At 46.0% G+C, this 72,089-nt stretch overlaps 2 protein-coding genes across 2 annotated transcripts; one reads left to right on the forward strand and one right to left on the reverse strand.

The window, feature by feature from the left end:
• The first annotated feature begins 22,034 nt into the window (after positions 1-22,034).
• LOC115534853 (uncharacterized) lies at positions 22,035-26,515 on the forward strand. The gene is made up of 2 exons (XM_030346133.1): positions 22,035-22,885; positions 25,480-26,515. The coding sequence occupies exons 1-2, from the start codon at positions 22,106-22,108 to the stop codon at positions 25,726-25,728; spliced, it is 1,029 nt and encodes a 342-aa protein (XP_030201993.1). The 5' UTR covers positions 22,035-22,105; the 3' UTR covers positions 25,729-26,515.
• Positions 26,516-61,670: 35,155 nt separating this feature from the next.
• On the reverse strand, positions 61,671-64,654 carry LOC115534574 (12-(S)-hydroxy-5,8,10,14-eicosatetraenoic acid receptor). The gene is made up of 2 exons (XM_030345643.1): positions 63,703-64,654; positions 61,671-63,098 (listed from the first exon to the last, which is right to left on the reverse strand). Exons 1-2 carry the CDS (start codon positions 64,288-64,290, stop codon positions 62,628-62,630), a joined length of 1,059 nt encoding a protein of 352 aa, XP_030201503.1. The 5' UTR covers positions 64,291-64,654; the 3' UTR covers positions 61,671-62,627.
• Positions 64,655-72,089: the final 7,435 nt, after the last annotated feature.

The following is a 72,089-nucleotide window of genomic DNA, read 5'->3' on the forward strand; positions in this document are numbered from 1 at the left end:
GGTGTCCAAAATTCCATTCAGTGATTGTGTTAACAAACATATTTTAAAAAGCCTTGTGTCAACAACAATCTAGCAATACTATTATGTCATACTAGCCCCGCTGTTCCTGTGTAACAGGACCTGTATTGTATATACTTCCACTAAGTCACTAACGATTATCCTAAAAATAAAAGTCATAATATTGTAATTTCCTACAGGTGAAAGGTGATCCCACGGGTTCTCGTTTCGAGAGTTCGCAGATTAACGCATCCGTAGGCTGCACAAAAGTCTGGCATCCTCACTTGTCAGCAATTTCCTGTAGAATTCATAATGTACGACCAACAAACCCGATTGGAAATCATGTGCAACTTCAGTTTAATCATGTTCAACTTAAATTATATTGAAAATAGCAATTCTGCCTCTTCCATCGATGTAAAATTACTCGGTAGCTGGTAGCCGACCCGTGATACACAACTAAGCTGCACAATTAAGTCGTTTTTCGAAGAGAAAAGCTGCAATTTAAATTTTGTTCAAGCATCCAGAATTATAACCACGTTAATAACGTCTGTAAGAAACCAAACCGTTTGTAAATCCGTCAAGATTTCAGCGAGATAAGAGTATTAGCGTTTGTGCAGATCCCTGACTTACGTCCGGTAGAACAGATTCCACCAGAAAGCTTTACTGTGGTAAGATGGCGGCCTATAGTGACGTTCTAGACGCCGCCGTAGGGCATCTAGTTAATACATATATCTATGCTCGCAATCATTCGAAGCCTAACATTATTGTCATTTCACGCGTGAATGGACGAGCAGCGTTGGTGCCACCTCCTCAGTAGGCGGGCTCTGGTGCCATTTCGGTGAAGACAAACTATGAAATAGTTGTTGTTTTTTGCCGTTGCTATGCAACCTTGATTGGGTGAGTCGTGACGTCCTAAATCGGCGCAGATCTGCGTTATTAATGTAAGTAAGTAAGTAAGTACAATTTATTTATAAAAGCACATTTATAACAGTTTGCACTGACAAATGTACATTGTGCATTCAGTAGGCAAAGATGAATGCAAAATAACATTAGAATAAAATACAAATAAAAGACATGAAACCGGACATCCACAAACAACAAAGGCAGTAGTGCAGAGGTCAGATAGTTAATGGGGAGGGAAGGCAAGGCTGTACAGATTGGTTTTGAGCCATGATTTAAAGGCATAAATGGAGGGGGTATCACGTATGTCGGGTGGCAGTTGGTTCCACAAGCGCGGAGCAGCTACAGCGAAGGTCCGGTCACCTTTTTGTTTCAGTCTGGAGCGGGGGATGTGGAGAAGACCCTTATTACAGGATCTAAGGGACCTAGTGGCTGAGTGGGGGTGTAAAAGGTCCGATAGATAAGATGGGGCCTGACCATTGATGGCTTTGAACACCATAAGAACAGTCTTAAAAATGATCCTTTGTTGTACTGGCAGCCAGTGAAGGGAAGCAAGAACGGGAGAGATAAGCTCCCACTTTTTCGACCCAGTCAACAGTCTTGCTGCTGCATTTTTAATTATTTGGAGGCATGATATAAGGGACTGAGGGAGACCAAGGTAGAGGGAGTTACAGTAATCCAGCCATGATGTTATGAAATCATGGATGACTATTTCCAGATTGTGGTATGATAAGGAGTGCTTTATTTTAGAGATGGTTCTGAGCTGGTAGAAGCTGTTCTTCACGACGGAGGAGATTTGCTTAATAAAGCATAGCTCAGAATCAAAAATGACGCCGAGGTTTACAGCAGATGGTTTTAAGAATGAGGTTAGACTACCTAGGTCAGTGAAGATGGGTTTTTTGAATTTGGAGGGGTTAACGATGATAACTTCTGTTTTGCTATTGTTTAGTTGGAGAAATGCATCCCCCATCCAGTCATTTATCTCCTTGAGACACTCTAGGATCGTCTGAAGGCAGACCCTGGATCTCAGAGGGAGATATAATTGTGAGTCGTCGGCGAAGAAGTCGGACAGGTTATATTTTTTGTCAGAGTTTGTCACGTATGATCATTCAAAACCCCCATGTTGTTTTCCATAGACATTTAAACATGGAACCAAGAGCCTCGGAGGCGGGACTTATTCTTCAGAGGTCTATTGGCGGAGTGCTACAGCGAGAGTCGCGATGGATCGTTAAGGCTCCGGGGCAACCGGGCTGATTACTGCCAGCTGACGAGTTGTCGTTTAACAAAGTTCCATGCTGCGCTGACCGGCCAGCCTGAGCTGTGCACTCCTCTCACTCACTGTCTCCTCATACGAACCATAGATAGTATATAAAATGGATGTAGCATCCGGGCAGACCTCAGTTATTCCAACTGCATCCAATTCTCTTGGCTTATGAGCGTCGCCATCTTGTCATAGTTTGACTCCGCCTCATTTCCTCTAACCAAAAAAGGGCATTGATGTGACGTCGTGAGGAGGGAGGTACGCCCATCTAGATGACCTACACCGAATTAGCTCGCAGCTCATTCTTTTTTCGATCGGTTGGTACAGTTGACCGCACAGCAAGGCATCTTGGCACCGGAATGAACGATAGGAATGAACGCAGTCAAGGTCACGATGACGGAGATAGCATGCTAATCCTGAAAACTAGCCTCCGAGGCGTGGTGAGGTTCAGCGGCTAGCTGTCACTCAATAGGCCGTGCCCCTAATTATTCATACATTTTAACCTCCAATAAAATAAAAACAAGCCTGCTTAAAAAAAAAATCCCCCCCCTCAGTGTTGTCATGGAGATATGAACTAAACATACTGACTAGAATGGTTATTTGGACCAGGCTGTAAATAGGTTCATTAAGACTGTGGAAAACGGCCTGTTTAACAAGCGAGTCAACGAAGAATTGCTCACTTTTGGTACTGTCATGTACTGAATTACCATGCAGCAATGTGGGATCGTATTACTTGTTGCACTCAGGTGTTGATGTGACGCACCGGAAGACTATGCGTCAGTTGAAGAGTTAACAAGTAAAGAAGACACACATGGTTGAAACGGTCTCGGAGTGATTGATTTAATTCGCTGTTAAGTTCATAGGTTTAATCCTGAAAGTAACAGTTAACAGTATAGATGTAACATTGGCGACGAGGATAGCGACTACGCGTGGAAAAAGAAAAGAGGATGGATAAAAGTGGAAAACTTTTATTGTTCGACTGCTTCTCGGATCCAGCTACGCTAGGTCGGCGATGGACGAGATGGCTAACGTCCTTCGAACTCTATGCCGACGGTAAGGGACTCATTGTCGGCGAAGATACACCTGCAGCGACCTTGCAACGAAGGAGGGCATTATTTTTGCATCATGCCGGACCAGATGTCCAGGACATTTTCTTGACTTTACCTGATACAGGGGAACCAGCGGATTATGGACGCGCAGTGTTAGCTCTGGACGACTACTTTGTGCCCAGGGTAAATGTTACATTTGCGCGGCAAGAGTTTCACGCAGTTACACAGCAGCATGCAGAGACTGTGCAGCAATTTGTGACGAGACTCAGGCAAGCGGGAAGGGACTGTGCATTTGGGGCAGACATGGACAACCAGATACGAGATGCGGTGATGGCGAGGTGCTCATCGACCTACGTGCGACGAAGGCTGCTCGAGGAAGGTAACGGTCTCACCCTCGTACGTGCCTTGGAGGTGGCAATGCTGTGTGAGCGGGTGGAGCAACAAATGACTCCGTCGCATGAGGGAGCTGCAACGGGAAAGACTGAGACGGTGAATCACATAGGGCAAAAACGGGGCTACATGTAACGTAGTGGACGAGGGCACATGGGAAAAGTTAAAGAAGCAGAAAATCCAGTGCCAGTCTTATGTGGTGGGGTCAGAGAGGAAACTATACGCATACTCCTCCAACCAGCCACTACCCGTAAAGGGGGCTTTTAAATGTGAGGTAACGGTCGGAAACGCTAGCGAGCAAGTTGAATTCACAGTCATTCAGGGACATGGGGAGTCACTGTTAGGCAGGGACACCGCCACGAAATTGGGAGTATTGCGAATTGGCACAGACATAGCTACAGTGCAAGACCTGAAACAGTCCATGCGATCACAGTATCCAGACGTTTTCAAGGGTGTAGGAAAGCTGAACACCAAACAAATCAGTCTTTACATCAACCCCGACATCCAGCCGGTAGCTCAACCCTTACGGCGGATACCGTTTAACCTGAGGGGACCTGTGGAAAACAAAATTAAAGAGCTGTTAAATATGGACATTATAGAAGAGGTCAGTTGTCATTGTGCCGAAAGCAAACTCAGAGATAAGACTGTGCTTAGACATGCGTCAGGCCAACCAAGCCATCGTACGGGAGCGGTATCCCATTCCAACAGTGGATGAAATCCTGCAGGGAATGAATGGATCCAAAGTCTTCAGCAAACTGGACCTGAAATGGGGCTACCACCAGTTAGAACTAACCCCAGCCTCCCGTCAGATCACAACATTCGCCATACACAACGGAGTATACAGATACAAGCGGCTGATCTTTGGCGTGTCTTCGGCCAGCGAGCAATATCAACACGTAATCGCCTCGGCACTCGCTGGAATAGAGGGTGTCGAAAACATCTCGGACGATATCGTTGTTCACGCTGCGGATCTAGAGACACATCATCAGCGTTTGCATGCTGTCATGGAGCGACTACAACAGTGTTGACTTACCTTGAATGGAGACAAGTGTGAGTTCAACATGGATCGTTTGGTCTTCATGGGAATACTGCTGACAGACAAGGGCATCGGACCGACTGCAGAGAGAGTCAGAGCGATAGCTGAAGCCAGAGAGCCTGAAATTGCGTCGGAAGTGAGAAGTTTCCTTGGTCTGGTGAGCTATAGCAGCAGATTCATTCCAGACTTTGCAACGGTGTCAGAACCTCTACGACGCCTGATCAAAAAGGACACGGAGTTCGTGTTCGGCGAAGAACAGAGAAAAGCGTTCAGTGAGCTGAAAGGGGCACTGGCAAAGGCTGGAACTCTGGCATTCTTCGACAAAGACGCACCTACACAAGTCATCGCAGATGCGAGCCCTGTTGGCCTCGGTGCTGTGCTTGTGCAGTGTCAACTAGGCGAGAGGGTTCCGATATACTACGTCAGTCGGAGCTTGAGTGACTGTGAAAAAAGGTACTCTCAAACGGAGAAGGAGGCCTTAGCTCTTGTGTGGGCTTGTGAACGGTTGCACCCTTATGTGCACGGCCGACAGTTTGAACTTGTGACTGATCATAAGCCGCTGGAGGCAATCTACAGCCCGCGCTCAAAACCCTGTGCCCGGGTGGAGAGATGGGTCTTGCGGCTACAACCATACAACTTCAAGGTGGTGCATGTGGCTGGCAAGAAAAACATCGCGGACTCACTGTCGAGGCTGGTGGGGGAAACAGCCCTCAAGGGAAAACACGCACACGAAGCTGAGGAATATGTGCGGTTCGTTGCGGTGAATGCCACCCCCAGGGCACTGACAGCGAGAGAGGTGGAAGAAGCCTCAAAAACCGACCTGGAGCTGAACGAGGTTAGAGAGGCCATAAAGACAGGACACTGGCATACAGAAATGTATGCCATATGCACCTACTGCAGCTGAACTGTGCGTAATAGGATACATAGTTCTGAGGGGGACGCGCATTGTGCTTCCCAGCACTCTACGCTCAAGAGCGCTTACGCTGGCGCATGAAGGACATTTGGGCATAGTGGGCACAAAACAGCATCTCAGAACTAAAGTGTGGTGGCCGGGGATGGATAGGGCGGCGGAGAAATACTGCAAATCATGCCACGGGTGTCAGATCACGTCACGCCCAGACGCACCCGAACCACTCAAACCAACTACACTTCCCGAAGGGCCTAGCTCTAGCTGTTGATTTACTTGGGCCCTTACCATCAAAACATTCGATTCTAGTCGCAGTGGACTATTACAGCAGGTATTATGAATATGAAGTTCTTACCTCTACGACAACTGACAAAGTCATCGACAGCCTCGAGAACATGTTCAGCCGACACGGACTTCCAATGACACTAAGATCTGACAACGGGCCACAGTTCAAGTCTGACGAGTTTCGTGATTAATGTGCAGAGAAAGGAATTGTACATCTCAAAACAACTCCAAAATGGGCCCAAGCAAACGGCGAAGTCGAGCGCCAGAACAGCTCACTCATGAAACGAATCAGAATCGCGCAATCTGCCGGATTGGAATGGCAGAAGAACTCAGGCGATACGGCACAGTGTATCGGGGAATTGCGCACAACACCACAGGAAAAAGTCCAGCCGAACTCTTATTCAACAGAAAGATGAGAGGGAAGCTGCCTGAGATTACACCAACATTCATGGACTGTGAACTGCAAGACCGAGATGGAGAACAAAAAGGACAGCACACACTTTACGCAGACGATCGGAGAAAAGCTGAGCACTCTGATGTGGCTGTGGGAGACACAGTGCTGTTAAAACAAGAAAAGGTGGACAAAGTCAGCACAAACTTCAACAAAACACCACACACAGTAATCCACAAACACGGTAACCAAGTGACTGTAGAATCACCGGAGGGAGCTCAATACAGCCGGAACACAACCTACTTGAAAAAGTACATCACAAGCCAGCACGAACGGGAAGACGCGAGCGCACCAGACTACCCAGCGCAACAGCAGGCCATGAACTCTCATGACGGTCCAGCTGTGCCAGCTGTGCCCGACGGACATGCTACACCTGTCTCGAGACCTCAGAGGCAAAGGAAGCCTCCCGAGAGACTGAAAGACTTTGTGACGATTTAATACAGCGGCAATGAGTTACTGAATTTGCTTATATGGAAATACAGTTGACCGTTCTTGTTAACTGAGGTGTTTGCAGTTTTAAATAGATACCTTGGTGAATAGTTAATGCAATGGTTAATGGGAAAATTCTAAGAATAAGAATAAGAAATCATTTTCAGATAAAGGTTCATTTACATAAGTTACAATGTGAAGTTTTTCTAGAGATGAGTTGATTAATAGCAGAGCTACGAGTTTTAATTACAACAGGTATTGATTTAGGTTTCTGATGACATTAAGTTCTGATCCAAGAAAAAGGGGGATGTCATGTACTGAATTACCATGCAGCAATGTGGGAACGTATTGTTGCACTCAGGAATGTGTTGATGTGACGCACCGGAAGACTATGCGTCAGTTGAAGAGTTAACAAGTAAAGAAGACACACATGGTTGAAACGGTCTCGGAGTGATTCATTTAATTCGCTGTTAAGTTCATAGGTTTAATCCTGAAAGTAACAGTTAACAGTATAGATGTAACAGGTACCACCTCGTAGTGGCCACCCGGTGCTACTGCAATGTTTGTCACTTCCGCATTGGATGCGGTAGAACTCGATGTGGTTGGGGCTTGATACGAACACGTGCAAGCACTCACAAACTGTTGACGTCGCAACCTAGTCGATATTTGCAGAGGGGAGTAAAGGAGCGGCCCCTCCCCTCCTCCAGTACGGAGCTGAAAATGCCCGGGTGGTGCTGAAAAACGGCGACTTAAGCCTATGGAGATGGAAGTTAAATGTTCAAAATTGACAGACCTATTTGGTGGTCTGTCACCCCAGCAGGTGCTGCTGCGCCAGGAGACGAGCGAGTGGAGGCGTATATGCTAAGTAACGTTAGCCTGGGGCTAGCTAGGCTACATTTTGAGACATGTTCAAAACAAAGTAGAAAACGTTTTTACATTGAATGTGATGTGACCTAATTAACTGCATACTTGTGACAACATATTGGCCTACAGTTGAAGGGCTGTGACTGTTGGTAGTTGTGGTTGATTTTGTTTAAATATGCCGAATTGTGATATTATGGGTTATTATTGTTCAGATGATTTAGCTAAGCTAGCTAACATCTGCTAACGTCAGCAGTCTCTTGTTGCCATAGCAACAGTAAACATTGACAAGGACTCATGAGCTGTAAATACAGATGCAGAATCAAGCTGTATTGTAAATACAGATCAGATACTTTGAATTTTAGCACAAAATACAAGTAAACCTATAGGAAATTATTACGGTAGTTTAATTGCCATTGAATTTATTGTAATCTTTCAATTAATTTATTGTTTACTGAGGTGATGACTATTGCATGTGGTGAGAGGAATGCAATATGTGTATTTTTAAATGTTTATGTGAAGAAACATACTATGTGTGATAAAATGACAATTGGTAATTCATGAATGTCTCCTATATTCTCTGCTACCATCATCTCCTGTCAAACAGGTTTTCCTGACCTGCTAGAAGTTCTTCTATGATGCTAGAGAGAGAGAGAGAGAGATTCGTCTTGACTTTGATTTTATTCTGCAACTTGTTTTGTCTCAGATTGAAACAAAAGGTTTGATTATGATTATTTCCTGGTTGAAGATTTTCATATTGATGTTAATTTCAAACATCTGCATATCTTTTAAGTTCAATTAACAGTTATGCAGGTAGGCCTTGGGGCTCTTTGGAGACTTAAGTCATCCTTCATGACAGATAAATGTGTCACCAAGTGTCACTACATCAAAAAAGGCTACATGGCTATTGGCTACATATACTTGTCAGTACACAGATACTGAGTACAAGTTCTGTTTGCTGTTTTTTTGCAAGTCATGAATTTGGTGAGGAGTGTAGCTGGCTGGCTACGGACGAGGAAGTAAGTTTTTATAACCACAAATAGAGAATACAATTGTTTTTACCTATAGCCGTGTGAAAAAGTCTAAGACATGAATTACAGGTCTGAATAGATATGCATTCTCATGCGTGTATGTGCACATGTAAACATACATGTGCACATACACGTATATGAGAATGCATATATATTTAAACCTGTAATTCATGTCTTAGACTTTCATACAGCTATAGATAATATATATTTTTTCAATTCTCTATTTATGGTTTCATAATGACTGAGTCACCGTTAAAACAAATGAGTTTCAGCTCTAATGCGGCTACTGTCTGTAATATGTTTCTATTTAGATTATTTGTCAGGATATTTTGTTATTATTGTCCGAGTCTGGTTTTAACTAATGCTGGGCTTACACCAAAAGATTTTCAGTCACAGACTAAAAACTGCAAGAGAGAATTTATTTTTTAACAAGGGTTTTATAGATCTGTAGATATGGGTGATGGAGATGCAGCAACCACAGGAGGTCTGTTAACTTCCTGTTCGGGTTTTACATCTATTTTGTCAGCAGCACCAGAGACACAAACTTGAAAAACAAAAACAGTAAAAAGCAACAACTGCTATTTACAGTGTTGTACTATTATTCGGATGGATGTACTTGATTCAATTGTTTTAATCAAGTACATACAGGCTTCTTCCCGTTCATCTCGTCCCACCCCTAGTGCTGATAATGTAGTGGGCTGGTCTGGACAGAAAATGCCAGGGCTGACTTTCTGTCCCAGTCCACCCCTGGGTGGTCATATATATGAAAGAGGGCATTCAATTATACTACAATGATCCATTAGGAGGCCGAAGCCCTAAAGGAAGTGATGAAATAGGTGACTGGGTCGACAACATTTAAGTACCTTGAGGTCTCTTATATATCAAAGGGGGTCTCAAAGGACGCATACGCTTCAACCTGTGGCTTTAGCCCTACAGGAAATTACTCAGCAAGTGCTCCATCTCGTTGCACCTGCACCTAGCGGCTCGCTTGCAAGATTTTGGCCTGAAGTTCTTCCCAGACCTACACCGTAGCCATCCAACCTGCATATCTGAGAATCAGGCCTCTCTTTAATAATGACAAAAAGTTATGAGAGAAATACACATTAACTTTTGTCTCAGTCATAAGCGGCGCGGTGCCGTCTCCTTTTGACCCTAGACTTTTGACCCCAGACTCCTTTTGACCCCAGTAAATATCTTCCCGTTGGCGTAAGAGGGCGACCAAGGTGTCCTTCAACATCTACGCTTCCAGGCGATTGCAACGGTGACACACATGAGCATATTCAAACATGTTTAATGGTAGTAATTAGCTGTCGAAATTGGAGGCCTTAATCAATAATGAGCAGCTATTGATTTGCTTCCCGATAGAAATTTGTGACAAATGACATGTTATTTAGCATCTACACGTTGAGCTGAGTCCAATGACACCAAGCATGACACTCTAGCAAATGGTAACATGTATTTTACATGGTACACCTAGGTCTAGGACATGATCTCAGTGTAGCAAGAGGGCGAGCTTGATCTCATTGGACTCAGCTTAACATCAACTATTATCCCCATCCCCAAGATTCCTTCACCGACTGAGCACAACCACTACCGTCCTATAGCATTAACTTCATTGGTAATGAAATGCTTCGAACGGATAGTAAAAAAATACATTTTACCAAGGATCAATCATCTACTAGACCCTCTGCAATTTGCTTATCAGTCAAGCAGGGAGGTTGATGATGCTATTTTAACCTTGCTACATCTTGCTTACACACACCTGGAAACACCAAAAACACACATCAAAATTATATTCTTTGATTTCTCATCTGCATTTAACACCATCCACCCTAATACCCTGGCTCAGAGGCTGCAGGAAGACTTTGAACTGGATGGAAGCCTGATACTCTGGCTCCTTGACTTCCTCAGTCAGAGAGTCCAACAGGTGAAGGTGGGCTCTTCTATTCTCTTTCTGATCAAATTAGGACCAATATCGGCTCCCCCCAAGGGTGTGTGCTATCCCCCCTACTGTTTATTCTATACACCAATACCTGCTCCAGCCCTCACCCTGGTAGGCATTTCATTAAGTTTGCTGATGATACAGCATTGGTCAGCCTCCTCCAAGGAGAAAAGCAGGACCACGGCCCAGTCCTGCATGAGTTCCTTGACTGGTGTGAACAATCCCATCTCCTCCTAAACACCTCAAAGACTAAGGAGATGGCTATTGACTTTAGGAGAGACAAAGAATTTCGTTCAACGATTATCCAAGGGCAGCCCATACAGTCTGTCCATGAATATAAGTATCTGGGGGTGGTTTTAGACCACAAGTTGAAGTGGGAGCCGTACACGGAACTCATTCAGAAAAAAGGACAGCAAAGGCTTTACTTTTAAAAAAAGCAGATTTCATTTGATGTAGACTGTAAAATGGCCAAGATGTTCTACACTGCTTATGTGGAGAGTGTCTTGACCTTCTGCATAATCTGCTGGTTCGGCAGCGCAGCAGAAGCACAGAAGAGTAGGCTTAGGAAAATAGTGACCACTGCCAGCAAGCTGTTGGGTACTAATTTAAATAGTCTGGAAAACACCTACAGAGAGAGAGTTCAGAGTAAAGCAGAAATTATTTTAGCAAATTCAAAACACCCACTTTTCTCCACCTCCACTTGAACTATTACCCTCAGGTAGCAGGTTTCGATACCCAGCCCTCTCCAAAAATAGAACAAAACAGTCATTCATTCCACAATCCATCAGCCTTTTAAACAAACATTTAAAAATAAGGTTTTAATTGTTGGTTTAAAATGCCAACATCTTTAGATGTGTCCCTGAACTATGTGGAATAAATGATTTGGGGGTTTTGTCTTGTCAGTGGTTGTTTATCTTTATTTACTTTTTGTTGTTTGTTTTTTATGTTGTTGTTAACGGTCATGTGTATCTGTCTTTTCACTGAGAACAATTTCCCCAAGGGGACAATACATTTCTAACTAACTAATCTAACTAAATATCTCAAAAACTGTTTTTCCACCACATTCTGAACCATTAGGTCTTGCAGGCAACACTTCTGAGGGGCTTTGTCCAAATGACAGTCCATTTGGGAAAACTTTTTTTCTCTATGGGCTAGAACTACAAATCTTGAATATGTCGTTCTCGGGGCCCCGGGAAATGTGTGTAAACATTTTAGCATCCCTAGCTATCTCGAAAAGGCCGGAAAAGGGGCGTGACCTCCAACAGTAAAGTCAATGTACATAAGACAGAGGTTAGTTTCTAGGCCCCATTTTTTGCGGGATGGAGGTGTACATTTGTGGCTTAATGTGTGTAGACACAGCTGGCCTGTAGCCACGCCTTTGAAGTCTTGGGTCAAAAGGAGCCGGCACCATGCCGCTTATGAGATAACAAAAAGTTAATGTGTATTTCTCTCATAACTTTTTGTCATCATTGAAGAGAGGCCTGATTCTCAGATATGCATGTTGGACTGTTAGGGTGTAGGTCTGGGAAGAACTTCAGGCCAAAATCTTGCAAGCGAGCCGCTGGGTGAGGTGCAACGAGATGGAGCACTTGCTGAGTCATTTCCTGTAGGGCTGGAGCCACAGGTTGAAGCGTATGCGTCCCTTGAAACCCCCTTTGATATATAAGCGACCCCAAGGTACAGTTTACTTAAATGTTCTCGACTCAGTCACCTATTGCATCACTTCCTTTAGGGCTTCGGCCTCCTAATTGATCATTGTAGTATAATTGAATGCCCTCTTTAATATTATATGATACTTCCACCACTGGGACATGGCAACAACTCTCCAAATCCATATGGGGAGGGGGGGGGATGCTTTTGGACAGTAGGGGTGTACACTACACATAAATAGGAAGCAAACTCAGGAGAAGGAATGACCTCACAAATATTTATTTAATAAATAGTTTCAAATAACCCTGCCTCGTTAAATCAATGAGCTTGGTGTTTTGCTTTCAAAAATAGGTTATAGAAGAAGTCTAAACTTCAGAAAATAAAAACATCCAAGCTGCCTTTTAAGGATACCTCGGAATATCTGTCTATTTTTTAACCGTCGGACCCCAGTTTATGACAAAAACAACACAATTGACGGCAGCTCCTTTGCTGCGTGGTTTTTAGAGCCATGTAAGGATTAGAGGGGGCGGTCGATAGCTACCACCATAGCAACCATGACGGTCAAGTGAATGGATGCAGCCCCGTTGAAAAAAATAGAATACCACCCAACACACTCAGGAGATTAATGATATTTAAATTATTATGACCATGAAGTCTTTATTTGCATGGGTTTACATTTCGTTCTGTGTAGCATGGAAAAATCGGAGAAACACTCCCATTCAGAATGCATTGGTTTACATTTTTGGAGCACGGTTATTTTTATTTATTTTCAGTTTTTGAGGAGGTGCTTCAAAGATGCTAGTTTTTCTGCAATAATCCAAAATCCAATGGAAAAATCCGTTGGCTTTTTGTCAAGGGAACCCAGGGTGACGCTCACTTCCGGGTTGGCCAACGTGAGCTGCTAGTTTAGCGAAAGCAGCGTCCCTATTCCTAACAACCTGACGTCATTGAAACATGCGAGCGAGCCGATCATATCCTAATAACTATAAAACTAAAGATCAGACACAATCACTGACTGAAGATTATGCAAGTAAAAAGTATATTTCTCGCTAGAAATGTTATTAGAAACACGTTTAACGGTGAATCGGTCCTAAAATATTGCATTTCCCATTCAGATAATAAAGATTAATAAAGATCATACACATTCACTGACTGAAGATTATGTAAGGAAAATGTACATTTCTCGCTAGAAATGTCATATGAATGGGAAATATTGCATTTCCCATTCAGATAATAAAGATTAATATAGGCTACGTAACAATTTCACCAAATGCTAGGAGAACGTATGGCCCCCTGTTGGTGCTATTCCCCCATTCATTTCGAATGGAGAAGAAAACGTTTTCAGGGTCACGCTTTGCTCCAAGGCAGAGGGGAATGTAAAATGAAAAAATATATATATTGTGGCGACCACGGGTGTGGACGCCGTGTTCCGGAGCCGCGGGGGATTCTTGGAATTGGGGTTGTCAGTTGACAAAAGGGGCTTTTGTCAACTGACAAACAAAAACTTGTTTTGTTGTTAGGATTAAGTGGGGTTAATGGGTTCGGGATGTTATGTGGTTGTGTGTTGTTCTATTAACATGTTCATTGTTCGTGTGTTCATTGTTGTCGACACCGTCACCGAGAGTGACGTGTCCATTGTTTCTGGCAGCTGTTCCGTGTTGACGTCTCGTTCAATAAAAACCAACTCTCGTTGTCGAGCGTTCAATAAAAACCAACTCTCGTTGTCGAGCGTGTCCCCCCCTCAACAAACGTGTCCCCCCCCCCCCCCTCAAGAAACGTGTTCCCCCCCCTACAAACGTGTCCCCCCCCTTAACAAACGTGTCTCCCCCCCCCCCCCCTCAACTAACGTGTCCCCCCCCCCCTTACAAACGTGTCTCCCCCCCCCCCCCTCAACAAACGTGTCTCCCCCCTCCCCCCTCAACAAACGTGTCTTCCACCCCCCCCCCTCCCCGGTCAACAACAGTCTACCTCCCCCCCCCCCCCCCCCTCAACAATCGTGTCCACAATTTGCCACGGAACCCGTGAAACCCAAACCCCGAAACCCGCCTCCACAGCGGCACGCGTGGATATAGGTATAACACGCTATTTTACGTTGAAATGCTACGTATCCAGTGTTCATGGAAACGTACACCGTCAACGTTTTTTCTTGGCGACTGGGTTGGTAAAAATACATGTGCAGCCGAAATGTACCGATCAAACGCCACGTCACAAGGCATATAATAAAATCAAATGATTCCATTGCTCTTGCGTGGGAGGTCGCTTTTCGAGCTGCACTTGCTGTCTCCCTCGGATTTAAATTCAACCATTGTGGTTATGGGATGGTACGCAAATGTCCTCATATTGATCATGACAGAAGACATAGGCTACTAGACATGCATCATGCTGAGTCCAGCAGGTGTCGGATAATTTCTGCAGGCGTTTTTTGTTGATATTGTTTGCATTAAGCTGTAGGCGCTTCGGTGAGGCTGTGATGAAGTTCACTATTTATTGGAACGTGTCTAGACAGTAACGAAAATCCCTGACCAAAGTTAATCGCGTTTGTAGTCTATACTTAGCCGTGAACTCATTATTTCATGCGGGTGTCTTCATTCATTAAAAAATTAAAACATTCGGGAGTGTGCAATAATACAAATTACAGAGACATTTTGCGCAGCCCCGCCTTCCCCACTGAACCAAGAAACCCCGCGCCGTGACGAACGGGGGTTTTGACCCCTTCGGTTTTACACAGGAAACTTGTGACAAGAAGGTGAAATCGCCGGGCGTGCCAAGCTGCGACGGAACCGGCTCGGCAATGTGAAAAAACCTATAGCCACGGTTCGAGTTAGGTGGGAGCCAGTGGGAGCTGAGCTCCCATAGAGAGAGGTCTGGCTCCCATGAAAGCAGCAAACTGAAATATCTGTGGTGTTACGTATTTTAAGTACATAAGCTGCTCCCACATAGCTATTAGGAAGCAGGATCGAACACACAAGCTGCATTACCCTCACATAGCCACTAGGAAGCAGGATCGAACACTTAAGCTGCAATAACTACTCCAGCCACAGATGGCAGCACCTTTAGACAGGGGCGGAGCCATTACGTCACATAGGCCACGCCCACTTGACGGGAAAAAGCACGTGTTTGAGTTGGAGAAGACAGAGACTAGGTAACCGCGGAGAGAACCGGGCTTAAGCCCGGGGCTTGAAGCTCACGATATTGTCCCTCACACGCGTTAGATACAATTCCCTCCCTTAAGCTTCATAGTTACCATACCGAAACATGCCTACTTTAACAAATAAAGTGAGTTAAAAGCGACCAAGGATTGGACCACTTTCTTCCAGAAATAACGCAAGAGTGGGGTCTCTGAAAATACAGCAGCATAATATTGTGATTACAAATAAAGCTATATTCCCTTCCACATGCAGAGTAATATTGATGTTAATTGGGATAATAGAACGCAGGTCATTATCTGGAAAATAAGCCCAGACAGGGCGGACCGGACACCGACGCGAAACGGAGGTGCTTCGACCTGAAGGGGCTTATTTTCGATAATGAGTGGCTACTTGCCAACCGAAAAAATAACTTCACAAGGTGTCTTTTTACAATTTATTTGTTACCATAGAAAAGAGAAGAGTCGTGTCATAATAGACCATATTTACGTCCTATACCCCCCCCCCATAACTCGAACCCTGCCTATAGCCTACTTAATCCTGCCCAACAATATGGGCAGGATCTAGACCAAGCTCTCCTAATCGGGTCAGCAATAGCTGTGTGTCGATGCCTAGGCTCTGCGTTTGAATGATAATGAATTAATGGAACGTTGCCTTTTTAATGTCTACAAATATTTTAGACTAGAATACTCGCCAATCAATGAAACCTTATGCAGAATCACATAAATACAGTCGGGCGGCGTTGGCAGAGGGGCCATAGGGGCCACAGAGGCTGGCGGTGGCGTACGAAGGACGCCCTGGGCCGGCACCACTGGCACGATAGAGATGGGCTGCATCCCGCGCCGGGGAGAGCCTGCAGGTGGCAGCGCCGGTGGTGAAGTGGGCCCTGACTCCGTCGGGAGCCTTACTGGGCCGCTCACAAGACCAGGCAAGTGCTGGTACAGCGACACGAGACGCCAGATCGTCATAGATCGATCGAGGTGGGGGCCGGTCGCTGTGGACCGGATAGAACTTGCACAGGAATCTGCCCGACCCGTCAATCTTGACCACGTACTGATCCTGATGGAGCACCTCAAAAACACTGCCTGTCCTGTCCCACTTGTTAGGGTGAGGTCCCGTCTGGGTCTGTACGCGGACAAAGTCCCCCACCTAGAGAGGTGGAAGGCTCTTGGTGTGCTCCGCCCAAGTGCCAGCTGTGCGGATGCAGCGTTGCGGAGGGCCTCCGATGTGTGTCTTCGGCCGGCCGAAGACACACATCGCCGGGGATAGCTTTGTGTCAGGGTCCGGCGTATTACGGTATTGGAGTATCGCCCTCTGCACAGCATCGGTGTCGAGTTCGTCCATTGGGCCTGTATTTTCAGTGATGAGCCGCTTCATCGTCTTCACCCCGATCTCTGCGCAGCAGTTGCTGAGGGGGAAGGCCACCGATGAGAGGCGGTGGTGTACGCCCCATCTGCGAAGGAAAGACCTGGTCTTGGCGGAGGTTAACTCTGGCCCCCCGTCCGATGCAAGCTCTTCCGGAGTCCCGTACGCGGCAAAGGCACGGCGTAGGTGGCATATGAGGTCTGCGGCGCCACCCGTCGACCTCGAGATGATTGGTACAGGACCACCCCATCAGCTGATGTGATGTCCTCGCGGTACTGACGGAAGCCACGAATCGCCACCGGCATCCCAGCCCTTGACTCGGGGAAGCTGTATGCTGCCATCTCCTCCAACGTGCGCATATCGTCGCTGCTGCTCATGGCCTCCATGACGTGGTCCCATGTCACGGACTGCAGCACTTTAAGCCCCGCAGTGCACCAGGCCAGGTCACCCTCCTCAACATCATCGGCCACCGGCCCTGCCCACCGTATCAGAGACAGCACATCAGCGTCTGGAAGATCCATCGGCGGCGGGCACGGTGCGCCGACCGGCCTGCGCGACATGGCATCTGCAGCCCTGTTCTTCATTCCGGGGACATGTATGATGCGGAAACGATTGCACAGGGTCTTCGCCTTGAGGTTCCTGAGACGGGGGTTGGGTATGTCGTCGAGTGCTCGCCAAGGAGATTGAGTAATGGCTTGTGGTCGACTGCCAAAATCAGTATATAACCCTAACCCTGCAGCACAACACGAAGTAGCGCGCTTTGTCCAAGGTGTCAGCGACTGGGAGCGCCTCGCCCTCTACAGGCGCGTATCTGGACTCGGCCGCGTGTGTGAACCTGCTGCCAACCACGGTCACCTTCCATCCATCAGCGCAGCAGAAGGGCCTGACCGGCGTGCACTGACAGTGCTTCTGGAACAGCCAGAAGCCAACGCCCTCTTTTGACCAGTCCGTGGCGAGGCATGTTGGCTTGGACTTGTCAAAGATGCGGACGCCGCGCTCGATCTCGTGCCCCATCTCCTCCTTTGATTCGCAGAAAACATTCTCCAATTCCGGAGACCACTCAAAGCGTACCCCATGCAGTAGGAGTTTCCGGAACGGTTGCATGCGTTCGGCCATACTGAAGGCGTAGGCCACTTGGTTGACCAGTCTGAACCAGGACCTGACGTCAGTGACATTGTGCGGTCGTGGGAAGTCTCGGATATTCTCCAGGTAACGGCTGCATGGGCGTACGTCGGACATGGTGATTGTGAAGCCCGCAAAGTCCACCGAGGGTGCGGCAAAGACAGATTTATCCGGATCTGAGGATGATGCCGTTCCTGCCACAAACGTCCAGCCATTGTGCCGCCTGGAAGTAGCTCTCCTCAACTGTATCAGCCCACAGGAGTGTGTCGTCCACACACTTGGTCTTGTTGCCGATGTCCGCAACCACCTCATCATAGCGCCGTGAGTTACCCTCTCCCGACGCCATGTACCCTCGTGGCGCTGAAAGGTACCGGTAGCGCCTCCATGGGGTGATGAACGTCGTCTTGTGGCGGTCATCTTCATGCAGTGGGACGCTGTGGTAGCCATTCCAGGCGTCGAATACAGTCTTGCGCTTCCCACTGGGCACCTGTCTCGCCTGGTGGAAGGGAAATTGCGTGTGGTGGGTCTCACGGAGCGCATGCTTGTTCAGTGCTTGGAAATCAACAGTGCGTCGTGGCTTGCCATTCTTCTTTGCGCAGATCACCATGCGGTGACACCACGTCACTGGCGTGCCAATGGGCACCTCTTCCAGCACGCCAAGACAAACGTCCTGGTCCTTTCACCTCACCTTGCCAGTGTATGGCGACTGGGATGGGGGTGTGGCAGGCGACTGGCGTTGCATCCTCATCGAGCATGAGACGAAGCGGTGGACCAGACGTCCATGGCAAGGGCTGGTGGGGACATGTATTGAATGTGCTCTGAGCGTATAGTCCAAATAAGTGTTGTGATGGAAAATCCACATGTTGTATTGTTTTGGTCTATGTATGAATTTAAGTTTTGTTGCTATTCTGTGTAATTTAAGATAGGGCCTACGTTCTACTCCATGCGGGTCATTTAAAGTGTAAACCGCCAAGGATTGAGGGATGCATTTTTTATTGCCTGCCTGTTCCTATGTTTTCATGTCTTGTAAATCACCCTCCATGCAATCCTTTGATGTGTGAACCTGTTTTCTCGACCCCCTGGCTAGCGTCAACAAAGCCAGGGGGTCGATGGCACGGCCGCTACCCCCTCCAATGCATTCCCCACAGCTGCAGTTGTAAAGATAACCATCTGGTACACAAAGGGTTTTGGTATTGGGGGACCACCCCCTAATAAACCCAAACGAATAAGAACTCATTGATTAGAAGGCTCGGGGAACTTTCCTCTAAGCGTGTCTTTAGTATATGAAGTAATACGCCGTGAGAGTTTCCATCTGAGGCCTCAGATTATTATTATTGTATGCCTGTTTTTTATTGTTTGTTGATGCATATTGAGATGTATCTTTGTTAGTACTTTTTAATACAAATATATGCAACCAGCAATTGCCTACAAGTATTGTGTGCTTTTTTGCATCTAAAGATCTCATCTGTCTCAGACGCAATATCTAATAGAGAAATTGCCACGACAATTTGGGGGCTCGTCCGGGATATCTAACCTGAAGATTCCACGAAATATCGCTCCAAAACAGGTCCGAGTCGGTCCCAAAGCTCTACCCCGCCTCCAGGTGACTGTAACCAGACTAATGGGGTCGAGGAGAGAGTGCCTGTGGGGGATAAACTAAGGCTTCTTCAGTACGGTATCCAGAAGGAAACAAAAGAATTCGAGCAGGTGAGATCTCAATACTTCTGTAGCTTGAAAATACTTTTAAGCTACATAAAATCCGTTATAAAAACGGTATATACTGTTTTGAAAACGTATATTCGAACAAATCGGCCACGTTCGAACTTTGTTATAGGAACATACAGTAAAGCAACTCCGGTAAAGTTCCGTCAATATATTAACTATATGTTATATATGTAACAGAAAGGGCAGGAGGGTCTGTCAAAACGGTAAAGGGAAACCCGTTATGCGCTGTTGGGGTCACATTTATATATAGATAATAATAATAGGTATACATTCGTTAATAAATATTTATATGTGTTATAGTAACAAGGAGGTTACGGGTATATTATATAATTCGTTCAATAATAACTAATAGTGTGAAAGGATCTAAAACATGGGTAACAAATCTGGAAAAACGGAGATAACGGGACCTGCGAAGGTGATGTTGGAGAAGCATGGTGAAGCGGCTCTGGAGGGTTTAAAATATTGGTGCAAACTGGGCTTTCCTGAAATGGGGAGTTTTAGCTTAAAACGATTACAGGAGTTAGAGAAACGATTGTTGGAGTCAGAAATGAAAAAGAAAAGTTCCAAACTATGTTGGTGTGCATTTTATTTGTGGGAAAGAGAGGGCCAGGATAGAAAAAAAAATCAGCCAGGGACAGAGAGCCAAGAGAGTGTAGGGATTTTTAATCTCAATGTCACCCGAGATATAGACCCGGACCTGGACTGCACCGGCGGACCGCGTGCGAATCCCCCTTCTCCTCCTCCGTATGACAACGCCCATGAAGCCGTCTCATCGGACACTCTCTACCCTGGCCTCGAAGAAGAGGTGTGTCCCCCGAAAGAAGAGGAGAAGGCTCCCGCTCGCAGCACGAGGCCTGCAACTCGAAGCCAGGGGAATGCTCCACAATCATTCCAGCAGGCGACGGCCACACCGACCAAGCGGGAACCCGTCGCCAGCCGCTTGAGAAACCAGGGAATGGCGTTCTCCCCAACTCTTAAACATGAGGACGTGATGGATGGACAATTCCCCATGATCGAAGTACTGAACCCCCAGGATGGCAGTCCAGCATACGTTTTCCGTGCATGGAGACCCAGTGACATTAAGGACATAGCGGAATGGCTCCCAGACCCAGCTGCAGTGGGGGGGCCTGCCTTCGCCACATCCCTCCTTGAGTTGATCCAACAACACAAGGCATCCATCAGTGAAGTGCGCCAACTCTGTGCGTACAGACTGACCCTAAGGTGGGGTCGTATCCAAGGCGACATGCCCGGGAGGGACGAAGCTGATTTAATGTTCAATTGGGATCAAGGGTCCGTGTACCGCCGGCTGGTAGAGGGACTGTGTGAACGGGCCAGGGGGGCGTTCCCCATGGTTAGAGATTGGACCGCTATTCGAAAGATCCAACAAATAGAAGGCGAGACGGTGGCTGACTTGATGGACCGCGTTGAAAAGGTGTTCAAGATCCACGGGGGACTGCCTGTACCAACCGACCGAGTGGTTCAGACTCCGTACGAAGAAAATCTCACCGCGGCCTTCCTGGATGCGTTGACCGACAAAATATCGGAATTCATAGAGACACACTGCATTGGGTGGCGTACCGCCAGACTTGATTTGATTATAAGTCACGCGACCCACGCAGAAAACCTTTTCATGAAGAAAGAAAAGTTCGGGAAGAATAGAAAAGAAGAGACAACCAAGAAGCTCCAGCTCGCCCAACTGAAGGACCTGAAGCATCCTAAGCCCATCCGTCGTGAAAGAAACCAAGGAACCGACCGGCCAGAAGGGAGAAAGTTCACCCGGGACTGTTATTATTGTGGCTCCAAGGATCATTGGTTAAGAGATTGCCCCGTCAGAAAGGAGAGAGATGACGAAGAGGACGACTGGAAGTCCGCACCTTCCCGTGAAGTGACTGTAAATCACCCGAAGGGCAAAGATGAAAAGAGAGGCAAAGATGGAAGGGGGAATTCGTATTGACGGGACGCCGGAGCAGGACAGGTCCAAGGAGGAGGTATGAGCACCATAACACAAACACAACAAACACCCGAACTGTTAGGCTCAGCGTCACAACGCTCACAAGCATTACACCCAAATAATTGTTGTATGGTTCTCACCAGCCTTACGCGACCTGATCAGCTCCCTCAGACAAACATAAATGTAAATGGTAAAGAGACAACATTCCTAGTTGATTCAGGGGCAAATCATTCAGTATTGTCCTCCAAGGAATGGAAATATGTAACAAAACTGAGTGGTCGTGTCATACAGGTGGTTGGGGCGGGCGGACAACCCTTTAAGGAAAAATTCACGGTCCCGCTCTCCGTACGGGACGGCGATAAACAACTCAAACATTCGTTCCTTCTGTCAGACCAATGTCCGACAAACCTGTTGGGGAGAGATTTAATGTGTCGCCTAGGGCTGAGTGTCATTTGCACCGACGCGGGCCTCACGGTTACCTCCAATGCAAGCCCCATGATCCAAGCATACTCGTGTGTGGCACGCGCACCAGGGTACATCATGGGACTTGCTGCGAGAGGGACCGGGAGCAATAGCTGACATACTGATAACGACCGCACACCACTGCATGCAGAACCAGCCAGAAATACAATACATGCCCACAGATAATTTGCATTGTCCTGCCAGAATGTCTTATGATGGACAAATAGCAGAAGTGGAGGAACATTGGTACAAAGACGATTGTGAAACAGCTGTGTTGATGGGGCAGTTGTTGCTTTGGAATGAGAAATGTTGCATGTTAACCGTAGCTTCTAATGAGGAAGTAAAGGGATTCTTTAGAATCCCAGGCTCAGCACCACATGTGTCCCTTGCAAAAACCCCCGACATGACATGGGCTGAATTGGGCCCATGGGCAGTGAAAGGGGGGGGAGCATGTGATTGGATACCAGACCCGCATGGTCCTGAGGGACAATATTTCTCACCCGCAACGGGTCTGAGACACAGAGCGTGGGGTGGAGCTTTTGAAACCCGACACTCAGTGCAAAAAATGCGAGGTGCTACGGGGGAGTCACCAGAGTACTTGCTCCCACAGATGACGGTGGACGACCCACGATTGGCTGAGGTCCCACCCACCCTGTGGGCTAAAAGCAAGTACGATGTGGGCTGCATACAAAATGTGGAGCCCCTAATGGTGACTCCCAAATCAACATACAGACCAAAGCAACCACAATACAGGCTGCGCCAAGAGGCGATTGATGGTATAACACCTGTTTTCAACTCACTGTTGGAAGCCGGTGTTATAATCCCGTGTCCGTATTCACCATGCTGTACCCCAATATTCCCAGTGAAGAAGGCACCAGTTGAAGGCCAACCTACCGCATGGCGGTTTGTGCAAGATTTAAAGAAGGTAAACGATGCAGTGCATCCCAGAACACCCATTGTTCCAGATCCTCACACACTATTAACACAGGTACCTGGGAATAGTAAATGGTTTTCAGTGGTCGATTTAGCAAACGCGTTCTTTAGCATACCGGTGGATCCTGCGAGCCAATTTTGGTTTGCTTTTCAATTCAATGGTAAGCCATATACGTGGACTAGGATGCCCCAAGGGTATTGTGAATCACCGGCTGTTTTTTCAGCAGCGCTCCACGACAATTTGGATCATTTAATTTTTCCGGGGGGGAGCACATTGATTCAATACGTAGACGACCTCTTAATTTGTTCCCCTGACCCCGACGTGTGCAAACAGGACACTATTGTATTATTACAGTTTTTAGCCAGTCAGGGCCACAAGGCCAGTGTAGCTAAACTACAGTTTGTATTGCAAAAGGTAACATTCCTGGGCCACATCATCACGCCGAACGGCAGGTCCCTTAGCGGGGAGAGGATAAAAACAATTCAAAACATGCCAAAACCCATCACAAAGAAACAAATGATGGGCTTCCTGGGAACAACGGGCTACTGTAGACAGTGGATACTCGATTATGCAAATCTGGCACAACCACTCCAAGACATCACACACAGACATGGACTGACCCCAAATAACCACGTGACATGGACCCCAGAGGCAGACGCTGCTTTTGAAGACCTTAAAAAGGCCCTTATGGCTCCTCCCACTTTAGGGTTGCCGGACCACAAGCGCCCCTTCACACAGACTGTGGGGGAGCGAAATGGATACATGACATCGGTTCTGTTGCAAGAACATGGGGGCAAGATGCGCCCCATCGCCTATTACTCATCTAAATTAGACCCGGTGGCAGCAGGTCTACCACACTGTTTGAAGGCAGTGGCAGCAGCGGCAATGGCGGTTGCCGCCAGTAGGGGGCTGGTGGGTTACATGCCATTAACTTTGCTTGTACCCCATGAGGTTTCATCTATTTTGTTAACCCAAAGTCGACGCATCTAACAGCATCACGATTCTTGTCATACTACAACGTGTTGCTTGCAATGCCTAACATTACTTTGAAAAGATGTACTGTATTAAACCCATCCACCTTGCTGCCAACCCTTGAAGATGGGGAACCCCACGATTGTGTGGCCACCATTAACGAGGTGTGCACACCACGGGTGGACCTGTCAGACACCCCACTCCCAGCAGGGAATGATGTTCTGTTTGTCGATGGTTCAAGCCGGAAGAATGTGATCACAGGTGTTAGTGAAGTGGGCTACGCCATTGCCACGCAGGACTGCGTGGTGGAATCAGCAAGGTTACCATCTAACCTTTCAGCCCAGGCGGCTGAGCTGTTCGCCCTGACCAGAGCGTGTATACTTTCAGAGGGTAAACGGGTTACCATTTACACTGATAGTAGGTATGCTTTTGGTGTTGTTCATGATTTTGGCACACTATGGAAAATGCGTGGCTTCCTCACATCCACGGGCCAACGAATTAACCATTCACAATTGGTTGCTAATCTACTGGATGCTATCCTCTTACCCACTGCCATCTCTGTTTGTCGATGTGAAGCACACACAAGGGCTAAGGACTTGATATCCAGGGGAAACGCTCTGGCGGACGAGGGTGCTAAGGCGGCTGCCAAAGCCCCGCTTGCCTCCACCTTGCAGATGACACAACTGACGCCCACAGTTACGATCGAAGAACTGGCGAAGGCTCAAACCAGGGCCTTACCCGCAGAGCGTCAGTTGTGGAAATCAGCTGGTGCAACATACCGCATGGGGTTGTGGTACGGTCCTAATGGGCGCCCATGCTTACCTAAATGTTTGTTCCCTATCTACGCTAATATGACACATGGTAGAGACCACGTGTCAAAGGGGGGAATGGTAGATAGCATTGACCAGCACTGGTATACACAAGGATTTTCAAACTATGCACAAAGTTTTTGTGCAAAATGTATTGTGTGTGTCACCAACAACATAGGAAGAGGAAAGAAAGTAGCACCCACTAGCCACCCACAACCATCACTACCATTTGATCATCTGATGATGGATTTTATAGAGTTAACACCATGTGAGGGAAAGAAGTATTGTTTGGTGATAGTTGACATGTTTTCCAAATGGGTTGAGGTATTCCCCACCAAAGCGGCCGACTCTGCGGCCGTGGCCAAAGCCTTGATCACAGAAATCATCCCAAGGTGGGGAATCCCAAAGAAATTGTCCAGTGACAATGGTTCACATTTTGTGAACCAAGCCATCCAACAGTTGTCCAAGTATGTAGGAATTGATCTACGCAACCATTGTGCGTACCACCCTCAGAGTGGTGGGGCAGTGGAGAGGGAGAATGGTACTCTAAAGAACAAACTGGCCAAAGCAGCTGCGGATACAGGTATGTCATGGCTAAAGGTCTTGCCACTGGTCCTCCTGGCCATGAGGGGACGCACCAGAGTAAAGGTAGGTCTGTCCCCTTATGAAGTCCTAATGGGACGGCCGATGCCAATGGGGACAGGTGCACCACACAACAGCAACTTGAACACAGAATTTTTTCATCACGACATGATTGATTATTGTGTTAACCTCTCTCGGACTTTGCAATCCATCCGTATACAGGTGAAGGAGGCATTACCGCTGTCAAAGGAAGGGCAACTCCACGATCTACAACCAGGCGATTGGATTGTGGTGAAGGATTATCGAAGACGGACCTGGAACTCACCAAGGTGGTTGGGACCATTCCAAGTCCTTTTGATCACATCATCAGCTGTCAAGGTAGCTGAGAGGGCCACCTGGATCCACGCCAGCCATTGCAGACGGGCACCACCACTCACACCAACGGTCATTTCCGACCCAACCGGTAGCTGAGAGGGCCACCTGGATCCACGCCAGCCATTGCAGACGGGCACCACCACTCACACCAACGGTCATTTCCGACCCAACCGGTAGCTGAGAGGGCCACCTGGATCTACGCCAGCCATTGCAGACGGGCACCACCACTCACGCCAACGGTCATTTCCGACCCAACCCCCTAGGCCGTCACCCCAACACGGAAACAGGGTGAAGTGCTGTTCACTCATCCTCACACATATACAATCACGTCAGATCCAGGCCCAGAAACTTTCTCTGGCCAGGGGAGGGACGCGGCCAGAATCGACATCAAGCAACATGGACACCAGAACCAGACGACGACAATCCGTTCAGAGGCTCGGATGGAGGATCCGAGGAATCATTTGTGGTCTTGTTGTTCTAAGTGCAATTATGTTTATTCCATCATTTTTAACGTGCAAATCAGTAATGACACCAGAACCTCATGTAAATCCAATATCGACGGGAACAAGGGCCAAGAGAGAGGTGGGACCTGAAATTGAAAATTCAATAATTCGGTTAATGCACGAGACAGTAAGACATCTAAACAAAACAGATTGTTGGATGTGCATGCACATACCCAGCAGCGCTGAAGGGCCGGTCGTAGCTGCAGTTCCACTTTCCCACCTACAATTTCTAACTGTGAATTGGCGAAACTTGACATCAAATAATTTAAACAAAGCTTGTGATGACACAAAAGATGCAGCCTCGCTACAAAAATATTACATAACAGCGCCAGATATCGTCAACAAGATAGAAAATGTTGCGAGAGAACATACCCCGCAGGGATGCAATCAAACACGGATCATCGGGATGGCGATAATATCAAGTATAGAAGGTAACTTTGGTAGTCTACTAACAGTGAAGTCATATCATGCGCAAATTGACTGTGAGGCTGGTGAAAGCGGAACACACTGTAACTGCCCACTTGTAGGAGCAATATGCAATAGGTCGCATAATATTCCCAGGATCGAGTGTTCAACGGTGCTGACCTCATCAAGATTAGCACCACCAACCCTGCGTGCGACCCGATGTGCAGAAACCAGGTATGAACTTCCACACTCCACTAACCCCACGTTAAAAGAACAAAAAACATCTCGTCATCAATTCACAATAACGAAATTGTTTAACGTTACGAATTGCATAAATATTACCCAACCCAATCTAAACCCCAAGGACGTAATCCATCTGGAAAATAGCAATTGCATTGGCCAATTGCACAAATTATCCCTGAACGAATCAATACAAATCAGTCCTAACTCAGTAGATTTACCAACCGGAGTGTTCCTCGCATGCGGCAGGAAAATGTATAGCTTTGTACCGAACCGTATGGAGGGTACATGTTACTTGGCATACGCAGTACCAATGCTTCGTGTGGTGACCCAGCAAGAAATACAGGTGTTAGACGGACACCATGCCAAACACAAACGTGATCTCCAGAGATTTCTAGGCATGATAATACCTGGATATGGGGTGTATTTAAATCAACAGGAGACAAAGGCCCTATCCACCGCATTAGAGGCTCACATTAATAGCACGGACAGGGTCGTCACAGCCATGTCAACACAACTCGAGGAGGTTACTAAGGTGGCACTCCAAAATCGCATGGCATTAGACTTAATCCTTGCCTCAACCGGAGGTGTGTGTAAAATTATTGGCTCGGAATGTTGCTCATACGTACATTCAGCGAATCTATCTGTCGTGAAGTTCCACAGGGAAAACAGCAAGGCCATTAATGACCTTGCTAAAATTACTTCCTGGGATATCGAAAGTGTGTTCGGGAATTGGTTCTCAGATTGGAGTACACCCTTTGTAAGAAATACGATAATGTTTTTTGTAGCCCTATTGATCATAGTAATAATACTAATTATAACAATTGCGTGCGTTAAAGCTTGTGTGAAGCAATTAACCACAGCCGCAATCTCCCAATTTATAATAGTTGAACCAATGCAAAACAAGTACCCAGCTTTGACGCGGGTAGCTGGAACATACCCTGCCTCGGATTGGAATAGTTTAAGCAGTGAGGAAGAGGAGTAGCGAAAATCTATTCTTTCCTGAATAGTCTGAACAACCTCCTATAAAAACGGAGAAGTGCTGATGGTCGAACATGATAGATTTTGAACATGTGCATGTTTCGATTAAGTGATCATTTTAATCCTAAAGGTTGCATCATTTTTGTGATTATAAATAATCAAAGGGGGGAGTGTGATGGAAAATCCACATGTTGTATTGTTTTGGTCTATGTATGAATTTAAGTTTTGTTGCTATTCTGTGTAATTTAAGATAGGGCCTACGTTCTACTCCATGCGGGTCATTTAAAGTGTAAACCGCCAAGGATTGAGGGATGCATTTTTTATTGCCTGCCTGTTCCTATGTTTTCATGTCTTGTAAATCACCCTCCATGCAATCCTTTGATGTGTGAACCTGTTTTCTCGACCCCCTGGCTAGCGTCAACAAAGCCAGGGGGTCGATGGCACGGCCGCTACCCCCTCCAATGCATTCCCCACAGCTGCAGTTGTAAAGATAACCATCTGGTACACAAAGGGTTTTGGTATTGGGGGACCACCCCCTAATAAACCCAAACGAATAAGAACTCATTGATTAGAAGGCTCGGGGAACTTTCCTCTAAGCGTGTCTTTAGTATATGAAGTAATACGCCGTGAGAGTTTCCATCTGAGGCCTCAGATTATTATTATTGTATGCCTGTTTTTTATTGTTTGTTGATGCATATTGAGATGTATCTTTGTTAGTACTTTTTAATACAAATATATGCGACCAGCAATTGCCTACAAGTATTGTGTGCTTTTTTGCATCTAAAGATCTCATCTGTCTCAGACGCAATATCTAATAGAGAAATTGCCACGACAGTGTCTCCTCAGAGCTTCCCTGTTAGCCTCCGTGGCCGGCATGGGGAGCGTGGTTGGCCTGGTTGGAGGTTCCGCACGCCGTGGGCAGTCACATGGGTCTGAGGTCACGAGGTTGACCTCCCCGAGTGTTGGGAACCTGTCTGAGATCATGCCCAGGTCCACACAGGCTGCACGAGACAGGAATATACGGTCTGAGGTGTCAGTCACGTACGCGATCTGGCGTGTCTCCAATCTTCAGGCGTCGCTGCTGTTACCAGCGAACCAGACGACGACGGCCCCGAGAATCCGTATGCCTTCATTATTCGCGGCCTTCATGGTCATGGGTACGGGAATGAGGTTGTCTGTGCTCAGGCCCATCTGTTGGGCGACCTTGACGCCGATCAGGCAGCTCTGGCACCCCGTGTCAGCCATGGCAGGCAGGGTCACAGTGCGGGTGCGTTTCCAGAGGTCGAGGCCCAGTGCTTTGTAATCCTTGTTTTCAATGGTGAGTGTGAGGTGGATGTATGGCTGGTAGTTAGATGGGCACTTCATCCACTTGTCACACATGTCATCATACAGGTGTGAGTGTGCGTACCATGTCGGCGGTGCTGGCGAGTGTGCACAGCTCGCCGAAGCTCGTCGCACACCCCATCAGTCTCCTCCGGTGCGGGCCTAGATGATCGGCCACCCAGGCAGACCTTGTGGAGGTGGTTCTGACGGTTTCATTCCCGGCACGTCTTGCCGTACGCAGGGCACTGAGGTGTTTTGCCGTGGCCTGCCTCACCACAGTAGATGCACGTCCCCTCGGCCTTGACCTTGGATTTCTCCCCTCTGGCGCCCCCTCTGGCGCGGACGTCCTGCTGCTTCCCCCGTCGATATGAGCTGCTGATAATGTCCGTGCTCTGAGGGTCAAGCAGGCGTGAAGCTGAGCGCTTTCCTGACTCTTTGGCTTCGATGTACTCTATCATGTCCTTTAGTGGCGTATCCTGATTCTTTTCGCCAAGCAGATCGAGCTGTATTTCTTGGTCTGCTCTGCCGCGGGTGATCACATCGCGCAATATTTCCTCTGTGAAGTCGTTGACTTGGTCACACCCCTCCTTAGTGCATGTCATTTCGTATTTATACGTGCCTGCCTGCCCCTTTAAGCGAGCATGAAATAATCGGATGGGATGTTAGATAGGGCCACTCGAGCTACCATTGTGTTTTCTGCAAGGACAGCGAGTGCCCTCAGGGCAGAGAGAACGTCCTTTTCATCACTGTCCACTAGGCTTTTTCCTGCAGCATGGGTGGGGAATTTTCTCAGATCCTCCTCACAGCACTCTAGCAGTTGTGTGACAACATCTGAACCAATTAGTTTAGTGCCCCTCTTGTACTCACCCCAGCAGGTTAGGAAGTATGACCAGGTCTCGGCTGTTCCACTCAACGCTATGGACGGGCGCCTGAGTTTCTCCATTCTGGCATTTGCGCGGTTTCCTGGGGGCTGCAGCGTGTGTGGTCGCGTGTATGTTCAGCATGGCCACCACCACTGCTGCTTCTGCATGTGTAGCCACATAGTCATACTCCTCGATAGGGCAAGGCACATTCACCCTTGGTCTGACAGTTTTGTATTTTCGTTTCTTTGTTTTCGATGATGCGCTCGTATATCCAGGTTCCCGGGCGACGTTACTTGTAAATACACTCGCGGTCCACTCACTCGTTTGACTGCATTCTTTCGCGATGTCTGAGATGTCTGCTTGGCTTAATCCAGATGTTTGATTATAAATAAGAACAACTTTCCATTTGTTCACTTGCTTTAATGAACGATAGCAGTGAAATGACAATAATCAAACATATCATGAGCAGCTAAAAGTGCTGGTAGGTTTACAGCATTAACTTCCTGTTCCGCTATGTGCAACAACAGAGAGGGCCGTAGTTGGCCTTGATGGGGAGATATTTTAACAATTTTTAACCCCATTTTCCTGCGACATTCCTGCGTCTCTCCCTGCGTCATAGCCAGTTTCAGCACTGTGTCAGTGGACAGGTACAATCCTACGAACGTCATGAGTGCAGCGAATGCGAGTTCATGTTAAAGGTTGGGTATGGTATTCTCTTTTTTGGCCATTTTTGCAAAATTACTTGAAATCCTTATCATAACCCACTTACAGCAACTGAGTTAGAAGTACTGACATGAAAATTAAACAAGTCAATCATCTGTGGAACGGGCAGAGCTCGAAAAACTCCAGCCAATGATTTCCAGAACCACGAGTGGCAATTGGAGAGTATTGGAGAGTACGTCAATCAAACGGTCGTACTGCACTCCCGCTCCCCCGCTCCCCGCGTGTGACCCCTTCGTGCACGTACTCAAAGCTTGTGACCCAGAGCAAGCTTCTGTTTGTTGTCATCCTGCGGTAGCTACTGTAGCTAGCTAACTAGCTAATCCACATTTGGACCTAGCACTAGAAGCAGACCCATCGCCAGACCTGAGTCTTAAGGGGGGCACATGAAATGCATAGGGGGGCACAATTATTATTAGCCTACAGTCTGATATTTTGAACAATCCTATCCTCTATTCGCACAGCACATAATCATCACGTTAAACATAACCAACAGCAATATGACCCGGTAGCCTATAGCCTACATCATCACATCATTCCTCATCATTCAAAGCAATACATTACATAGAAGCAATGCTATGAATATACAGGTGCTGGTCAAATTATTAGAATATCATGAAAAAGTTGATTTATTTCAGTAATTATATTCAGAACGTGAAACATACATATTATATCAATTCATTACACACAGAGTGATATATTTGAAATGTTTATTTCTTTTAATTTGAATGATTAGTACTGACAATTACTGAAAATCCCAAATTCAGTATCTCAGAAAATTAGAATATTAGTTACGACTAGTACAAAAAATGATTTTTTAGAAATGTGGGCCAACTGAAAAGTATGAACATGGAAAGTTTCAGCATGTATGGCAATCAATACTTAGTTGCAGCTCCTTTTGCCTGAATTGCTGCAGCAATACGGCGTGGCATGGAGTCGACCAGTCTGTTGCACTCCTCAGGTGTTATGAGAGCCCAGGTTGCTTTAATAGTGGCCTTCAGCTCTTCAGCATTGTTGGGTCTGGCATCTCGCATCTTCCGCTTCACAATACCCCATAGGTTTTCTATGGGGTTAAGGTCAGGTGAGTTTGCAGGCCAATCAAGAAGAGGGATACCATGGTCCTTAAACCAGGTACTGGTAGATTTGGCACTGTGTGCAGGTGCCAAGTCATGTTGGAAAATGAAATCGTCACCTCCATAAAGTTGGTCCGTGGCAGGCAGCATAAAGTGTTCTAAAACTTCCTGGTAGACTGCTGCATTGACCCTGGACCTCAGGAAACACAGTGGACCAACAGCAGCAGATGACATGGCACCCCAGACCATTACTGACTGTGGAAATTTTACACTGGACTTCAGGCAACGTGGATTCTGTGCCTCTCCTGTCTTCCTCCAGACTCTGGGACCTTGATTTCCAAAGGAGATACAAAATTTACTTTCATCTGAAAACATAACTTTGGACCACTCAGCAGCAGTCCAGTCCTTTTTGTCTTGAGCCCAGGCGAGACGCTTTTGACGTTGTCTCTTATTCAAGAGTGGCTTTACACGAGGAATGCGACAGCTGAAGCCCATATCTTGCATACGTCGGTGTGTGGTGCTTCTTGAAGCACTGACTCCAGCTACAGTCCACTCTTTGTGGATCTCCCCCACATTTTTGAATCGGTTTTGTTTGACAATCCTCTCCAGGGCGCGTTTATCCCTCTTGCTTGTACACTCTTTTCTACCACATCTTTTTCTTCCCTTCGCCTCTCTATTAATGTGCTTGGACACAGAGCTCTGGGAACATCCAACCTCTTTGGCAATGACCTTTTGTGTCTTGCCCTCCTTCTTTAAAGTATCAATGGTCATCTTTTGGACAGTTGTCAAGTCAGCAGTCTTCCCCATGATTGTGTGTCATACAGAATCAAAACGAGAGACCATTTAAAGGCTTTTCCAGGTGTTTTGAGTTAGTTAGCTAATTAGAGTGTGGCACCAGGTGTCTTCAATATCTGACCTTTTCACCATATTCTAATTTTCTGAGATGTTGAATTTAGGGTTTTCATTGGTTGTCAGCTATAATCATCTTCTTTTTGGCAAAAAACACTTATAATGTATCAGTCTGTTTGGAATGAATGTATACATTCTACAGGTTTGACTTTCTGAATGGAATTAATGAAATAAATAAACTTTTTCATGATATTCTAATAATATGACCAGCACCTGTATATCCATAAAACACTGGACTATAGGGGTGTGCATTGGCACTGCCCTCACGATTCGATTAGATTACGATTCACCGGGTAACGATTCGATTAAATTAGATTCTACGATGCATTGTGATGCATTGCGATGCATCAAAATTCTACTGCACACGATAAGGCAAATTTTTCCACTCCCAAACCTACTGCAGTTAAATGCCAGGCTTTGTCCGTTCTGACATTGTCCTTATAAAAAGGATGATATATTTCATAAATTATTTTATGCTGCTCCACTTCGACAATCCAACACGGTATCACGCGATTTTGTGCTCATGCGCACGAACAGTAATCTATTGAATCGTGTTCCAGAGCACGATAGTCCGACTTTTTTCGTGCTACACAGAACGAAATGTAAACCAATGCATTCTGAATGGGAGTGTTCTCAGACAATTAACGTGCTCCACAAAACGCTATGAGAGAGAAAGAGAGAGAGGGAGGGACAGAGAGAGAGAGCGAGAGAGAGGCTTCAGAAAGGGTGTGGGCAGATAGTACAGTGCACCCTAGTTATGTTTATGCCAAAACCACAAATGCTATATATATATATATATATATTGCCTAATCATATATAATGCCTATATATATATATATATATAGGCTATATATATAATTAGGCTATAATTATATTATAGCCTAATTACGTTTCAATAGATTAAATAACGTGACACTGTCACGTTATTTAATCTATTGAAACGGGATCAGGGACACGTATTTTCTAAATTTTGTATTTCAATTGGAAGTATTTGTCGTGTCACTAAGCACGACTTCCAAACTAAGGTTCTGTCCGGGAGCGTTCTCCCTAATGTCCCTTAAGGAACTCCGTACAGATCATTCATTGTTGAAAATTGTCTGTGATAACTAACAAATGTCAGCTTTTGGCCACCCGTTTCTATTAAAATTGTCTGTGATAACTAACAATATGACAGCTTTTGGCCTCCCGTTTCTACTTTCACCTTTGATTCTGAGAAATTGTGACAATTCACGGATATATTAAATGCAGGTGCGCTGCTCCGTAGGCAAACTGCGAAGGAAAAAAGGGTAGCTGCTTCATCTGTTCTTTTTAGAATTGTATGTCTTGATGTTTATTTTATCTAGCCATCTATTCTCTTGATTTTGGCTATGTGAATGGAAGTCCGCGTCGATGCCTTGGAAGTCCAGTGTCACGAGCGGACGTTGCCATGACATCTAGAAATGAAACCGTATTTAATGGGTTATCATTAATATTGATGTGTAGGGGTTGATTATAACGTGAATAATATTGTTTATACCACAGTCTGGGGGAATACTCGTATTCTGATTAGCTGTAGGGCGTGCATTAACTCCTGATATAGGCCTACAGACACCTGCTAAGTAGTTCCAGTCTGTGTTTAGATTCTCTGCCCGAGCCCGAGCCCGACGCGGGCCGGGTTGGGCCAATATTTCCCACCACTATCCTCGGGTCGGGCCTTTGATCGAGCGTTTTTATTTTTATTTTATCATTGGTATATTTTCCAAATCTGAGGAGAAATCTATGCCATAAACAGAAATATTATAGGCCTTTATTACACGGGTCTTCTCAATGCCGCGGAACGCTCCGTTCACTTGCATGGGTCGTAGTCCGGTGGCTTGTCAACCCCAGCGTCTTCCGTTTCTAAGCGACGTCACCGTCTTTGCAGACAAATTATTTCTCTGCTGATCAACACTACGAATGGCAAAAATACTTGTATGCCCCCCCCCCCCCCCCCTTAAATAAATACTATGGCAGAATTATTATTATTATTATTCTCATTCAACTTGAACATGTGTTTTTACAGTAGAGTGGTGGAGGGATGACGTATGTTGGCCAACCCGGAAGTGAGCGTCGCCCTGGGTTCCCTTGACAAAAAGCCAACGGGTTTTTCCATTGGATTTTGGATTATTGCAGAAACATTTGCATCTTTGAAGCACCTCCTCAAAAACTGAAAATAATTAAATAAATAAAAATAACCGTGCTCCAAAGAGCGGAATGTAAACCAATGCATTCTGAATGGGAGTGTTTCTCCGATTTTTCCATGCTACACAGAACGAAATGTAAACCCATGCAAATAAAGACTTCATGGTCAAAATAATTTAAATATCATTAATCTGTGTGTAGAGTGTGTAGGGTGGTATTCTATTTTTTTCAACGGGGCTGCATCCAGTCACTTGACCGTCATGGTTTCTATGGTGGTTGCTATCGACCGCCCCCCTCTAATCCTTACATGGCTCTAAAAACCACGCGGCAAAGGAGCTGCCGTCAATTGTCTTGTTTTTGTCGTAAACTAGGCTCCGATGGTTAAAAAATAGAAGAATTTTCCAGAAGTTTAGACTTCTTCTATAACCTATTTTTGAAAGCAAAACACCAAGCTCATTGATTGAACGAGGCAGGGTTATTTGAAACTATTTATTAAATAAATATTTGTGAGAGGTCATTCCTTCTCCTGAGTTTGCTTCCTATTTATGTATAGTGTACACCCCTACTGTCCACAAGCATCCCCCCCCCCCTCCCCATATGGATTTGGAGAATTGTTGCCACGTCCCAGTGGTGGAGGTATCATATATATGAAAGAGGGCATTAAATTATACTACAATGATCAATTAGGAGGCCGAAGCCCTAAGGGAAGTGATGCAATAGGTGACTGAGTCGAGAACCTTTAAGTAAGCTGTACCTTGGGGTCTCTTATATATCAAAGGGGGTCTCAAAGGATGCATACACTTCCACCTGTGGCTCCAGCCCTACAGGAAATGACTCAGCAAGTGCTCCATCTCGTTGCACCTCACCAGGCGGCTCGCTTGCAAGATTTTGGCCTGAAGTTCTTCCCAGACCTACACCCTAGCCATCCAACATGCATATCTGAGAATTAGGCCTCTCTTTAATAACGACAAAAAGTTATGAGAGAAATGCACATGAACTTTTTGTTATCTCATAAGCGGCGTGGTGCCGGCTCCTTTTGACCTTTTGACCCCAGACTTCAAAAACGTGGCCAGCCACAGGCCAGCTGTGTCTACACACCTGAAGCCACAAATGTATGTTTGTTCTAGCCCTTAGAGAAAAAAAGTTTTCCCAAATGGACTGTCATTTGGACAAAGCCCCTCAGAAGTGTTGCCTTCAGGCCAAAAAGACCTAATGGTTCAGAATGTGGTGGAAAAACAGTTTTTGAGATAGGAAGGTCCTGCCGCCCTGAAATTTGAATACCTTATTCTAGGGCCTAACTGGGACCCCCGCACCGAAACTTGGCCCGGTCGGACCCCGAGGGCAGGAAGGGGGGGCCTGCCCTTGGGGTCTGACCGGGCCAAGTTTTGGGCAGGAAGAAAACTTTTTTTCTCTAAGGGCGAGAACTCCAAATCTCGGATATGTCATTCTCGGGGCCCCAGGAAATGTGTGTAAACATTTTAGCATCCCTAGCTATCTCGAAAAGGCCGGAAAAGGGGCGTGACCTCCAACTGTACAGTAAATGTACATAAGACAGAGGTTAGTTTCTAGTCCCCATTTTTTATGGGATGGAGGTGTACATTTGTGGCTTCAGGTGTGTAGACACAGCTGTCCTGTGGCTGGCCACGTTTTTGAAGTCTGGGGTCAAAAGGTCAAAAGGAGCCGGCACCACACCGCTTATGAGATAACAAAAAGTTCATGTGCATTTGTCTCATAACTTTTTGTCATTATTAAAGGACAATTCCGGTATTTTGAACATTGAGCCCCCTTTCTGGTTTGTTTAGGATGAAATTTTAACTATTAGTCCTTTCTCGGGTATTTGGCTCATTTTGAATCGCTCCTGCCTGCTTCACAATGGTTGTCTGTGTGCATACACAAACCTGTCAACCCAGCAACCCTAAACGTTCGTTTTCAAAAATGTGCAAGGAACCGAGTGGTTAGTGGCATTCTTGAAGTTTAAAAAAAAATTATCGGCGCAATATATGGTTTCTGTCGTGTTTTATTGCACATTTATCGCCAGTTGATTTCAGTTGGAAGACTCATTACTGCACGATGATATTACTCCGCCGAACCGGAAAGGTGGGCTGTTTACGTTGGTGTGAAGTCTTGTACCGTACGCACCTCGGATTAGGGAAAATCACATAGAAAATCACTGAAAATGGATTATGAAAGGTGGCTTCTGGAGGACGCACTCGATTTTGAGTTTGTCGGCAGAGGATATCGTTTTGAACCAGAATTCACCCAAGAGGAGCTACGTGAGATGGAGGCTAGGGCTACGGAGGCGCCTGAAGCTCCGGCTGAAGCAGTCCCCAGGATCACGGGCGGGTGGTGTGCCTGTGGGATGTGCAGGCAGATGCCGACGGAAGTCGAAAGTAGGTGCTGCACGGAGTGGGACCTTGTGCGGAAGTTTATATGCGGTTCTGAGGTATCTGAAAAAATAGTTCCATTTAGCAACTAACACGGATGGAAACCATATATTGCGCCGATATATTTTTTTTAAACTTCACGAATGCCACTAACCACTCGGTTACTTGCACATTTTTGAAAACGAACGTTTAGGGTTTCCTGGGGGCTACAAACCTGTTTGTTTAGGATGTCACCCACTCTATTTCATCCTAAACAAACAGGTTTGTGTATGCACACAGACAACCATTGTGAAGCAGGCAGGAGCGATTCAAAATGAGCCAAATACCCGAGAAAGGACTAATAGTTCAAATTTCGGTGTCACCCACTCTATTTCATCCTAAACAAACCAGAAAGGGGGCCCAATGATCAAAATACCGGAATTGTCCTTTAAAGAGAGGCCTAATTCTCAGATATGCATGTTGGATGGCTAGGGTGTAGGTCTGGGAAGAACTTCAGGCGAAAATCTTGCAAGCGAGCCGCTGGGTGAGGTGCAACGAGATGGAGCACTTGCTGAGTCATTTCCTGTAGGGCTGGAGCCACAGGTTGAAGCGTATGCATCCTTTGAAACCCCCTTTGATATATAAGAGACCCCAAGGTACAGCTTACTTAAAGGTTCTCGACTCAGTCACCTTTTGCATCACTTCCTTTAGGGCTTAGGCCTCCTAATTGATCATTGTAGTATAATTGAATGCCCTCTTTCATGTATAGGCTATGATACCTCCACCACTGGGACGTGGCAACAATTCTCCAAATCCATATGGGGAGGGGCGGGGGATGCTTGTGGACAGTAGGGTTGTACACTAGACATAAATAGGAAGCAAACTCAGGAGAAGGAATGACCTCTCACAAATATTTATTTAATAAATTGTTTCAAATAACCCACCTCGTTAAATCAATGAGCTTGGTGTTTTGCTTTCAAAAATAGGTTATAGAAGAAGTCTAAACTTCAGAAAATAAAAACATCCAAGCTGCCTTTTAAGGATACCTAGGAATATCTGTCTATTTTTTAACCATCGGACCCTAGTTTACAACAAAAACAAGACAATTGACGGCAGCTCCTTTGCCGCGTGGTTTTTAGAGCCATGTCAGGATTAGAGGGGGGCGGTCGATAGCAACCACCATAGCAACCATGACGGTCAAGTGACTGGATGCAGCCCCGTTGAAAAAAATAGAATACCACCCTACACACTCAGGAAATTAATGATATTTAAATGATTATGACCATGAAGTCTTTATTTGCATGGGTTTACATTTCGTTCTGTGGAGCATGGAAAATCGGAGAAACACTCCCATTCAGAATGCATTGGGTTACATTTCGTTCTTTGCAGCACGGTTATTTTTATTTATTTAATTATTTTCAGTTTTTGAGGAGGTGCTTCAAAGATGCAAATGTTTCTGCAATAATCCAAAATCCAATGGAATAACCCGTTGTCTGACGCTCACTTCCGGGTTGGCCAACATACGTCATCCCTCCACCACTCTACTGTAAAAACACATGTTCAAGTTGAATGAGAATAATAATAATAATAATTCTGCCATGGTATTTATTTAAGGGGGGGGCGGGGGGGGGGCATACAAGTCTTTTGGCCATTCGTAGTGTTGATCAGCAGAGAAATAATTTGCCCGCAAAGACGGTGACGTCGCTTAGAAACGGAAGACGCTGGGGTTGACAAGCCACCGGACTACGACCCATGCAAGTGAACGGAGCGTTCCACGGCATTGAGAAGACCCGTGTAATAAAGGCCTATAATATTTCTGTTTATGGCATAGATTTCTCCTCAGATTTGGCAAATAAACCAATGATAAAATAAAAATAAAAACGCTCGATCAAAGGCCCGGCCCGAGGATAGTGGTGGGAAATATCGGCCCGACCCGGCCCACGTCGGCCTCGGGCTCGGGCAGAGAATCTAAACACTGACTGCAACTACTTAGCAAGTGTCTGTAGGCCTATATCAGGAGTTAATGCACGCCCTACAGCTAATCAGAATACGAGTATTCCCCCAGACCGTGGTATAAACAATATTATTCACGAGTTATAATCAACCCCCTACACATCAATATTAATGATAACCCATTAAATACGGTATGATTTCTAGATGTCATGGCAACGTCCGCTCGTGACACTGGACTTGCGAGGCATCGACGCAGACTTTCATTCACATAGCCAAAAACAAGAGAATAGATGGCTAGATAAAATAAAAATCAAGACATACAATTCTAAAAAGAACAGATGAAGCAGCTACCCTTTTTTCCTTCGCGGTTTGCCTACAGAGCAGCGCACCTGCATTTAATATATCCGTGAATTGTCACAATTTCTCAGAATCAAAGGTGAAAGTAGAAACGGGTGGCCAAAAGCTGTCATATTGTTAGTTATCACAGACAATTTTAAGTAGAAACGGTTGGCCAAAAGCTGTCATTTGTTAATTATCACCAGTGTTGGGCAAGTTACTTCCAAAATGTAATATATTTCATATTACTAGTTACTTGCATTTGAAAGTAATAAGTTTCTTTACAATATTACCTTCTGTGTAAAGTAATAAGTAATAAGTTACTTATTACTTTCACCAAAATAAACATTCAGGACAAGGCGGATGGGGGGGGGGGGCAAACATTAAAGTCTAATGAGGTCTATATTGCATCTGCATGTAGTGTGTACCATGAATAGCTTAATTACAATAATGTTATGATATAGAATAATTAAACAACCAAAACCTTTACACGACAAGACACAAACTCTTTTTCTATGCCTCATTTATTAGCTCCTGAGTTACAATGTGCAGCCACACAAACATTTAACAAAAAAGTTGCATTCCGATGAAAGCAAACATGTTAATAGTTTATACTATTTCAATAATAAAATAAAAGTGCACTTCAAGAATGAAGTCTAACAGCCACCAGACAGGGCATGTTTTGTAAGTATTTTAGAACCTGAGCATATATCCTGCCCTGAAATAGCAGTAAATAGCAGTAATAAAAAAGAGCATGAGAAGAGCATAAATGAAACACATTCAACATTTCAGTCCCACAGAGACTTTACAAGGAACTTATGCTTAGAGCCTATTAATGTTTTGGTTAGGACCAAACAACAAAGTCTTAATAGACAAAATATACATCCAAACAAGGGCTGGAGTTTGTGTGGCTCGGATTGTAACCAAGCCCCCAGGAACACTGCATACTTCCGCAATCCACCAGTGCTCAGCGGCGAAGCCTGGTATTGCAGCTGTTTAAGCGGGCTGTGGAGGGGTCCCTCAAATCATGGGACCCAGAAGTAGATATCTCCGTTGACTCCAATACAAGTGGGGAACAGGAATGTGTCGCCGCAAAAAATGTCTGGATATCAATCAAAGGCTCATAATTACCTTAAATGCCATGTCCTCAAAACGCCACCTCAAACGTTTTATTAGCCGTTATCTCGCTGGGGAAGAGGGGTGTGCAGCTGAAAGGAGTCGTAGTGAAACAAATGGCATCCGAGAGGGCCTAGTTCAGTGCTCCGTTAACGTGTCCGATTTTTGGACTGGTTCATCTGCTGCTCAATAACTCTCACGGTCCTCTGCTTGCGATCATTGGGATTCATCATGTATTGATCCATTTATTCAAAAGATCCAAAGACAAAGAACAGGTGCATTACGGTATCATTTTATATTGTTGTTGGACCGGAGTGGGGGGGTGGGCACGCATGCGTTCTATATTTCTGCATCCGGTACGTCACAGACTAGGCCACGTGTCTTGGCCCCATAACGCGGAAGCAAATCGCTCCTGTATGTTACCCTGCGCCACTGAGCAGTTTGTATATGAATGAATGGGCGGCCACTTTCCAGTCCGTGGTCCATCCTTTATTATGTCCATGATTGTAACGCGTTACCGGACTCAGTAACTGTAATAATATTACCGAAATATAGTTAGTAACACGTTATATTACTCCGTTACTGCCTAAATGTAATATATTACGGTAACGCGTTACTTTTGTAACGCGTTACGCCTTGGGCAAGTTACTTCCAAAATGTAATATATTTCATATTACTAGTTACTTGCATTTGAAAGTAATAAGTTTCTTTACAATATTACCTTCTGTGTAGAGTAATAAGTAATAAGTTACTTATTACTTTCACCAAAATAAACATTCAGGACAAGGCGGATGGGGGGGGGGCAAACATTAAAGTCTAATGAGGTCTATATTGCATCTGCATGTAGTGTGTACCATGAATAGCTGAATTACAATAATGTTATGATATAGAATAATTAAACAACCAAAACCTTTACACGACAAGACACAAACTCTTTTTCTATGCCTCATTTATTAGCTCCTGAGTTACAAAGTGCAGCCACACAAACCTCATCATCCTCATCGTCATCCGCTTATCCGGGGTCGGGTCGCGGGGGGAGCAGCTCAAGCAGGGGGCCCCAGACTTCCCTTTCCCGGGCCACATTGACCAGCTCTGACGGGGGGATCCCGAGGCGTTCCCAGGCCAGTGTTGAGATATAATCTCTCCACCTAGTCCTGGGTCTTCCCCGAGGTCTCCTCCCCACTGGACGTGCCTGAAACACCTCCCAAGGAAGGCGCCCAGTGGGCATCCTTACCAGATGCCCGAACCACCTCAACTGACTCCTTTCTAAGTAAAGGAGCAGCGGCTCTAATCCGAGTTCCTCACGGATGGCTGAGCTTCTCACCCTATCCCTAAGGGAGACGCCAGCCACCCTTCTGAGAAAACTCATCTCGGCCGCTTGTACCCGCGATCTCGTCCTTTCGGTCATCACCCAGCCCTCATGACCATAGGTGAGGATAGGAACGAAGATCGACCGGTAGATCGAGAGCTTTGCCTTGCGGCTCAGCTCTCTTTTCGTTACAACGGTGCGGTAAAGCGAACGCAATACCGCCCCCGCTGCTCCGATTCTCCGGCCAATCTCACACTCCATAGTACCCTCACTCGCGAACAAGACCCCGAGGTACTTGAACTCCTTCACTTGGGCTAAGGACTCATTTCCTACCCGGAGTAAGCAATCCACCGGTTTCCTGCTAAGAGACATGGCCTCAGATTTAGCGGTGCTGATCCTCATCCCAGCCGCTTCACACTCGGCCGCCAGCCGATCCAGTGAGTGCTGAAGGTCACAGGCCGATGATCCAATGAGGACCACATCATCTGCAAAAAGCAGTGATGAGATCCTCAGACCACCGAACTGCAACCCCTCCCCACCACGACTACGCCTCGATATCCTGTCCATGTATATCACAAACAGGATTGGTGACAAGGCGCAGCCCTGGCGGAGACCAGCACCCACTGAGAACGAAAACTGACTGGCTGCCGAGAACACGAACACAGCTCTCGCTTTGGGAGTACAACGATTGGATGGCCCTGAGGATAGACCCCCTTACCCCATACTCCCGCAGCACCTCCCACAGTTTCTCCCGGGGGACCCGGTCATACGCCTTCTCCAGATCCACAAAACACATGTAGACTGGATGGGCATACTCCCAGGCCCCCTCCAGGATCCTTGCGAGAGTGAAGAGCTGGTCCGTAGTTCCACGTCCGGGGCGAAACCGCATTGTTCCTCTTCAATCTGAGGTTCGACGATCGGCCGAACCCTCCTTTCCAGCACCTTGGAGTAGACTTTACCAGGGAGGCTGAGAAGTGTGATACCCCGGTAATTGGCACACACTCTCTGGTCCCCCTTTTTGAACAGGGGAACCACCACCCCGGTTTGCCACTCCTTTGGCACTGTACCCGACTCCCACGCGATGTTGAATAGGCGTGTCAACCATGACAGCCCCTCAACACCCAGAGCCTTTAGCATTTCTGGCTGGATCTCATCAATCCCTGGGGCTTTGCCACTGCGGAGATGTTTGACTACCTCAGTGACCTCCACCAGGGAAATTGACGACGAAACACCATCAACCTCGAGCTCTGCCTCCAACATAGAGGGCGTGTTATTCGGATTCAGGAGTTCCTCAAAGTGTTCCTTCCAACGTCCGACGACCTCCTCAGTTAAGGTCAACAGAGTCCCATCCTTACTGTACACAGCTTGGATGGTTCCCCGTTTCCCCCTCCTGAGGTGCCGGATAGTCTTCCAGAAACACTTTGGTGCCGACCGAAAGTCCTTCTCCATGGCCTCTCCGAACTTCTCCCACACCCGCTGCTTAGCCTCCGACACGGCAGCCGCTGCAGCCCTTCGAGCCTGTCGGTACCTTGCAACCGAGTCAGGAGTCCTCCAGGATATCATATCCCGGAAGGCCTCCTTCTTCAGTCGGACGGCTTCCCTGACCACCGGTGTCCACCATGGTGTCCGAGGGTTACCGCCCCTTGAGGAGCCTAAGACCCTGAGGCCACAGCTAGCCACCGCAGCTTCAGCAATGGAGGCTTTGAACACCGCCCACTCCGGCTCAATGCCCCCAACCTCCACAGGAATGCCAGAAAAGCTCCGCCGGAGGTGTGAGTTGAAGATACCTTGAACGGGGGCCTCCTCCAGACGTTCCCAGTTCACCCGCACTACTCGTTTGGGCTTACCAGGTCTATCCGGAAATTTCCCCCATTCCCTGATCCAACTCACAACCAGATGGTGGTCGGTTGACAGTTCCGCCCCTCTCTTTACCCGAGTGTCCAAAACATGCGGCCTCAGATCAGATGACACGATCACGAAATCGATCTTCGGCCTAGGGTACTCTGGTACCAGGTACACTTATGAGCACCCTTATGTTCGAACATGGTGTTTGTTATGGATAATCCATGACTAGCACAGAAGTCCAATAACAAACGACCGCTCGGGTTTAGATCAGGGAGGCCGTTCCTCCCCACCACGCTTCTCCAGGTGTCTCCATCGTTGCCCACGTGGGCGTTGAAGTCTCCCAGCAGAACTACGGAGTCCCCTACTGGAGCCCCATACAGGACTCCATTCAGGTTCTCCAAGAAGGCCGAGTACTCTGAGCTGCTGTTTGGTGCATACGCACAAACAACAGTCAGAGTTTTCCCCCCTACAACCCTTAGGCGCAGGGAGGCGACCCTCTCGTCTACACCCGCCCGGCGCCTCACGCCCTCGGCAACTCCGGAGAAGAATAGAGTCCAACCCTTATCCAGGAGTACGGTACCAGAGCTGAGACTGTGCGTGGAGGTAAGCCCCACCAGATCTAACTGGTAGCGCTCCACCTCCCTCACAAGCTCCGGTTCCTTTCCCCACAGCGAGGTGACGTTCCACGTCCCCAGAGCCAGCTTCTGCCGCCCGGGTCTGGTCCGTCGAGACCCCTGACCTTCGCTGCCACCCATGTGGCTGCGCACCCGACCCCAACGGGTCTTCCCACAGGTGGTGGGCCCATGGGATGAAGAGAGGGGGGGTGCCACGTAGTTTGTTCGGGCTGTGCCCGACCGGGCTCCGTGGCAAACCCGGCCACCAGGCGCTCGCCATCGAGCCCTCCGTCTGGGCCTGGCTCCAGACGGGGGCCCCGGGCTTCCTCCGGGCCGGGTCACATCTCCTCTTTTACCGTTATTCATTGGAGTTTTTTGAACCATTCTTAGTCTGGCCCCTCAGCCACACAAACATTTAACAAAAAAGTTGCATTCCCGTGAAAGCAAACATGTTAATAGTTTATACTATTTCAATAATAAAATAAAAGTGCACTTCAAGAATGACGTCTAACAGCCACCAGACAGGGCATGTTATTTTAGAACCTGAGCATATATCCTGCCCTGAAATAGCAGTAAATAGCAGTAATAAAAAAGAGCATGAGAAGAGCATAAATGAAACACATTCAACATTTCAGTCCCACAGAGACTTTACAAGGAACTTATGCTTAGAGCCTATTAATGTTTTGGTTAGGACCAAACAACAAAGTCTTAAAGGTTGTATAGGTGATTTGCTTTTTTGGCCATTTTTGCAAAATTACTTGAAATCCTTATCATAACCCGCTTACAGCCACTGAGTTAGAAGTACTGACATGAAAATTAAACAAGTCAATCATCTGTGGAACGGGCAGGGCTCGAAAAACTCCAGCCAATCATTTCCATTGCCACCGAGTTGCATTGGACAGTAAGTACGTCAATCAAACGGTCGTACTGCACTCCCCCTCCCCCGCGCCCCGCGCGCGACCCCTTCGTGCAGTACTCGTGACCCAGAGCTCGTGACCCAGAGCAAGCTCCTGTTTGTTGTTATACTGCGGTAGCTACTGGAACTTTAATCCACATTTGGACCTAGCAGTAGAAGACAATTTCCATGGCAGACAAGACGCCACCATCCCCACCACCACCACCACCACCACCACCAGCAAAGAGAAGGAAAACTCTTTTTCAGAGAGTAATTGATAATAAAAACGCTGAAAGAGAAAAACTGAAATCAAGAATAATCCAAGGCGCTGCTTTCGAACGTTGGCGGCAACTGAAGGACGAGAAGGGTCTAAAAACCGATGCTTGTGTGGCGGTTGACCTAGTTTCAAAGTTTATACCGTTTATACTCGGTAATACCGGTGTGGAGACGAGTGTATTACTCGGTGTGAAAATGTCCACACCGCGGCAACCCTAGTGAAAACCAGGACTTCCAATACAATTATATGAAACAAACATACATTTTCTAAAAATAGTAATGATTTATGTGACCGTTTAATGTTTATAACATCTGGTCCAACCATTGCAGTGAGAACGTATTCTCAGCAGGGGGTGCTGGGAAAAAAAAAAACTCAGCCTGCACTAGACTCGCAACTCGTTACATTGATAAAAAAAAGATGTATAGCAGCGCAGCTCAATTACACCAGTGCATGCGCGGACAGTTGAAAATCGATCGTTCACATCCAGCTGCTCACAGAACAAGTTTAGCGCACCACCGCTACCCTCACACTTTTTCATATAACCTTTTTTCAGCACTAGGTCATATGAGCATTAAATAAATGCTGCGTCTCAAAATGCCTTGGACAGCAGCGAGGATGACTCGCTTTGCCACGGGCCGAAACAGTTCGGAGCGACCACAGCCAGAGCGAACACAGCGGGGCAGAGGAGTGTCAGGAATAGTCTTTGGTGTACACATCAGTACGGCCTATTTGCACTACTGTTTAGTGGCAATGCAGTGTTTTATTCGATGCCTTTTTATTTTCGTATATTATTTCAATGAATACAATTTATTTATTCATAAAAAACGGATCTGGTCTTCAAATCTTTTTTCCAAATATAGGTCGTCTTACAATGGGGTTTGTGTTTATATTCGGATCAATACGGTACAGCGGGCGCTCACATGACGTTAAGCATTTCCTGGTGCATAATGTGACGCTTCAGAACCTAATCCCGTTTCTCCCCGTTGACACGACAACACATAACCGGCGTTTTCAGAAATCTCCACTTTGGCCGGAGTTTTTAGAAATGATCGTTTTCTGTGATAAGACAGGGGGTGTTGCAGCACCCCCAGCACTCCTACTTCCCGCGGTACTGGGTGCAACTTACAGCTGAATGTAGTGCCATGTTGTTAAACGAAAACCTACGCTAGCCTGGCTCGCTCTCGCGCATCTCTGTTCGCGCTCGTGCATGATTGCGCGTCCAGGTACTTGGAATGGGTGGAGTCAGAGTCAGCGTTGAAGGAGAGGGGGTAGGACCATTTGAGTTGTGTATTTTCAAAATCTGCTGGCGTTTCGCAAATCACCTACCCAACCTTTAATTGACAAAATATACATCCAAACAAGGGCTGGAGTTTGTGTGGCTCGGATTGTAACCAAGCCCCCAGGAACACTGCATACTTCCGCAATCCACCAGTGCTCAGCGGCCAAGCCTGGTATTGCAGCTGTTTAAGCGGGCTGTGGACGGGTCCCTCAAATCATGGGACCCAGAAGTAGATATCTCCGTTGACTCCAATACAAGTGGGGAACAGGAATGTGTCGCCGCAAAAAATGTCTGGATATCAATCAAAGGCTCATAATTACCTTAAATGCCATGTCCTCAAAACGCCACCTCAAGCGTTTTATTAGCCGTTATCTCGCTGGGGAAGAGGGGTGTGCAGCTGAAAGGAGTCGTAGTGAAACAAATGGCATCCGAGAGGGCCTAGTTCAGTGCTCCGTTAACGTGTCCGATTTTTGGACTGGTTCATCTGCTGCTCAATAACTCTCACGGTCCTCTGCTTGCGATCATTGTGATTCATCATGTATTGATCCATTTATTCAAAAGATCCAAAGACAAAGAACAGGTGCATTACGGTATCATTTTATATTGTTGTTGGACCGGAGTGGGGGGATGGGCACGCATGCGTTCTATATTTCTGCATCCGATACGTCACGGACTAGGCCACCTGTCTTGGCCCCATAACGCGGAAGCAAATCGCTCCTGTATGTTACCCTGCGCCACTGAGCAGTTTGTATATGAATGAATGGGTGGCCACTTTCCAGTCCGTGGTCCATCCTTTATTATGTCCATGATTGTAACGCGTTACCGGACTCAGTAACTGTAATAATATTACCGAAATATAGTTAGTAATGCGTTATATTACTCCGTTACTGCCTAAATGTAATATATTACGGTAACGCGTTACTTTTGTAACGCGTTACGCCCAACACTGGTTATCACAGACAATTTTCAACAATGAATGATCTGTACGGAGCTCCTTAAGGGACACTAGGGAGAACGCTCCCGGACAGAACCTTAGTTTGGAAGTCGTGCTTAGTGACACGACAAATACTTCCAATTGAAATACAAAATTTAGAAAATACGTGTCCCTGATCACGTTTCAATAGATTAAATAATGTGACAGTGTCACGTATTTTCGTGAGACCAGGTTCGAGCGTGTGCATGGGTTGAATTGTATGGCAAGCCATCCCCGCCAGAAAACGCCATCATTTAGTCGCGTATCTATGGCAAGCCATCCCCGCCAGAAAACGCAATCATTTCTTCGCGTATCACCTTCATTACGCCGTAAAAAACGCAGTAAAATGCATATTATACACCGTGCGCAAAAAAGCCGCTTTTTACGCCGCAATTAAGCCTTTCAAGATCGCGCGTAAAAAGCGCAGTTTTGAACATCAAACCACGCGTAAAATATGCCGCGTTTGTGCACATCACAACGGCGTAAAATACGGCGTCTCTCTAGTATGCTAATAATCTCCGCCCTTCTTTTCTCTCAGCCAATGCATTTGAAGTGTTTGCGCCCAATCGCTGAACAAGACAAGCAGACCAAATCAGTTCAGCATAGAACTGCTTTGAGGAGTTCTCCTCTCATTTGTTGTTAGTTGTAGCATCATACATTAGTAAATCCAGTTACAACAGTGTGATCACCGTGGCCGTGGCCCAATCGATAGAGACGCTTGCTCTGTAGGCAAAAAAAATAAATAAATACATATAAAGACGTTTCAAACGTTCCATCGAGTCTCTCGCATTCTACAATGGCCAGCTTTATTGTTTCCCATGGGAGCCGGCGACTTAGTCTGCGGATGGACGATCTGAAACTAAATCGGAAACTAGATTTCTTCTTCGAGGTTGTGCTCCACACAGAACCTCCTCTCCGTCATAACAGAGCACTTCGGGGCACCAGATTGCTTTAGAGCGGTACTGATCGCGTCGTGGGTCTTTCCAGTGTCAAATAGTTCACGAATAAAATCACCATAAGGTTCAAGTGCGGCCATAACTAAGGCTAAATATAATTAGACAGTCTATTGCTGGTTTAGGTGGTTGGCTCATTTTTCTTCGCTGCGTTCTGCCTTCTGGTGTAGCCTATAACTATACATGTAGGCCTATCTATTTTTGTTTTTGTTTTTCTGTTTCGGGTTTAAAAAACCAACACACAAAACACACAAACACAAATCAAATGCCGTTTTTTTGTTTGTTCCTTTTGCCCTTTTTCAGTTTCAAAACCAAATCAGAAGAACCCAAAACAATCCTGTTAATTGTTTTTTCTGATTTTGTTTTAAATCGGAATATTCAAAGAACGAACCATACACGGATTCTCCTACCTCCTATATTCTATCACCTAACTGACACACACAATGTGTGGCTGTAAAGTGACAGGATCATTCCATAGACAAAAATCTTTCCATATAACTAATTTAATTTAGGATAGTCATTGCACAGCTGTAACCAAGTATTCTCATTATAGCCTAGTTATATCCTAGTTTTGCATATTTATACATTGTATCCTATTTTCATATTTCATGTGGCATCTGTATTTTTATGTAAGCTACAGCATCTGTATTTTAAATTTAGCTTATATCTTCTTTTTACATTTTACCTTTTGCTGAGGTGGTCGCTGTATTAGCCTACTGTATAGGCTGTCTGTATTTGTATTTGGAGTTAGAGTTATTTGTATTGTGTAACCTGCTGGATTATGAAAGTTAGTTTGGGGTAAATAAAGTGTCTGTCTGGGGGAAAATGCCGTGAAAAATGTACGCACGGTGCGTTCAGGATTATGACTGATATAGCATATGTCGGCCTAGGCCTAATCAATCGTGTTTTAATATTTTAAGCATTCATATTAGTCTATTCTTTTCGTAGGCTACTCTGCTGTTGGCCTTGATTGGGAGATATTTTTTTGCTGCCATGCACAAATAGTTGAATCCAACAACATTCCTGCGTCTCCCCCTCCTACAGAGCCCATTTAAGCACCGTGTCAGTAGACTGTTACAAGCCTCTGAACGTTGTTAGAGCAGTGCACGCGCGTTCATGTTAAGAGGAGTTTTGGGAAAAACTGACATTTTTTACGAAGGTTCGAAAGAATGATGGGCTGATGGGCCTCTTAATCAGTTAGGCTACTTGGCTCCCCAGTTCATCAGTGTCTCTCTCTAAGGCTCCCTCTCACTCCTTTCCACTGTGTATTTATATCGATTGAACAAGAGAGGATGTAACGATAACTCCACGAAAATAAAGGCTCCGTAATAATAATTTAAATATAATTAACTTATAAAGTGTGTAACAAGACACCGAGATGATCTGGCTGGCTGACTTAAAAGGCATTGAATTTGGAACTTATAACATAAAAGCGTGACCATCTGACAAAAGCACAAATCTGACAATAAATGGATTCGATCCGACAAACTCTTGCCTAAAGAGCAAGCATCTCTATCAATTTGGCCACGGTTATAACCACTTAGAAACTGCATTTACTAATATATATTTCTATATGACGCTACAGCTAACGCCAAATGAGAGGAGATCTGTGCTGAACTGATTTGGTCTGCTTGTCTTGTTCAGAGATTGGGCGCAAACACTTCAAATGCATTGGCTGAGAGAAAAGAAGGGAGGAGATTATTAGCATACTAGAGGCCGTATTTTACGCCGTTGTGATGTGCACAAACGCGGCGTATTTTATGCCCGGTTTGATGTTCAAAACGGCGCTTTTTACGTGCACTCTTGAAAGGCTTAATTGCGGCGTAAAAAGCAGCGTTATTTTGCGCATGACGGCGTAAAATACGCAGTTTTTCTACATTTGACAGCGTTTTTTACGGCGTAATGAAGGTGATACGCGACTAAATGATGGCGTTTTCTGGCGGGGATGGCTTGCCATAATTGCGTGTGTCTCACGCCGAATGCATAAGACTTGAGAGCCCTGTACTTACGTGACACAAACCAGCACCGCAAACGTTCTCTCCTGCTTGAGATTACGTCTTTCTTTATAGGTTCATGGGTCTGATGCCACAGAGCCCGGTCGGGCACAGCCCGAACAAACTACGTGGCACCCCCCCTCTCTTCATCCCATGGGCCCACCACCTGTGGGAAGACCCGTTGGGGTCGGGTGCGCAGCCACATGGGTGGCAGCGAAGGTCAGGGGTCTCGACGGACCAGACCCGGGCGGCAGAAGCTGGCTCTGGGGACGTGGAACGTCACCTCGCTGTGGGGAAAGGAACCGGAGCTTGTGAGGGAGGTGGAGCGCTCCCTAAGCCCCCCCATCTGGTGGGGCTTACCTCCACGCACAGTCTCAGCTCTGGTACCGTACTCCTGGATAAGGGTTGGACTCTATTCTTCTCCGGAGTTGCCGAGGGCGTGAGGCGCCGGGCGGGTGTGGGGATACTCATAAATCCCCGGCTGAGCGCCGCGGTGTTGGAGTTTACCCCGGTAGACGAGAGGGTCGCCTCCCTGCGCCTAAGGGTTGTAGGGGGGAAAACTCTGACTGTTGTTTGTGCGTATGCACCAAACAGCAGCTCAGAGTACTCGGCCTTCTTGGAGACCCTGAATGGAGTCCTGTATGGGGCTCCAGTAGGGGACTCCGTAGTTCTGCTGGGAGACTTCAACGCCCACGTGGGCAACGATGGAGACACCTGGAGAGGCGTGGTGGGGAGGAACGGCCTCCCTGATCTAAACCCGAGCGGTCGTTTGTTATTGGACTTCTGTGCTAGTCATGGATTATTATCTATAACAAACACCATGTTCGAACATAAGGGTGCTCATAAGTGTACCTGGTACCAGAGTACCCTAGGCCGAAGATCGATGATCGATTTCGTGATCGTGTCATCTGATCTGAGGCCGCATGTTTTGGACACTCGGGTAAAGAGAGGGGCGGAACTGTCAACCGACCACCATCTGGTTGTGAGTTGGATCAGGGAATGGGGGAAATTTCCGGATAGACCTGGTAAGCCCAAACGAGTAGTGCGGGTGAACTAGGAACGTCTGGAGGAGGCCCCCGTCCTAGGTATCTTCAACTCACACCTCCGGCGGAGCTTTTCTGGCATTCCTGTGGAGGTTGGGGGCATTGAGCCGGAGCTGAAGCTGCGGTGGCTAGCTGTGGCCTCAGGGTCTTAGGCTCCCCAAGGGGCGGTAACCCTCGGACACCGTGGTGGACACCGGTGGTCAGGGAAGCCGTCCGACTGAAGAAGGAGGCCTTCCGGGATATGATATCCTGGAGGACTCCTGACTCGGTTGCAGGTTACCGACAGGCTCGAAGGGCTGCAGCGGCTGCCGTGTCGGTGGCTAAGCAGCGGGTGTGGGAGAAGTTCGGAGAGGCCATGGAGAAGGACTTTCGGTCGGCACCAAAGTGTTTCTGGAAGACTATCCGGCACCTCAGGAGGGGGAAACGGGGAACCATCCAAGCTGTGTACAGTAAGGATGGGACTCTGTTGACCTCAACTGAGGAGGTCGTCGGACGTTGGAAGGAACACTTTGAGGAACTCCTGAATCCGAATAACACGCCCTCTATGTTGGAGGCAGAGCTCGAGGTTGATGGTGTTTCGTCGTCAATTTCCCTGGTGGAGGTCACTGAGGTAGTCAAACATCTCCGCAGTGGCAAAGCCCCAGGGATTGATGAGATCCAGCCAGAAATGCTAAAGGCTCTGGGTGTTGAGGGGCTGTCATGGTTGACACGCCTATTCAACATCGCGTGGGAGTCGGGTACAGTGCCAAACGAGTGGCAAACCGGGGTGGTGGTTCCCCTGTTCAAAAAGGGGGACCAGAGAGTGTGTGCCAATTACTGGGGTATCACACTTCTCAGCCTCCCTGGTAAAGTCTACTCCAAGGTGCTGGAAAGGAGGGTTCGGCCGATCGTCGAACCTCAGATTGAAGAGGAACAATGCGGTTTTCGCCCCGGACGTGGAACTACGGACCAGCTCTTCACTCTCTCAAGGATCCTGGAGGGGGCCTGGGAGTATGCCCATCCGGTCTACATGTGTTTTGTGGATCTGGAGAAGGCGTATGACCGGGTCCCCCGGGAGAAACTGTGGGAGGTTCTGCGGGAGTATGGGGTAAGGGGGTCTATCCTCAGGGCCATCTAATCTTTGTACTCCCAAAGCGAGAGCTGTGTTCGTGTTCTCGGCAGCCAGTCAGTTTCGTTCTCAGTGGGTGCTGGTCTCCGCCAGGGCTGCGCCTTGTCACCAATCCTGTTTGTGATATACATGGACAGGATATCGAGGCGTAGTCGTGGTGGGGAGGGGTTGCAGTTCGGTGGTCTGAGGATCTCGTCACTGCTTTTTGCAGATGATGTGGTCCTCATTGGATCATCGGCCTGTGACCTTCAGCACTCACTGGATCGGCTGGCGGCCGAGTGTGAAGCGGCTGGGATGAGGATCAGCACCGCTAAATCTGAGGCCATGACTCTTAGCAGGAAACCAGTGGATTGCTTACTCCGGGTAGGAAATGAGTCCTTAGCCCAAGTGAAGGAGTTCAAGTACCTCGGGGTCTTGTTCGCGAGTGAGGGTACTATGGAGCGTGAGATTGGCCGGAGAATCGGAGCAGCGGGGGCGGTATTGCGTTCGCTTTACCGCACCGTTGTAACGAAAAGAGAGCTGAGCCGCAAGGCAAAGCTCTCGATCTACCGGTCGATCTTCGTTCCTATCCTCACCTATGGTCATGAGGGCTGGGTGATGACCGAAAGGACGAGATCGCGGGTACAAGCGGCCGAGATGAGTTTTCTCAGAAGGGTGGCTGGTGTCTCCCTTAGGGATAGGGTGAGAAGCTCAGCCATCCGTGAGGAACTCGGATTAGAGCCGCTGCTCCTTTACTTAGAAAGGAGTCAGCTGAGGTGGTTCGGGCATCTGGTAAGGATGCCCACTGGGCGCCTTCCTTGGGAGGCGTTTCAGGCACGTCCAGTGGGGAGGAGACCTCGGGGAAGACCCAGGACTAGGTGGAGAGATTATATCTCAACACTGGCCTGGGAACGCCTCGGGATCCCCCCGTCAGAGCTGGTCAATGTGGCCCGGGAAAGGGAAGTCTGGGGCCCCCTGCTTGAGCTGCTCCCCCCGCGACCCGACCCCGGATAAGCGGATGACGATGACGATGAGGATGAGGATGAGGGTCTGATGCGCCGATTTCCCATGCTGATATTTCCGGAGATTCTCGGGCATCTTCGACAATTTGGCTATAGATTGTCTCATTACACGCTAAATAATATAATTATAGCCTAATTATATATATAGCCTATATATATATATAGGCAATATATATAATTAGGCAATATATATATATATAGCATTTGTGGTTTTGGCATAAACATAACTAGGGTGCACTGTACTATCTGCGCACACCCTTTCTAAAGCCTCTCTCTCGCTCTCTCTCTCTGTCCCTCCCTCTCTCTCTTTCTCTCTCTCTCGTAGCGTTTTGTGAAGCACGTTAATTGTCTGAGAACACTCCCATTCAGAATGCATTGGTTTACTTTTCGTTCTGTGTAGCACGAAAAAAGTCGGACTATCGTGCTCTGGAACACGATTCGTGCGCATTTTGATGACAAAATCGCGTGATACCGGGTTGGACAATCAGTCTCTCATCGTCCATGTTGCCGACCCTCTGAGACCCTTTGATTGATTGACTGCTGACCTGGTGCCACCGGTCATGACGTTATGTTGATGTGAAGTTGTGATAGGCTACATGAGCTGAGTATTATTTTGAAAATTTACCCGATGCTCTGTGGCTTTTACTTTTTCACTTCCTGCCCGGCTCCATCTGCTATGTTGAAATTGACGCGGTTCAGCAACGGCTCGTGTCAAAAATAGAAGTGCTACGGAATGGTAGCGCTGCGGTGCGGAGCGCCGCTTCTGGGACGCTGCTGAGCCGGTGGAAATGGTTTCATTGATTAGAGTGGCAGCGATCAGCAGCGGTGACTGTGGCGCAGCAGTTCCGCAGCGCTTACGTCCCTGGTGGAAATCAGGCTAGTGTTGTTGTTGTTGCTAGCTAGCGCGGCCGCATAGCATGTACTTCACAACTCTATTGTCAACTCGAGGCTCAAAAATAAACAGCGACATAATCGATTATGGTACGTTGCCGCATCGATGCTGAATCGTGCATGCCCCGCATTGCGATTCATCGCCGAATCGATTATTGTTGACACCCCTACTGGACTTTACAACATGTTAGGTGTAAAAGCAGTTAACAGCGGGATATGCATTGCCATTAGACACACACACGCGCACATAAACACACACACACGGTAGCTTACTTTGAGTGGAGTCAGCGCTGTCCTCCCTCCCTGTCCTCCCCGCTGTCAGTACTGCGGGAGGCGGCGTTTCTCCGAGCTGAACCTCCTCATCAACATATCCTTCCACTCGGACGTAAACTTGTGAGTCAGGTCCTTTTCAAAAGCAAGCTGAATCAGCTGGGCCTTGCGTCGGGCCTACCGCGCCGATGCTCTGAGAAGACCTTTTTCAGCGTGGAAAATGAGTTTTCACACATTGCAGTCGGCATAGCCTGGAGTGCACAGTTGAATGTGCTAAGGATATTTGCTGTTGTCCATTTTCCGTCTTTGGGGGGAATCGGGGTGTCATTCATTTTCTTAACCAGGAACTCACGAGCCACAGTATATTCAGATTCAGCCACATCAGTTCCAGCTAATCGCAGGAGAGGGGTTACCTTTGATGGGTCCAGGAAATTATCCCCGGCCTCTGGGTTCAAAGCAGCCAGTGCGCCAATGAGCTCGCAACTGCGCTCTCCAAAACGCGCATCCATCCACCTTGCACAGCATCAATAACACTGTAAAATAATCTCTTATTTTACTCAGCCTTTTCTTCTATGTCACTTTGCGGCTGACCAACTGTTTCTTCAACTGTAAATCCGCGGAGGTTCTTGTTAATTGTGCGTCTTCTCTTGCTTGGACCGGGGTCGGTCACCGGCACAGCCTCGGTGGCCATGGCTGGAGGAGCGCAGAGATCCCACAGTGCAGAAAACTCGTTTTCTGTGTCTTCACACAGTCAGAAGTGTTGTTCACAAGTGTCACTGCGGTGAACAAGTCCATATCTTCGGCTTGTAGTAGTCTGTTAGGCGGCTCAAAAAGTGACAACAGTTTCTTAACAAGGTGCACAATGAAAAGAAAACTGTGCAGCGTAATGGCACGAAGCAGCCCCGTAGCCTCAATGCGAACCTCGGCTCCAAGGCCTCGTGTGTTTTCCACCTCGGTCAGTAATGTTGATATGTCGTGAAAACTCTTCACCACGCCTTTTACCGTTTGTTGTGGAGCAATTTCTGCACACCATGCCTGCCAGACATGAGTGATGCGCCATCATAAACCTGACTCAGAATTTTGTCTGTGCTGAGTCCGACGCTGATGAGCTCATCAATGATGACTCCTGTCAGAGCCTCTGCATCACCTTTCTCAGATGTGGCCATTACCAAGAGGCGTTCACACACACCATAGTTTTCGGCAACAAAACGCGCAACTACAGATATATTTTCTTGGCCCAAAGGATCCCATTTGCCACCCACTTTAATTGAATACCAGCTATCGCCGACTTGTCGCACTATCTCCTCTGTCACAAGTTTGCTCATCATTTCAATAATCTCGTTTTGTATCTGTGGGCTGGTATAGTGTGCATTCTGTGGGATTGTTTTCATTATCCTTGTCAGTTCTGGATCTTTGCGCATTGTGTACTCGGAGAGAGACAAGAACAGCCCCATGGAAATATTTTGATCTAGCACACTGGCAAAACCAGCATTATCTCCACGTAACGGCAATTGATCCACCACTAAATACTCCAGCATATCAATTACGGATGACATGCAATATCTGTTGCGCGCCAGTTGCTCTGAATTTAAGAGAGTTTAAATCTCTTTCCCTGTCTCTCTACGTTTTTCTGAATCTCTCCACATTGCTTTACAGGCTAAATGTTCTTTTGAAGCTGCATGCTTATTTAAGCCCTTGCCTGTTTCAATTGCATGTTTCCAATCATTAAATCCCTTAATGGAGAAGGTTGCGTCCGATGATACTGATTTGAATTTCCTGCAGGCATAACAAAATGCGGTGTCCTTTTCCACCGAGTACTCAAGCCAGTCCCTGTTTAAATACCAACTGGAGGATAATGATCTTTTTTTTGCACCAAACAGTTTGACTGGATATTTCTTCAACGCAACCTGTTTGGGTTTGTCCGTGCCAAGGTCACTCACACCCACTTATCCGACAGGCAGTTGTGGCCCAAATACTGCCCCAGTCGCGGTTGCACTTGACCGTCTGCTGGTAGGCTCCGCACCATGGCCACTGCAGCTGCAGGTCCTGCCAGGCCCAGGATCGGGCTCCACGACAGAGCTACCATCAACGGGCTCAGGCTCTGATTGTCGTCCAGGGTCTACTCCAACGATAACATCAGGAGACGTCGGTGTTGTATCCAATTTGGTAGAGGAGACTGTTGGTGGGCTTTTCAACCACTTACGAATATCCATGATGATGAACTAGAAATGAAAGTAAGCTTGCGAAAACTCATCCAGCTTCACTTTTCAAAAATTCCCGGCAACTGTTAGCGGCTACATTGATGTAGTTACGTATGCCTACGTAGCCTATATCAGGAGATTTAATAGTCCGCCAAAGACGTTGACGTCGCTTAGCAACCGAAGATGCTTGGGTTGAGAAGTTACCGGACTACTTGCGGAGTGATACCAAAGACGCCATTAGAGGCAAAAAGTCCTTTGTTTACCTTGACAGCGGCCAATTAAACTTGGCAACAGTGAATTATCAAATATAATTCACCACCGGAAGATGTGAAGGGCCCATGCAAGTGAACGGAGCGTTAGTAATATAAATAATAATATAAAATAAAAATAATATTTTTTTTGAGATCTTTACCTCAAGTGGGGGGGCACAAGCATTGTGGGGGGTGGGCCCGGCCCCCTATGGCCTGCCCATAGCGACAGGCCTGACTAAAAGACATACCTAAACTCAAACCTAGCTAGCCTGGCTCGCTCTCGCGCATCTGTGTTCGCACTCGTGCATGATTGCGTGTCCATGTACTTGGAATGGGTGGAGTCAGAGTCAGCATTGAAGGAGAGGGGGTAGGACCATTCGGGTTGTGTATTTTCAAAATCTTCTGGCGCTTTGAAAATCCCATACCCAACCTTTAAGAGGAGTTTCGGGAAACGCTCCAAAGAAATTCACGATGGTTCGCAAGATCCATCGTGAGAATGATCGTAGGAGCGAAGATCCATCGTTATCGGGAAACTGGGCCCTGGTGTACAGCCCAAGCTAAAGACATCACAGGTATGACAACATTGAACTTTAGTGCAGCTCGTAGAGAGTGTATTATCCTGCTGGAACAGTATAGTCTGGGTACCCCCAGCCCGTTCTGACGGCAATTTGAATTCGCCCTGCGATTGAGCTTGGTCTGGCAATGACCAGGGTGGGAACACGTTGTGTTGAAAGTCATGGAAAGCCAAAAGAGAATGGAGAAAGTATTAAAAAAGAATAAAAGCACTGGAGGGCGATGCAGCAAAAGTAATGCTATTAATATTTAGAGTCCACTTGTGATTTAAAGTTTGTTTTTTTTAACTAGAAGGTTTTAATTTTGTGTTATTTATGTTGGTAGTTATTATTTTTGTAGGTTTCATTGTTCAGTGGCTTGTAAAGTAAAAGCACCACAACCCGCTCCCCCTATAGTTGAGCCTCTCTGCCTGCACCCGGGGCCCCCGGGCTGGGAGTCCCACTCCGGCCGTGTCCAACAATTAACATTATGTCTATTTACATTCTATTACCGTAGTATTGGTAGTAGTATCTTTTAGTTGTTCAATACTATACATTGTGTTACCGTAGTATTGGTAGTTGTATCTTTTAGTTGTTCAATACTATACATTGTGTTATCGTAATATTGGTAGCAGTATCTTTTAGTTGTTCAATACTATACATTGTATTACCGTAGTATTGGTAGCAGTATCTTTTAGTTGTTCAATACTATACATTGTATTACCATAGTATTGGTAGTAGTATCTTTTAGTTGTTCAATACTATACATTGTATTACCGTAGTATTGGTAGTAGTATCTTTTAGTTTTTCAATACTATACATTGTATTACCGTAGTATTGGTAGTAGTATCTTTTAGTTTTTCAATACTATACATTGTATTACCGTAGTATTGGTAGTAGTATCTTTTAGTTGTTCAATACTATACATTGTATTACCGTAGTATTGGTAGTAGTATCTTTTAGTTGTTCAATACGATACATTGTATTACCGTAGTATTGGTAGTAGTATCTTTTAGTTGTTCAACACTATACATTGTATTACCATAGTATTGGTAGTAGTATCTTTTAGTTGTTCAATACTATACATTGTATTACCATAGTATTGGTAGTAGTATCTTTTAGTTGTTCAATACTATACATTGTATTACCATAGTATTGGTAGTAGTATCTTTTAGTTGTTCAATACTATACATTGTATTACCGTAGTATTGGTAGTAGTATCTTTTAGTTGTTCAATACTATACATTGTGTTATCGTAGTATTGGTAGCAGTATCTTTTAGTTGTTCAATACTATACATTGTGTTACCATAGTATTGGTAGTAGTATCTTTTAGTTGTTCAATACTATACATTGTGTTCCCATAGTATGGGTAGTATAAATAATAATAATAAATGAAATTTATATAGCGCTTAATATGGTACTCTAAGACGCTTTACATATTGGCCTATCAAAAATATGTAAGACAGACTAGGAATAAAAGAAAAACAGAGGTTAAACATGAAGAATAAGCTGAGAGTTAGGTGGGGAAGGCTAGTGTGAAAAGGTATGTTTTGAGGGCAGATTTGAACGAAGAGAGGGTTGGAGAGACTTTGATGTGGGAGGGGAGTGAATTCCAAAGGGTGGGGGCAGCAACTGAGAAGGCCCGATCGCCCCAAGTCCGTCGCTCAGTCCGTGGAACTTGTAGCAGGTTGGCAGAATTGGACCTGAGGAATCGGGGGGGGGGGTGGTGATGGAGGAGGTCGGCAAGGTAGGGGGGGGCTAGGCTGTTGAGGGCCTTGTAGGTGATGAGTAAGATTTTGTAGTTGATTCTGTGTTTAATTGGAAGCCAATGGAGTTCACGGAGGACAGGTGTGATGTGTTCTCTGGAGCGGGTACCAGCGAGGAGGCGTGCAGCTGAGTTCTGGACATATTGAAGTTAGTAGTAGTATATTTTACTTGTTCAATACCATACATTGTATTACCATAGTATTGGTAGTAGTATCTTTTAGTTGTTCAATACTATACATTGGAGCAGAGTTGCAGACCAGGGACCCAGCCCCCCCCACCCCAGTGAGGTGCTCTGCCCCCCCTCCCAGTGAGGTGGTCTGCCCCCCCTCCCAGTGAGGTGGTCTGCCCCCCCCACCCCAGTGAGGTGGTCTTTCCCCCCTCCCAGTGAGGTGGTCTGCCCCCCCCCCCAGTGAGATGGTCTGCCCCCCCTCCCAGTGAGGTGGTCTGCCCCCCCTCCCAGTGAGGTGGTCTGCCCCCCCATCCCAGTGAGGTGGTCTGCCCCCCCTCCCAGTGAGGTGGTCTGCCCCCCCCTCCCAGTGAGGTGGTCTGCCCCCCCTCCCAGTGAGGTGGTCTGCCCCCCCCCCTCCCAGTGAGGTGTTCTGCCCCCCCTCCCAGTGAGGTAGTCTGCTACGCAGCCCGTCAGCTGGTCAATGCCCAGCGGGGCGTCCCGTCCTGACATGCCATGGTGCCGGTAAGGAATACCTGAAGTATCAAGAAGCAGAATGGTCCCTCCCCAAGAGAGAGCCCCACCCTGCTGTGCCTTAGAGGTTTATGTGACCCCCTCGCTCCAGGTCATTTCATCACAGCTAAGTTGCTCTCACAAGTAAACACGCATCTAGTTGTCTCACATCTACAATGGACCTGGAGGGGGTCGCGCAGAGTCACGGGGTCAACCCCCATCTTCATTTACATGCAGGATTCTGGTTTAATCCTAAACTTCTTATTGACAAAGAACCCTTATTTTGGAAACTGTGGTGTCAAAAAGGAATCAAGGTTCTAGGTGATCTGTATGAAGAGGGAATAACTAGATCATTGAAAATATAAAATTACTATTTCATATCCCACAACATCAGTTCTGGTGTTGTTTGCAGCTGAGACATCTGCTGATTCAGACATTTCGCTCGACCTCTGTGGCTCCCCCAATTTGGACATCTGGCATCGCATGTTAGTCATTTTTTGAAAGGGTCATGAGGCAGTAGCATATTATTCCATGCTGCTTCTTACCTCTGAGGACCATTCAGCCCTCAGATTGGCATGGGAAGCTGATCTTAATATTGCTTTCTCAGAGAAGAACTGGAGTCTGATCCTTAAAAACTTAAAGAAGATAAAACAAGACTAATTCAATGTATAACATTGCATAGAGTTTATTGGACCCCATCCAGGTTACACAGCGCAGCTTAGCTCTGCAGGTTAGCTGGACTTGAAAAGTTGTCATTCAGACTGATGAATAGGGGTGAAGAGTACCAGAAGTAGGGGCTCTATCTTGTCTACAGGAGTAGGAGGATGGATAGGAGTCCATTGGATCCTTATAGTTTTTAGTGTTTTTCGCTATATTCAAAACGATGACTTTTCATAAGTTGTTCACCATGAGGACACATATGTTGCCAAGGTACATGACTGTTAGTCAGAGGGGGGCAGGAGGTATGCTTCTTTAAAGTTTGTATCTTTCGATCATTTTAATCTGTGGCCATTTTTGTCACCCTATCCAACTATGGAAAGTTTCATAAAAGTGACAAAGCTTTTGGCTGTGTTTGTGTTTTTGTCAAAATAGTAGAAATAACTAATAATTCCAATTGGTTCCCTCTCCATTTGTGCATAGCCCCTAATAATAATTTCAGTTTATTTTATTAATTGTATTTTAACAATCATACTTACTTGCAGAATTGTTTTATTAATTTATTGTAGTTTAAATTCACAGCAGAATAATAATATAAAAAATACAGGTCACATACAATTAAACATCAAGAGAAATATGCAACCAATAATACAAAAATAAAGAATGAAACTATAAAATGTTAACTTCAAAACAATGCATGGAGATCTTGAAAATGATGAACTTGGTTTACCAGATCCTTCCTAATCGGATAATGCCGTCATCATTCCATGCTCGGAGACCAAAACACTTCTATATCTTTGACTCATTGTGTCAACATGTTTGATCCATTCCTATTTCCTGTAAAACATTGTTACCTTGTAGAGTGAGTAAGGTCGGGTATTTCCAGTGAAAACAGCCAATGTGGTGGACTATTTAAAACCTACACATAAGGTAGAATGTTGAATCAGTCCTAGATGCCCTGATACTATGACCTCATCATGACCAGGTGCAACTCTTTCTGACTGAACAGCAGCTAGTGTACTCACTTACTCATCACAATAACTGTGACGGAAAGAATACTGACTAACTTAATCACATTTACTATTACAGAAACCAGGTTGCTTGTTCTGCAATGGGCTGTTTAGAAATTAGGTCTTTAGAGTTTTGTATCTACTTAGAACAGATAGAATCATACTTATACTTCAATATATCATTCTCAAAAAAATATAAACAGTTGCTATGAAGTCATTGCTATTATCTGGCAACATAGGGTAACTGGTTCAATCCCAAAGTAACTTTGCCGTTGCTGTCTCACTATGTTAATATTCAGTCAACAAAGCATCAACAGGAAAGTCAGGTAAAACTATTACCATCCAAGAAAAATAAACATATAGTGTGCTATTTTCTGTTGTAGCAGAACCCATTCTATAATAATTTAAACAATGCGGTCATTCCTTTGTATATTATGCTATAATGTACAAACAAGATGCAAGATCCAATTTAACGTGGATGTCAGATCACAGAATTGATGCGTTTGGGGTTGGACGAGTGGGCCGCAGAATTGAGGCTATCCTCTGGCACCTGGCCGCCCTTCACCAGGCAGGGGAAATAACTGCTGAGGTACAGGCCTTTAAACTTAGTGCTGCAGAAGCAGTAGACCAGCGGGTCCAGCAGGCAGTCGAAGTAGGACAGAACCATGAGGCCGTCGAAGGCCTCTGCGGCGATGTTCTCTGTGTCCTCCGACCACCCCTGCACCCTGGCGATGAGCAGAACCATCCTTGCCAAGGCGCAGGGCAGGAAGCAGATGGAGAACACCACCATGACGGAGGAGACCAGGAACGACGCCCTCCTCAGCTTGGTCTTGTCCCCCACCGTCTTCTTCCTCAGCCGGTTGACGATGCAGACAGTGCAGTAGAGAAGGATGACGAAGGGGATGACGATCTGGGTGAAGAACACTATCTCACGGAGGCTGTCCACCACATCCTGCCAAAGATGAAGCGCTTCATGTTACCAACATGCTCCGTCCATGTGTCACAGTGGCACATGCACGCATGCACACATGCACACATACACAAATATACACATATGCACACATGCACACATACACACATACACATATAAACACATACACGTATACACACATACACACATAAACACATACACATATACACATATGCAAACACACACACATACGACCATACAAATATATCACATACAAATATAGATATCACATACATAAGACAGCAGTTCAAAATAACAAAACTGAGCTAATGTCAATGATTTTTTTATTTCTGTACTGTATGGTTCTAGTGGTAGTGGATTAGATGGCATACCATCCCCCCACAGACACGCACATGCAAACACACACGCACTGTGCTTTGGCTTTCTTGAAAGTCGCTAAATAACAAGTTATTTTGTGCTGTACATTTTAAGTGAATTGCTACTATATGTTTCGAGAACAATTGCTTTCCAGGTGTTCAGAAATGTGGTGCCTAAGATCAATCAACTCTTATCTTAACGTGATATACATGGTCATTGAATCACATTTTGGTGTACCGAGCATGTAGGAAATGTTTGCAAACTGTACTTTGACGAAGGCAATCTTCTTGTTTTTGTCTTCGCCATCCACTGCCTTGTGACTGTTGCAGCATTCAAAGGTGTTCAACATCGTGGGAATGGTGAGGGGCAGCAGAAGCAACCAGATGATGATGGAGATGTGAGGAGACTTCTTGAGGGCCTTGAGGAAGTTCTTCCTGCCTGGCCAGACCACGTTGAAGTAGCGGTCGATGGAGATGACAGTGAGGAAGGCGATGCTGGCCCCGCGGTTCAGGAACATCATGAAGAGCATAGCCTTACAGGTGGCGTCCTGGACACTTCTCCTCTCCCCGCTCAGGAAGTTGTGTGCCTTGAAGGGCAGGCAGAAGAGCAGCAGGATGTCGGCCAGGACCATGTTAAAGAGGAAGATGTTGTTGCTGTTGGTCTTCCAAAACTTCAGCTTGAAGATAAATAGATGGAGAACAGAGGCATTCAAAGGCAGAGCCAATATAAAGATGATGATCGTGACAGCTGCATAGACTCTATAGAGCGCCTCGTTGGTGACCAGACAGTCCTTGTCTAGTGTTGAAGCAGTGGAAGCCATCGTCGTGTTCTGCACATGATCAGATACTAAATTCATTATTGACTATTCACTGAAAAGCTACTAGGTGCTAGACAAATAAAAGGCCACAATGCCTTCAAGATGTCAGCAAAGTAACTTCACCAACAGGCAATGAACCGTCGCTACACAAGTTGCAACAAGACTGAACTGAAGAAATTCCTCCAAAACAAGTTTGGTAAACTCCAATCATCCAAGTTCTTGTTTCTCCTTGGTTATTCAGGATGTAGCTTGAGCTGCAAAAACACTCCCGTTCCTTCGTGGTCTTTTTTTTCTTAGTTATTTTTATTCTACAAATATAGAAAGAATGTCAGGGTCGACTCAGTTAACAAAGTGCTCCGCAGAGTGGAGCACGTAGACGTCCAACTGCTCTGTGGGTTTTACTGTTCCGACTTGTTTTCTAAGCTCCTCCCTACAGTAGAGGGAGGTGAGTCACCAGCTGCCTCTCCACACTCACACTTTATTGCCCTCATACTGAAACTAAGTATATGGTCTACTCTAAATTGATAAAAATCTCATATCTTCAATTCATACAAGATTCAAACCACCTTAGATGATCTGAGGATAATAAAAACTGAAGAAATGCTGGATCTATTGACTATAACCAAAGCTTATAAAAACAATTACATCACCAACCCATTGTTTCCCTTTTGGAATTTATAAAGAAAAAAAAATCCAAGAAGGTACAGCCAGAGACAGAGCTCAGAAATTGTGTTTAGGGATGGGTAGGATTCAAACAGTCTCAACTAATTGTAGGCAGAAAACACATAGCACTACCCTGGCCAAACGCCAGGTCAGTTCTTTACAAACAATCTCAAAGTATGCTAAACATGTCCTCCCTGTGTGAGGAGTGTTGGATGTGATTCTCCACCGAGGATAATGAAGTTGCCAGGAATTTGGTTGAAGATGTATGCACAGGGGCATTAGTTATCTTAAACGTCAGGAGGATGTAGCATCCTGAGGGAGAGATTTTTTAAATATTAAAACATACATGCAAGGCCCAGTGCTTTGACAAAGGCCTTCCATGCCTCGAGTCGTTCAAAAATGTGAGTGGCCAGTCCAGACTTGTCCCAATCTCCTGAGTCCCTTCTACAGCTGGGGAATTCTACAGCTAGGGAAAACACAAGGTTCTTATTTTTCTGCTTAGAAATGACATTATACTTCTGTAAATAGACCCTCTCTCTTGAAAGCAAAGTGTTTTTTGTTTTTGTTTTTGTTAGTTAGGGGGATGAAACCTTAAAAACAATGGCATATTGTGGATGGTGTCTTCATAATGTTCTGCAAATCTGTCTTTTCTTCTGGGGGATGAGAATCTAAAGAAACAGCAGATGGAGAACATTTGTGACAATAAAGCATTTATTATTGTGCAACTGATTTATGGAGTAGTCTAGCTATAGACTAAATGTGTTGGCTAGGTTTTGGTTGATACTTCAGAACTTTCGAAATGTTTTCTGTAATTCCTGTTCAAACTGCATCAGACTACCTCGTCATTTGTAACTTTTATTTTTCAAAATACAACACAAAACATATTTAAACATATTTAAACCTATCAGCATTTGATTTGGGCTCATCTCTTAATTTGTGGCTTGGACCAAATTACTGTTACAGAAACAGTTATTTTCTAATACATTCTTTTTTAGATAAGATTGTAGGCCTACTTCATTGATTTCGTATTTTTGTTTTTATGCAATCACAGAGTATCTGTGAATACAATTAATATTAGTCTTATTATTATTATTATTATACATGCCCTTTACGACTCAGGTTTGGGGGTGGGACTTTTTTAATAATTTTAAACTGTTATCTGTTTCTTCCGAATCCTTCTAGAATATCGGCCTTGAGTAATATGACATTTCTCATCATAGAAACCTTTATTTCCTTCCTCTTTTGACTATGACAAAGCTCTCCTCCCTTTCCTGCCTCGCCTTAGCACAGAGGGTATCCGTGCATACGGCCAACTGTCCAGGTCTGGTCTGACGCACGGACAGCAGGGAACAGTGTGAACAATCACTCTTTTTGTTTGTTAAGAAATACAAATTGTATGCGAACATTTGTATTTTCACACAATTTCTGAACTTTCTCGAACGAAAGGCTACAGAAAATTGTCCGAGAAATAAACGCATAAATACATATTGTAATTCTAATAGGTGGATAAATAATGGAAAGTTATCTTGTTGTTTACATTTCTCCATGGCATAATGTAGGCCTTTCTGGCAGTTCTGTCTCCAAGAGCTGTAAGGAGCCTCTTGGGGAACATCTTCCACACTGACTGCTCATGTTTTTCTGCTCTGCTATGAGTTGTAGCGACAGCAGCTATGGGTTGCTACGGTTCTTATTTGGGCAGCTGTTTGGCTGTAGAGCGGAGCAGATGAAACCAAAGCCCCTGAGCCCCATTCCAGAAGGAGGCCCTCAGCCCGGGAGTGATGCTTTAGGCAAGGGGCTTCATGGACCTCTCCAAGGAACCAGGTAGCCAAGCTAAGCATTTCCTTGCTGTTTTCTACAAAGCACCATGTTAACAGTGTTCTTAAAAAGCAACTGACTGACTGGTTTGACCTGCTCGTCAAGGCGCAGCCAGGCAGCAGTGTGAGAGCTAGTGAGTGCACTGCACCAAGCCAAGGAAGCACACAGGGTATTATCCCTTTGGTCGACTTGTTTCGTTCCAAATGGAATGTATATTATGTAACACATTATAACTACATTACATGCTTGGGATGCAAATTATAAAATAGCAGCCATTGCACTTGAATGATTTGATTTCTGAATGGAGAAAGATGATTGTGATATAAAGCTTCAGAATCGGTTTTATGAACGACTCAAAACCTGGGCCTCGTGTTGTCATGGTAACAGGACAGCGCTGTGGCAAGGGGGACGAGGGGCCGTCAGCGCAGCAGGCTACGGGAGAACCAGTCACCGTTGACTGGTCACAGATGTGGCCCAAAACTCCAGCGGCCCCAGACCACAAACGAGTACCGCAAAGACCCTCCGGCCGCCACAGCGGCAGAGGTCGTGTGTGTTATAAAGCACCAGCGTCCCGACCAGGGCTCGGGAGGGCGGCAGAGGTTGTGTGTGTTATAAAGCACCAGCGTCCCGACCAGGGCTAGGGGGGCGGCAGAGGTCGTGTGTGTTATAAAGCACCAGCGTCCCGACCAGGGCTCAGGGGGGCCCTTTGTCATGGTTTGGTCGTCTGTGTTTGCGTTTGTTTTGTTATATAGTTTATTAAGTACTATAGTGTAGCTAAGCTTGTACAGGCCCTGCAAGTCAGGATGTGTAGTCTATGAATCTGAATGAATTATTAGGTAGTGGCCATCCCCAAAATGCACCAGAATACAGGAGATCACATCTACCAAATTCAACATTTTCTGGGGGAGAACCCCCATACCCCCCGTGGCTGACTGCGCCCCACCCACAGATGTGATCACCGCCGCCACTGGTCGCTATAGAACTGAATCCGCTGATAAAGACAAGCCTGAGCCGCTCTGTGGGCCAGGAGCTGGTTGGGCTGGTATAACCGTTCCTCTGGTGGAATCTCCCAGAAATTGAGTAAATCACAAGACCAGACTGTGTCATGGCATGACTAAGTAGTAATGTCACAATCATTGTTTGTGGGAATTAAATGAATGTGCACTTCGTGCAACTTTTAAGCATGGAATAAAACAGAATCAAATCTGCCAGCCAACCCATTGCAGGAGTATCATTTAATTAGTTGAAGCATTGGCAGGATTAAGATGAAACAATTCTCACATCCTTTCAAGTGACATACAACGATTATTTTCATTCATGCATTACTTCATACATGCTATGGTATTAAAGCGACATATCATTTTAAAAGGACTATATTTTATTCTAGAATAACTACATATTATAAAGGTCATATAAAAAGGACTACACATTATTATACATAATACTAACTGTTTGATGTTAACATAAATACAAATGATGCTCTACAGTATGCAGAGCATCATTTTCAGTCACCGTTTAAAGATTGGATTAATTATCTAATCTACATACATCTGTTCTGTTAAGAAACATAGCTCAGCTGACCGCAAGACGTCAAAGTTGTGTTCTTCAATGGAGACGTCAAGCACAAGGCTGTGGGACAAAAGTCGTAGCAATAAAGTAATCTCCATCTATCAATCAATCAATCAATCAATCAATCTATCTATCTATCTATCTATCACTCCATCTATCTATTATCTATCTGTACCTATCCATCTATTATCACTTTCTATCTATCACTCTATCAATCTATCAATTACTCAATCTATCTATGTGTCAATTGATGTATCTTAACTATTGCTCAATCTATCACTTATTCTATCTTTCTATCACTCAATCTATTTCTATCTATCTGTCACTCTATCTATTTCTATATATCCACCACACTCTATCTATCTAAAAGCGGACTAACAAATTAACTAACTAACTAACTAATGTGTGCTCTTTTGAATGGCCAGGTGTATTATCATAACTTACTAACTTTTTAAATAAGGTTTTTCTTCTGTTTGAATGGCCAGGTGTATCTTCATGCTTGATGGACACACACACATGCGCGTGCACACACACACACACACTTAAACACACACATGTATTTATGTTACTGTGAGAACCTTAAGAACGTGAGCAAGTAGTGCATTGGAGGTATCTCTAGCTGTCCTAAAGATGCATCACCCAGACGGAAAGAGAGAGGATTTTAACTGACGGCACAATCATTCTAGCTTCAAAGTAATGTTACTTTATTATTCTTGAATATAAATAGATTGGCGACTTATCTCGTTTTCAAGTGAATATTATTTTCATGTAAATGCCATCTTCTTCTCTTGGCTCAAGAAACCATGAAAGTATCATACGCCTTCTCCAAATCCACACAACAGATATAGAAGGCATACTCCCAGGTCCCCTCCACGTTCCTTGCGAGAGTTAAGAGACGATCCGTGGTTCCACGTTTGGGCGGAATCCGGAATTGTTCCTGTTCAATCTGAGGTTAAACGATCGGCCAAACACTCTTGTCCAGCACCTTGGAGTAGACCTTACCAGGGCACACACTCTCTGGTACCCCCTTCTTGAACAGGGGAACCAACCCCGCGGTTTGTCCCAGACTCCCTAGCAATGTTGCAGAGGCCTGTCGACCAAGACAGCCCCTTCACACCTAGACCTTTCAGCATTTCTGTCTGGATCTCATCATCCCTGGGGCTTTGCCACTGTGGAGTTGTCTGACTATCTCAGTGACTTCCCTCAGCGTAATCGAAGAAGAACCCCAACAGCCTCCATCTGCCTCCACCATAGAGGGCATGTTAGTGGGATTCAGGAGTTTCCTCAAAGTGCTCCTTCCACAATCCGACTACCTCCTCAGTTGAGGTCAACCAAGTCCCATCCTTACTGTACACAGCTTGTATTGTTTCCCGTTTCCCCCTCCTGAGGCGCCGAACAGTTTTCCAGAAGCCGACCGAAAGACTCCCCAAACTTCTCCCTGCTGCAGCCTCAGATCGGATGATACGATCACAAAGTCAATCATAGATCTTCATCCTAGGGTGCTCTGGTACCAGGTACACTCATGAGAGACCTTATGTTCGAACACAGTGTTTGTTATAGACAATCCATGACTAGCACAGAAGTCCAACAACAGACGACCGCTCAGGGTAGATCAGGGAGGCTGTTCCTCCCCACCACGCCTCTCCAGGGGTCTCCATCGTTGCCCACGTGGACATTGAAATGCCCCAGCAGAACTACTGACTACTGGGGCCCCCTGCCGGACTCCATTCAGGGGCCCCAAGAAGGCCAAACACTCTGAGCTGCTGTTTGGTGCAGTCATAGGGAGGCGTCCCTCTCATCCACTGGGGAAACCTCCAACACTGTGGCACTATGCCAGGGATATGTGAGAAGCCCCACACCCACACGGCGCTTCATGCCCTGGCTGACTAGAGAAGAATAGAGTCCGATCCCCTTTCCAGGAGTACAGTACCAGAGCTGAAACTGTGCGTAGATGTAAGCCCCACCAGATCTAACTGGTAGCGCCCAACCCCAGCGGGTCTTCCTGTGAGTGGTGGGCCCACCGGACGGAGGGGTGGCGCTTGGGGAGCTCCAGGCGGTACCCGGTGAGGCCCTGAGAGTGGCTGTGCTGGAGGAGGAAGTCAGGACTAAATCTCTGGGAGACGTCATCCCCAGGGGGGGACAAGTTATAGCTGGGCAAATGCAAACAGCAATTAGTCTGGAACCGTTCATTTTTTATTTCTAAAGGGCGTCACCAACAGGCACCGAACAAACACACTTATTCTCTGCAGATAAGGGCTGCTCTGCACTCCTTATCTGCAGAGCTAAAGAAACACGAGCTCACGAAATTTGTCTGGTTCCCAGGATTCTTAAGTTACCGAGCTAGCTCAAATAGAGTGTACCTCTGTAGTTAAATAGTAGTTTAACTATAGTGCTAATGTGTTTGGTCTAATGTTACATAGAAAACCCTCTTATGTAGTCTAGCTCTATAGTTTGGTTTAGGCAATAGTTTGGTTTATGCTATAGTTATATAGAAAGCTCTAGTAGAGTCTAAGTATATAGGTATACACAGCTACCTCCTAGATATTCTAACACTAAAATTATGAAGCTAGATCTAATACAGTCTAGCTTTGCACTTGTGTAGCTAGCCACCTCGGTGGGGCACTCAAAACGAATCTAAAACTTGAGTGTGGACCGATGGACAGTTTCCACCCTTAACGGCCGCCATCTTGTCTACTTAGTGGAAAGGGCGGGAATTTCTAATCTGAAAGACATTTTAACAGTTGGAAAAAAAAACAATCAAAATATTTACAGTTTGAGTTGATTAGTACTATACAGCACAAAAATAAATACAGATAAAATCGATAGAAATTAATTGATGGTAATTGAAATTGATAGCTATTAAAATGATGGGCGAATTATGGAAAGGATCAAGCAGAAAAGAAATACCACTGAAGAAGAACCGTAAAACTGCAAACTCATTTCCGGTAGGTGCGCAAAGGCTGTTTTGACAGTGCACTGTAGAAATGAGAACACTGCGCCTATAAGTATGTGTACTGTAGGGATAATGAAATGCACTCAAAACTGTGTCCCAATGCAGGGGACGCATCCTTCGAAGGGCGATTGCGTCACTGCGACGCGTCAAGTGCTGTCCCATTTCGAAGGCTCCTTCAAATCTCCATGCTTCAAATGCGGCCGACAAATGCAGCCTTCTTTACCCGGATTTGAAGGATACACCCGGTACACAACTTTTACATCTAAAAGTATTTGGTTTCAAGTCACTCGAATATTTAACGATGCAAAAAAAAAGGGCCTTAAAACGTTATTATTAACTTAAAACCTTATTATTTCGTTAAAATAATAGACAATAAAAATAGTAAGGCTCCGAGCAAGGTACGTTTTATTACTCTGTTTTCTGGGAATAATTGACGCAAGCAGAAACCAAAAACCAGCCGTTTTTTCGTTTTTTCGTTTTGTCCAAAAAAACGAAAATCAAAATTTAAGTTTGTTTATTCGTTTTTTGGTTCTTCTTACCAAAACGAGTTTACCACTCAATATCTGGTTTCCGCAGGTGGGCGGGTCCTCTTGTTGGCTAGCGTGCTTCATTGCCCTGTGCTCTTCATAATAAAAGTTCTTCCGTTTGATAATGTCGACAAAAATATTACTGTATTATAGACACTAGCAGACACAGAGGACCACACCACCCACAGTCAAGACTGACACGGCTTCAAATAACAATAATAGTATTCATAATCATTTGAAAATGAGAACTTATGAAGTTATGATGACTTCAGTGCAGTTGATGTTTAGCCAGTTAATACATGCAGAGCAGA

This window comes from Gadus morhua, chromosome 21, assembly GCF_902167405.1.
Source record: "Gadus morhua chromosome 21, gadMor3.0, whole genome shotgun sequence".
In the NCBI taxonomy this organism is placed as follows: domain Eukaryota; kingdom Metazoa; phylum Chordata; class Actinopteri; order Gadiformes; family Gadidae; genus Gadus; species Gadus morhua.

Coding starts and splice junctions, on each gene's coding strand:
- LOC115534853 (XM_030346133.1), top strand. CDS start 22,106: ATGCAGAACCAGCCAGAAATACAATACATGCCCACAGATAATTTGCAT. Junction 22,886..25,479: donor TTGTGCAAGATTTAAAGAAG/GTAAACGATGCA, acceptor ATCCGTATACAG/GTGAAGGAGGCATTACCGCT.
- LOC115534574 (XM_030345643.1), bottom strand. CDS start 64,290: ATGAATTTAGTATCTGATCATGTGCAGAACACGACGATGGCTTCCACT. Junction 63,099..63,702: donor AGAAGATTGCCTTCGTCAAA/GTACAGTTTGCA, acceptor CATCTTTGGCAG/GATGTGGTGGACAGCCTCCG.